Raw genomic sequence first — 63,373 nt, forward strand, 5'->3', positions numbered from 1 at the left:
CTACTGCGCCAACCACTACAACAACTGTCCATACTACAACTACTGCAGCAAGGACTACAACATCTGCACCAACCACAACTACTGCTGCAACTACAACTACTGCACCAACCACAACATTTGCACCAACCATAACTACTGCTGCAACTACAACTACTGTGCCAACCACTACAACATCTGCACCAACCACAGCAACTGCTGCAACTACAACAACTACTGTGCCAACCACTACAACAACTGCCCCAACTACAACTACTGCACCAACGACTACAACATCTGCACCAACCACAACTACTGCTGCAACTACAACAACTACTGCGCCAACCACTACAACTACTGCAGCAACGACTACAACATCTGCACCAACCACAACTACTGCTGCAACTACAACTACTGCGCCAACCACTACAACAACTGTCCATACTACAACTACTGCACCAACCACTACAACTGCCCCAACTACAACAACTACTGCACCAACAACTACATCTACTGCACCAACTACTACAACTACTGCTACAACTACAACTACAACTACAACACCAACTACAACTGCACCAACGACTACAACATCTGCAACAACCACAACTACTGCTGCAACTACAACAACTACTGCACCAACCACTACAACATCTTCACCAACCACAACAACTGCTGCAACTACAACAACTACTGTGCCAACCACTACAACTGCCCCAACTACAACTACTGCACCAACGACTACAACATCTGCACAAACGTCTGCCCCAACTACAACATCTGCACCAACCACAACAACTGCTACAACTACAACAACTACAGCGCCAGCCACTGCAACAATTGCCACAACTACAACTACTGCACCAACCACTACAACATCTGCACCAACCACAACTACTGCTGCAACTACTACAACTACTGCACCAACTACAACTACAGCACCAACTACAACTGCACCAACGACTACAACATCTGCACCAACCACAACTACTGCTGCAACTACAACAACTACTGCACGAACCACTACAACATCTGCACCAACCACAGCTACTGCTGCAACTACAACTACTGCGCCAACGACTACAACAACTGTCCATACTACAACTACTGCACCAACCACTACAACTGCCCCAACTACAACTACTGTGCCAATCACTACAACATCTGCACCAACCACAACAACTGCTGCAACTACAACAACTACTGTGCCAACCACTACAACAACTGCCCCAACTACAACTACTGCACCAACGACTACAACATCTGCACCAACCACAACTACTGCTGCAACTACAACAACTACTGCGCCAACCACTACAACAACTGCCCCAAGTACAACTACTGCAGCAACGACTACAACATCTGCACCAACCACAACTACTGCTGCAACTACAACTACTGCGCCAACCACTTCAACAACTGTCCATACTACAACTACTGCACCAACGACTACAACATCTGAACCAACCACAACTACTGCTGCAACTACAACTACTGCACCAACCACTACAACATCTGCACCAACCACAACTACTGCTGCAACTACAACTACTGTGCCAACCACTACAACATCTGCACCAACCACAGCAACTGCTGCAACTACAACAACTACTGTGCCAACCACTACAACAACTGCCCCAACTACAACTACTGCACCAACGACTACAACATCTGCACCAACCACAACTACTGCTGCAACTACAACAACTACTGCGCCAACCACTACAACAACTGCCCCAACTACAACTACTGCAGCAACAACTACAAAATCTGCACCAACCACAACTACTGTTGCAACTACAACTACTGTGCCAACCACTACAACAACTGTCCATACTACAACTACTGCACCAACCACTACAACTGCCCCAACTACAACAACTACTTCGCCAACCACTACAACAACTGCCCCAACTACAACAACTACTGTACCAACAGTACCAACAACTACATCTACTGCACCAACTACTACACGTACTGCACCAACTACAACTACAACACCAACTACAACTGCACCAACGACTACAACATCTGCACCAACCACAACTACTGCTGCAACTACAACTACTGCCCCAACTACAACAACTACTGAACCAACAACTCCATCTACTGCACCAACCACTACAACATCTGCAACCACAACTACTGCACCAACCACTACAACATCTGCACCAACTACAACAACTACTGTGCCAACCACTACAACAACTGCCCCAACTACAACTACTGCACCAACGACTACAACATCTGCACCAACCACAACTACTGCTGCAACTACAACAACTACCGCGCCAAACAACAGTACAACAACTGCCCCAACTACAACTGCCCCAACCACAACAACTACTGTGCCAACCACTACAACAACTGCATCAACGATTACAACATCTGCACCAACCACAACTACTGCTGCAACTACAACTACTGTGTTAACCACTACAACAACTGCCCCAACTACAACTACTGCACCAACAACTACAACATCTGCACCAACCACAACTACTGCTGCAACTACAACAACTACTGCGCCAACCACTACAACAACTGAACCAACAACTACATCTACTGCACCAACCACTACAACATCTGCAACCACATCTACTGCACCAACCACTACAACATCTGCACTAACTACAACTACTGTGCCAACCACTGCAACAATTGCCCCAACTACAACATCTGCACCAACTACTACATCTGCACCAACTACAACAACTACTGTGCCAACCACTACAACTGCCCCAAGTACAACAACTACTGCCCCAACTACATCAACTATTGCTGCAACCACTACAATTACCACACAAACTACAGAAACTACTGCCCCAACTACAACTACTGGAGTAACCACAATAACTGCCCCAACCAATACAACAACTGCACATACCACTATAGTTACTGCATTTACTGCAACAAATACTGCGACAATAACTGCAGCAACTGCTGCAGCAATTGTAACAAGTACTAAAACAACTACAACTACTTCCACAACTAAAACAACTACTGCACCAAACACTACAATGACTGCCCCAATTACAACTACTGCACCAACCATAACTACTGCCCGAACTACTACAACTAATGCCCCAACTACAACAACTACTGCCCCACCTACAACTACTGCGCCAAAAACTACAACTACTGCACCAACTACAACTTCAACACCAACTGCACCAACAACTACAACATCTGCACCAACCACAATGACTGCTGCAACTACAACTACTGCACCAACCACTACAACAACTGCCCCAACTACAACAACTACTGCACCAACAACTACATCTACTGCACCAACCACTACAACATCTGCACCAACCACAACTACTGCGCCAACCACTACAACAACTGCCCCAACTACAACAACTACTGCACCAACAACTACATCTACTGCACCAACTACAACTACAACACCAACTACAACTGCACCAACGACTACAACATCTGCACCAACCACAACTACTGCTGCAACTACAACAACTACTGCCCCAACTACAACAACTACTGAACCAACAACTACATCTACTGCACCAACCACTACAACATCTGCAACCACAACAACTACACCAACCACTACAACATCTGCACCAACTACAACAACTACTGCGCCAACCACTACAACAACTGCTCCAACTACAACAACTGCACCAACGACTGCCCCAACTACAACATCTGCACCAACCACAACAACTGCTACAACTACAACAACTACAGCGCCAGCCACTGCAACATTCGCAACAACCACAACTACTGCTGCAACTACAACTACTGCGTCAACCACGACAACATCTGCACCAACCACAACAACTGCTGCAACAACAACTACTGTGCCAACCACTACAACAACTGCCCCAGCTACAACTACTATACCAGCCACTACAACATCTGCAAAAACCACAACTACTGCTGCAACTACAACAACTACTGCACCAACGACTACAAGATCTGCACCAACCACAACTACTGCTGCAACAACAACTACTCCGCCAACCACTACAACAACTGTCCATACTACAACTACTGCACCAACCACTACAACTGCCCCAACTACAACAACTACTGTGCCAACCACTACAACATCTGCACCAACCACAACAACTGCTGCAACTACAACAACTACTGTGCCAACCACTACAACACTTGCCCCAACTACAACTACTGCACCAACGACTACAACATCTGAACCAACCACAACTACTGCTGCAACTACAACAACTACTGCACCAACCACTACAACAATTGCCCCAACTACAACAACTACTGCACAAACAACTACATCTACTACACCAACTACTACAACTACTGCACCAACTACAACTACTGCACCAACCACTACGACTGCCCCAACTACAACATCTGCACCAACCACTACAACTGCCCCAACTACAACAACTACTGTGCCAACCACTACAACATCTGCACCAACCACAACAACTGCTGCAACTACAACAACTACTGTGCCAACCACTACAACACTTGCCCCAACTACAACTACTGCACCAACGACTACAACATCTGAACCAACCACAACTACTGCTGCAACTACAACAACTACTGCACCAACCACTACAACAATTGCCCCAACTACAACAACTACTGCACAAACAACTACATCTACTACACCAACTACTACAACTACTGCACCAACCACTACGACTGCCCCAACTACAACATCTGCACCAACCACAACTGCTACAACTTCAACAACTTCAGCATCAACCACTGCAACAATTGCCCCAACTACAACTTCTGCACCAACGACTACAACATCTGCACCAACCACAACTACTGCTGCAACTACAACAACTACTGCGCCAACCACTACAACAACTGCCCCAACTACAACTACTGCAGCAACGACTACAACATCTGCACCAACCACAACTACTGCTGCAACTACAACAACTACTGCACCAACCACAACTACGGCTGCAACTACAACAACTACTGCGCCAACCACTACAACAACTGTCCATACTACAACTACTGCACCAACCACTACAACTGCCCCAACTACAACAACTACTGTGCCAACCACTACAACATCTGCACCAACCACAACAACTGCTGCAACTACAACTACTGTGGCAACCACTACAACAACTGCCCCAGCTACAACTACTACACCAGCCACTACAACATCTGCAACAACCACAACTACTGCTGCAACAACAACTACTCCGCCAACCACTACAACAACTGTCCATACTACAACTACTGCACCAACCACTACAACTGCCCCAACTACAACAACTACTGTGCCAACCACTACAACATCTGCACCAACCACAACAACTGCTGAAACTACAACAACTACTGTGCCAACCACTACAACAACTGCCCCAGCTACAACTACTACACCAGCCACTACAACATCTGCAACAACCACAACTGCTGCAACTACAACAACTACTGTGCCAACCACTACAACAACTGCCCCAACTACAACTACTGCACCAACGACTACAACAACTACTGCACCAACCACTACAACAATTGCCCCAACTACAACAACTACTGCACAAACAACTACATCTACTACACCAACTACTATAACTACTGCACCAACCACTACGACTGCCCCAACTACAACATCTGCACCAACCACAACTGCTACAACTTCAACAACTTCAGCATCAACCACTGCAACAATTGCCCCAACTACAACTTCTGCACCAACGACTACAACATCTGCACCAACCACAACTACTGCTGCAACTACAACAACTACTGCGCCAACCACTACAACAACTGCCCCAACTACAACTACTGCAGCAACGACTACAACATCTGCACCAACCACAACTACTGCTGCAACTACAACAACTACTGCACCAACCACAACTACGGCTGCAACTACAACAACTACTGCGCCAACCACTACAACAACTGTCCATACTACAACTACTGCACCAACCACTACAACTGCCCCAACTACAACAACTACTGTGCCAACCACTAGAACATCTGCACCAACCACAACAACTGCTGCAACTACAACTACTGTGCCAACCACTACAACAACTGCCCCAGCTACAACTACTACACCAGCCACTACAACATCTGCAACAACCACAACTACTGCTGCAACAACAACTACTCCGCCAACCACTACAACAACTGTCCATACTACAACTACTGCACCAACCACTACAACTGCCCCAACTACAACAACTACTGTGCCAACCACTACAACATCTGCACCAACCACAACAACTGCTGAAACTACAACAACTACTGTGCCAACCACTACAACAACTGCCCCAGCTACAACTACTACACCAGCCACTACAACATCTGCAACAACCACAACTGCTGCAACTACAACAACTACTGTGCCAACCACTACAACAACTGCCCCAACTACAACTACTGCACCAACGACTACAACAACTACTGCACCAACCACTACAACAATTGCCCCAACTACAACAACTACTGCACAAACAACTACATCTACTACACCAACTACTACAACTACTGCACCAACCACTACGACTGCCCCAACTACAACATCTGCACCAACCACAACTGCTACAACTTCAACAACTTCAGCATCAACCACTGCAACAATTGCCCCAACTACAACTTCTGCACCAACGACTACAACATCTGCACCAACCACAACTACTGCTGCAACTACAACAACTACTGCGCCAACCACTACAACAACTGCCCCAACTACAACTACTGCAGCAACGACTACAACATCTGCACCAACCACAACTACTGCTGCAACTACAACAACTACTGCACCAACCACAACTACGGTTGCAACTACAACAACTACTGCGCCAACCACTACAACAACTGTCCATACTACAACTACTGCACCAACCACTACAACTGCCCCAACTACAACAACTACTGTGCCAACCACTACAACATCTGCACCAACCACAACAACTGCTGCAACTACAACTACTGTGCCAACCACTACAACAACTGCCCCAGCTACAACTACTACACCAGCCACTACAACATCTGCAACAACCACAACTACTGCTGCAACAACAACTACTCCGCCAACCACTACAACAACTGTCCATACTACAACTACTGCACCAACCACTACAACTGCCCCAACTACAACAACTACTGTGCCAACCACTACAACATCTGCACCAACCACAACAACTGCTGAAACTACAACAACTACTGTGCCAACCACTACAACAACTGCCCCAGCTACAACTACTACACCAGCCACTACAACATCTGCAACAACCACAACTGCTGCAACTACAACAACTACTGTGCCAACCACTACAACAACTGCCCCAACTACAACTACTGCACCAACGACTACAACATCTGCACCAACCACAACTACTGCTGAAACTACAACTACTACTGCGCCAACCACTACAACAACTGCCCAAACTACAACAACTGCACCGACGACTGCCCCAACTACATCTGCACCAACCACAACAACTGCTACAACTACAACAACTACAGCGCCAGCCACTGCAACAATTGCCCCAACTACAACTACTGCACTAACCACTACAACATCTGCACCAACCACAACTACTGCTGCAACTACAACAACTACTGCACCAACGACTACAACATCTGCACCAACTACAACATCTGCACCAACGACTACAACATCTGCACCAACCACAACTACTGCTGCACCTACAACAACTACTGCGCCAACCACTACAACAACTGCCCCAACTACAACAACTGCACCAACGACTGCCCCAACTACAACATCTGCACCAACCACAACAACTGCTACAACTACAACAACTACAGCGCCAGCCACTACTACGGTTGCAACTACAACAACTACTGCGCCAACCACTACAACAACTGTCCATACTACAACTACTGCACCAACCACTACAACTGCCCCAACTACAACAACTACTGTGCCAACCACTACAACATCTGCACCAACCACAACAACTGCTGCAACTACAACTACTGTGCCAACCACTACAACAACTGCCCCAGCTACAACTACTACACCAGCCACTACAACATCTGCAACAACCACAACTACTGCTGCAACAACAACTACTCCGCCAACCACTACAACAACTGTCCATACTACAACTACTGCACCAACCACTACAACTGCCCCAACTACAACAACTACTGTGCCAACCACTACAACATCTGCACCAACCACAACTACTGCTGCACCTACAACAACTACTGCGCCAACCACTACAACAACTGCCCCAACTACAACAACTGCACCAACGACTGCCCCAACTACAACAACTGCACCAACCACAACAACTGCTACAACTACAACAACTACAGCGCCAGCCACTACTACGGTTGCAACTACAACAACTACTGCGCCAACCACTACAACAACTGTCCATACTACAACTACTGCACCAACCACTACAACTGCCCCAACTACAACAACTACTGTGCCAACCACTACAACATCTGCACCAACCACAACAACTGCTGCAACTACAACTACTGTGCCAACCACTACAACAACTGCCCCAGCTACAACTACTACACCAGCCACTACAACATCTGCAACAACCACAACTACTGCTGCAACAACAACTACTCCGCCAACCACTACAACAACTGTCCATACTACAACTACTGCACCAACCACTACAACTGCCCCAACTACAACAACTACTGTGCCAACCACTACAACATCTGCACCAACCACAACAACTGCTGAAACTACAACAACTACTGTGCCAACCACTACAACAACTGCCCCAGCTACAACTACTACACCAGCCACTACAACATCTGCAACAACCACAACTGCTGCAACTACAACAACTACTGTGCCAACCACTACAACAACTGCCCCAACTACAACTACTGCACCAACGACTACAACATCTGCACCAACCACAACTACTGCTGAAACTACAACTACTACTGCGCCAACCACTACAACAACTGCCCAAACTACAACAACTGCACCGACGACTGCCCCAACTACATCTGCACCAACCACAACAACTGCTACAACTACAACAACTACAGCGCCAGCCACTGCAACAATTGCCCCAACTACAACTACTGCACTAACCACTACAACATCTGCACCAACCACAACTACTGCTGCAGCTACAACAACTACTGCACCAACGACTACAACATCTGCACCAACTACAACATCTGCACCAACGACTACAACATCTGCACCAACCACAACTACTGCTGCACCTACAACAACTACTGCGCCAACCACTACAACAACTGCCCCAACTACAACAACTGCACCAACGACTGCCCCAACTACAACATCTGCACCAACCACAACAACTGCTACAACTACAACAACTACAGCGCCAGCCACTGCAACAATTGCCCCAACTACAACTACTGCACCAACCACTACACCATTCGCAACAACCACAACTACTGCTGCAACTACAACTACTGCATCAACCACTACAACATCTGCACCAACCACAACAACTGCTGCAACTACAACAACTACTGTGCCAACCACTACAACAACTGCCCCAACTACAACTACTACACCAGCCACTACAACATCTGCACCAACCACAACTACTGCTGCAACTACAACAACTACTGCACCAACCACAACAACTACTGCTCCAACTACAACAACTACTGTGCCAACCACTACACCAACTGCACCAAGTACTACAACTACTGCACCAACTACAACAACGACTGCACCAACTACAACTGCACCAACCACTATGACTGCCCCATCTACAACATCTGCACCAACCACAACTACTGCTGCAACTACAACAACTACTGCGCCAACCACTACAACAACTGCCCATACTACAACTACTGCACCAACCACTACAACATCTGCACCAACTACAACTACTGCTGCAACTATAACAACTAATGCACCAACAACTACATCTACTGCACCAACTAATACCACTACTGCACCAACTACTACAACTACTGCACCAACCACAACAACGACTGCACCAACTACAACTACTGTACCAACTACAACAACTACAGCGCCAACCACTTTAACAATTTCCCCAACTACAACTACTGCACCAACCACAACAACGACTGCACCAACTACAATTATTGCACCAACCACAACTACTGCTGCAATTACAACTACTGCACCAACCACTCCAACAACTGCCCATATTACTACGACTGCACCAAACACTTCAACATCTGAAACAACTACAACTACCGCTGCAACTACAACTACTACGCCAACCACTACATCTACTGCACCAGTGACAACAACTACTGCACCAACTACAACAACTGCACCAACCACTACGACTGCCCCAACTACAACTACTGCACCAACCACTACAACATCTGCACCAACCACTACAACTGCCCCAACTACAACAACTACTGCGCCAACCACTACAACAACTGCCCATATTACTACAACTGCCCCAACTACAACAACTACTGCGCCAACCACTACAACAACTGCCCATATTACTACTACTGCACCAACCACTACAACATCTGCAACAACTACAACTACCACTGCAACTACAACAACTACGGCGCCAACCACTACATCTACTGCACCAACTACTACAACGACTGCACCAACTACAACTACTGCACCAACTACAACAACTGCACCAAGCACAACTACTTCTGCACCAACCACAACAACTGCTGCACCTACAACAACTACAGCACCAACCACTACAACAATTGCCCCAACTACAACAACTGCACCAACCACTACAACATCTGCACCAACCACAACAACTGCTGCAACTAAAACAACTACAGCGCCAAACACTACAGCAACTCTACCAACTACAACTGCCCCAACTACAACTACTGCACCATCCACTACAACATCTGCACCAATTACAACTACTACACCAACCAATACATCATCTGCACCAACCACAACAACTGCTGCAACTACAACAACTACAGCGCCAACCACTACAACAATTTCCCCAACTACAACTACGGCACCAACCACAACTACTGCCAAATCTACAACAAGTACTGCACCAACCACTCCAACTACTGCTCCAACAACAATAACTACTGCACCAAACTCTACAACTACTGCCCCAACTACAACAACTTCTGCAGCATCCACAACTACTGCCCCAACTACTGCTCCAACAACAATAACTACTGCACCAAACTCCACAACTACTGCCCCAACTACAACAACTTCTGCAGCATCCACAACTACTGCCCCAACAACTGCACCAACTACCACAACTACTACATCAACTGCAACCACTGCAGCAACTGTAACATCTACTAAAACAACTACAACTTCTGCCCCAACTACACCTATTGCACCAACCACTACAACTACTGGCCCAACTACAACAACTACTGCACCAACCACTACAACTACTGCCCCAACTACAACAACTACTGCAACAACCACTACAACAACTGCACGAACCACTACAACTACCGCACCAACTACAACAACTACTGCTGTAACTACAGCAAGTATTGCCCCATCTGCAACAACTACTTCACCAACCACTACAACTACTGCCACAACTACAACAACTACTGCCCCAACCACTACAACTACTGCCACAACTACAACAACTACTGCCCCAACCACTACAACTACTGCAACAACCACTACAACTTCTGCCCCAACTACAGCTACTGCACCAAACACTACAACTACTGCACCAACCACTACAACTACTGCCCCAACTACAACTACTGCACCAACCACTACAACTGCTGCACCAACCACTACAAGTACCGCACCAACTACAACGACTGCCCCAACTACAAAAACTACTGCACCAACCACTACAACTGTACCAACTACAACAACTGCTTCAACTACAACAACTACAGCGCCAACCATTACAACAACTGCACCAACTACAACTACTGCCCCAACCACTACAGCAACTACACCAACCACTACAACAACTGCACCAACCACTACAACAACAACACTTTCAACAAATACATCTGCTGCAACAACTACAGCTAATGAAGCTTATTGTATTCGATTAGATTTGAACCGTCTTTTGCTTGGACTCCTTGTCCTTTTTGTCTTTTAAAGCTCTTGAAGTCAGTAGGTTTACTCTCTAAGAGGTGTCTTGGGTTTACTTTCAACTATCTTTAGTTTGTGGTCTTGGAAAATTAGTAAAAATATAAATTGAGACTGGATGAAACTATGGTGTTATAAAAAGGCATAATTACAGACACAGATGCATGCTACAGATTAAATTATTTTATTTTATGAAATGCGAGTCAGTGGTTGAATCAGCGACCGCAACACATTTTATTGTCAAAGGTTTCTTAGGGCATTCTCAATATATAACTTTCTCAATGTTTATTTCCGCAATAACAATATATAATTATATTATATTAAGCAAAATTGCATTATTTATTTCTGTGTCTAGCTTTAAATGTATCCATATAAAATATTTGTTGTTTACTTGTTACTGTACAATTGAGGCCAATAAAAGTGTGATATCACATCAAATAGTATTATTTCCTTCAATATATGTTGTATGTGCTATACATCCAGAAACATATTTGCAATCATCATTGCTAGTAATTTCGGGACAAATATGTGACATGAATTCAACAGAAACACATGACTCTCATTACAGAACATGTTTATTCCACAAATGAAACATACAGAGCTCAAAACCACAGTGTCAGATGTCATACACACAACAAAACACTTAGCATCAAACTTAAAACATAGAGGTGTTTCATCAGTGCGTTTAGAGAGCATGTGGGGTTTCACTGGGAGTGAAGTTGGATCCGAGTCACATTATATAAGCAACATACTGTACATCTGACAATGAATTTAGAATGTATTGAAATTCTTGAAACAATCAGTTAAAGCTCTTCTTTCTTCTTTAGGATTATTTTTCGCACCATTTCCGTTATTTTTGGTCGGATTTCTTTTACAGACACTTTTGGTCCCCATGCATCCACCACGTTCCCGTTTACATCAATTAGATACTTCCAGAAATTCCAGTCAGGCTCCTTTCCAGAAGACTCTGCAGAACATAATAAGGACAACACAAAATATTTGAAATTATATTGAGTCAAATATATATTACATTGTTTTCCATCTGCCTGCCAACCTATAAAAACATCCATCCATCTTTTTCACTTCTTATGGATGGCCTGAGTGCAAAGAAAGCTCACTTTTAATCTTGAAGCAGAACTGAGGAACTGCCAGCACAGGCCTGTCTGAAGGTCTGAACCTGTGGCCTGGCTTACAGCAATATAGCTGTGAGCAAATAATCAATTTATTTTCAATTACTTTATCCTCTTGGGGTTGCAGGAGTAGCTGGAGCTAATGTCAGCTGACATATGGCAAAAGACAGAGGACACTCTGGACAGTTTGCAAATAAATTTTCAAGTGCTATTGCCTAAGGATTCTCTCATGTGATTGAAAATAACATTGCGTGTGTCCCATCAGTTCATCTGATGTATCCACCTAGTTACACTGTCATACGCAAAATTTTCAAGATATAATAAATCTCTGGCCACACGGTTGGAGTGGTGGTTAACACTCTTGCCTTTGCAGCAAGAAGACCTGGGTTCATGACCCAGTATGCATGGAGTTTTTTTCCAGTTTGTCCGGTTTCCTCCCACAGTCCGAAAACATGTAGATTTGGGGACTAGGCAAATTGGACACTCTTAATTGACCGTCAGTGTGAGAGTGAACTGTTGTTTGTCTCTATGTGGCCCTGTGATGGACTGAAGATCTGTTCAGTACATACCCTGCCTTTTGCCCTATATCAGCTGAGATTAGTGCCAGCGCCCCCCCCACAACCCTCATGTGGTGGATAAGAAGATGAGTGAGAGTAATAAATCTCTGTGCCATTTAAGAACAAGGTCACCCCAGTTCACCAAAAATATCACATCTCTCTCACCAACAAGATATTTGTAGAGATTGTTCACTCCTGTTCCAACAACAGCAATTTTACTGAAAAGGGGGAAGGAGACTCCATAGACTCTGCGCACAAAGCTGTCGATCTCCTTGTCGCTGCCAGGTTCCTGCTGCCCAAACTGGTTGCAGGGAAATGCCAGCACGTTGAAGTGATATGGCCCAAAGTCTCGCTGCAGCTGCTGCAGGTCCTTGTAGTGTTCCTCGGTGAATCCACATTCACTGGCTACATTCACCACCAGGGACACCTGAAGCCACAACAGTCATGAGAGTGACAAAATATCAGGTTAGTATAAATAGATGTGTCACACCTGTGAGGTCCAGAACATGCTCTGTGCTCCTCACCTGTTTGCTTGTTCTCCAACATATAAACATAATATGTGAAATAATGGAAACATATATTTTCCATTATGATACCAGCGTCACTGTCATTACAACATCTGATCTGTATTATAAACAATGGCTGTCAAATTTAAAACTAAATTGACGCTCATTATCCCTAAATACCACCTCCATACAGGAGTCACAGTGTTTCCTGTGATGCTGTAAATTCTCTAATTATGTCAGATTTCAGTGAAATTGTCTTGATATTTTATGTACACGTAATACATACATACAACAAATATGTTCTTTTGATGAAATACTTCAGACTACTTTTACATTGCAAAGGAATTGTACTTGTAATGAACGAGTAAAGGAAGTAAAACTCTTGAAGTAAAACCATTACCGCCAACTTTAAAATACAGTGGCATCATCATCCTCCTCTTCCTCACGTATACTTCAGACACTGGTGTAGCAAAATTAGATTATGATAGAGTGAGAGATAAGGTGACTAATTATTATTAAATGTATAATTATTTTTTGTTATTTGTTTCATTTTCTTCATTTTTCATTTCGCACACAGCATAGTCACAGTGGTTGAGGGTTACTACATTTTGTTGCTTCATGCTTCAGCTCAGACTAATATAAGGAAGAGTTAGGAAGAGTTCCTGAAGTTAGTGCATTTGAGGACTCTATCATGCAATGCTGACATCTAGTGTCTCAGCGAAACAATTACAAGTGAGATGGATGTGAATCTGTGCATCAATGCAAATTGTTGAGGACCAGGGGTTAATAATAAGATAAGTTTAAAAAACACTTTATTTCAAATCATTTCTTTCTCCTTTACCCTCTATTTAAGTTATGTTTTATTGGTGCCTACTTCAGTCAAGAAAAAAAATGCCTATTCCACTTTCTGATATGGAATATAAAGGTTTAGCAATAAATCATTTACTAATGCTTTCTAGATCAGTTGAAATCCATTCATCAGAACATATTTTTGAGTTGCCAGGTTGTAAAGAACATCTGTTTTGCTTGTCCTGTCTTCAGAAACATCTGGACGAGAATCCATTCCCTGTAATTGACATTTAAAACTTTATACTTGTTTTATGATCTGTTGATGATGAGAGCTGTTTTTTTAAGACATGTTCAGCTGATGATGTTGTTTTGCCTCAGTGTGCTCTGTCTGGTTAAAATGTTGGGTTTGTACTTCCTAACAGTCCACCATGTCCTCAATCAATAAAAGTAAATAATTCCCATATAATGCTTAATTTGGGCATATACTATTACATAGATATATCTCACAATTGTGCTTCAAAAAATTTAATAGGCAGATGATTGAGCAGGATCTACTAAATTGATCACTACATGAGACTCATCATAAATAATTAAATTAATGAACAACTAAAGAAGCAAATTAATTAGTAAATAGAACTGTTGACTAACAAAATAAATAAAGGAATAATCCTACGGGATTACTATAATAATCAAACTGAAGGAACAGCTATGGTCTAATTATTTGATTTATCTCCAGGCACAGCTTTCTGATTTTCTGAATCACCTCAACCTGGCAACCCAAAGATTAATAACCTTTAATTAAGCCGTTAGTAACACAAGTGTGAATAGAAAGCATTATTCAATTGTCAACATAAGATAAGATGAAGTAAGATAAGAAAAGAGAATCTTTTATTAGTCCCACAATGGGGAATCTTGTTCAAATAACTTAAAATTAGGGAAATGAAAAAGGATTTGAGGTATAATTTTTACTGAACAACTGTATCTTTTATATGAACTATTTGCATCACATATGAGTAACTAATTTGCCTAAAGTCATTGCAGTAGTTGATGACTGCAGTGATTGAAACTGTGATTTCTATTTGAAAACAACAATTGTTTGTCCTTACTTACACATAAAAGACGCAGCACTTTTTAAATGATTGATCTAACTTGGTCCAAGGATCCGTACTTTGTTGTTGTGTGAATGAAACAGTCAGGAGCTCCTGCAGCTGCTGCAGGGGCTCTGCAGGCCTCTTGCCACGTAGGCCAGCGGGGCTACATGATGGGACATCCCGAGCTGTCTGTACCAGACCTACAGTCAAACTGAGCCGCTGCAAGAGTCTGCTCTTTACTGTTACAGTTACATCTACAAACACAGTGTCAAAAAGAATAAGCATTCCCATGCAAGATCCATTCATGCATCAGGTTGACATGCAGAGAGAGCGAGAGGAGGTAACATCGCCGGTATAAACAGTAAAACCTTGCTGATCGGACCCGCACTTACCGAGCCCCGGTATTTTTCCAGGGACACTAACTTCCCTCTGCTGTTGACTACTTTGAAATTGTAAAAGTCTTTCTGTTTGCTCTCAACGAGGCTGAGTAAAGTCAGTAACAACGTGAGCGTCCGGGAAAGCGTCATGTTCAGTGAAAAGTGCCAACGCAACAGCACAGGTAAACTTCTGCAAACTCCTGAGATGAGACAGTTGAGCAGCAGCAGCAACAGCAGCAGCAGCAGAAGTTACACGCAGAAGAGCAACGTCAAAGGAATCCGCTTCCGGTCGTGATTAAGCTACAAAATAAAAGCCATTTTTGCATATATTTACATACATATAAATATACATTTTAGATCTCCATATGGCGTTTATAGGTCAGCATTTGTCCCTTTAAAAACATCCCCAGATTTAGAAATGTATTGTATTAAATCTGTTTTGTTGGTAATGGATAATACCCAGAAACTAAAGGGTGTGTGTCACTAAAAGCTCGTAGAAAAAACACTGGAAAATCATTTGAAATAAAAAATAAAAATAAAGATTTAAGATGTCAAGTGGCCGAGGACAGAGAAGTTCATTTTGGATTACACCCAAAACATTTTAAATCATCATGTTTATATTTGATTCTATGTTAGCTTGATTCTACCCATTTATTCATACCTTTACTTGGTTTGATTTAAAAGAAAAAGAAAAATCATGTTCTTATTTTTGGAATAATTTTTTCTTTTACTTTGTACGAAAGAAAGAAAGAAAATGCAAAGATTCCGGGTGGCATTTGAACGCAGCACGTAGCACGCCCCTCTTCATCATCACTGGCACTCCCATAATGCAGCGGGGTACTGTATTAACATGGCGTCAATGGTCGCTGTTTTGACCAGGGCCGTTGGATCTGAAAAACATCATGTAGAACAGGACCGTTGACTCAGCCACATAATAATCCAAAATCAGCTTCACAACCCTCAAGTAAGTTGATTCGCGCGCTTGTGTGTTGGCTTGGTCGATGTGTTTTGTTCCTGCTTTTGTTGACTTGCTGCTGTGCGGCAGTTGGGTGCCAGTGTTATTTATTTCCCGTTAGCTAGCTCGGTCGGACGACCGGGCACAGCGGCTAACGGTGGTTAGCTCACGGACACGGCTTGCGACAAAGTCGGCTTAGCAGCGAGCAAAGACTCCGCCGGATGTCAGTGGGAATCCTTCCTGTAACATAGGAACCGCCTCTTGGATTTACTTGTGAGATTTTCGTTGAGTCGATAATGTGTTTTGCTTTCGTTTCTGCTTCGGAAGCTGGGATAATGGTACGTCCCGGTGTTGTCGAAGTCTGCCCCCCTACAGTTTCTGTTTCCCTCTTCACCTGGACCACGCACCGCAGTCAGCTCTGACCCCAGACAGTAAGCCAGTAATCTCATAATGTCAACACGAAAGCCATAACTCTGACTAGGCAGTGAACAACACGACTGTGCTCTTCACATGCGACGTGTTTGTGTTTCGCAGTAGTGGAAAGTAACCGAGTGCATTTACTTAGGTAAAGTGTTTACGGTACTCGCGCATTTGTTGACTGTTGGGATACACTGTTTACATCCCTTCCTTTGTCTGGTAGATTAATATTAGTGTAATGATGATGAGTAGAAACAATACAACATACGATATACGAGGTTTCAAGTCATTTTGACCAGAGTTGGCCACAATTTCCAGGAGGGTCATCCACTACGTGCATCGTATTACATATGAATAATATATCAAAACACCAGACTACCATTCTGGCCTGAATTTGGATCAGCCGTGGAGTAGTGACATCAGGCTGATAAGTCTGTATCCATGACTCTTGGGCTGCAGGATCTAGATCCAGTTGCAAGGCTATTGTTGTTTGTAGTAGTATTGCCATCATTATTAGGTTATGATTTATGCCACAATGTATGCTTCTTCTTGTGTAATTGACATTGTAATTGTCTCTATATAATACTGTAAAGTATCAGTCTTACTATTTAAAGTGCCTTGAGATGTACAGTATGTTGTGGTTTGGCAAAAACAAATACAATTTGATTTGATTTGAAGTCAATATTAGCACATCCTATTAAACTATTGCATGGGGTAGTTGTGGGGTGCTGTGATTTGGCACTATCTTTCAAAATCTTTCACGATGAGGCCAATTTTGTTGTCTCCATTTTACACCAAAGACATCAAAAGATACAATGATAAAAATAGATGAATGAGAAAAGAGTTAAGCATTTGAGCTTTTATTTCTGAATGTTTACATGTAAATGAAATAACCTAGGACATGACTATTCACAATGGGGGCACTGTCTGATACATTAAATTAAAGGAACAGATAGATACGTAAACATGTAATATTTGATAGCATAACCCTCGACTCACTGGCATCACTGTACTGTTAAATTCTTTGGCAGTGAAGCTTTTCCAGCTGTTTACTGCAGCATCTTTAAAGTCCTTGTTTGTGGTGGAAGGGTTTTAACCCTCCAATCTCAAATGCTGCTTTGATCTGCCACCTTTAATAACTGTAAGATATTTAAAAACTACAACGATCTCTTTTAAAAAGTAAGTAATCTGCCTCCAGGCTATTGCCTGCAAATGCATATATCCCACAAACATTTGCGCTCACTGTGGGCATGTGCGTGCCAGTTAAATGAGAAGCAGATTTTATACTCTCTGCAGTTGTGTGCATAGTTGCAGAGTACTCTACATTTGAGCCACAGCAACAGTGGAAACTGAAAGTAAGGATTTATTTGATGGGTGACGATGAAGGGAAAATTGAAGTTTTCACACTGCTTTCCATTTACTGTGCATATTTGCTTCATGATTCTGAGCAGACCTTTGAAAAATATGACGTGTTACCCACAGTAACTTTCTAAAGGTCTCCATTTTGCCCCTCCTTAATAAAATACATGCCTGGAATTTTCAAAGCAGTGGAAAGTTCCCGGTAAATTTCCAGAAACTTTCTATGGGAGCATTGGTTCGTGAATTAAGAAACTCTCAATGCAAATTATGGGAATTAACTGGAGAATTTGGATAATTTAAAGAAACTGTGTCATATGGAAATATTAACATTTTGTTTTGTCATAAGCAGACATGCATGCAAAACGATACAATCAAAATAAAACATGGACACAGATTCATTTGTATATAAATATACCATAGTTGACTGTATTTGTATCACTTTTGATTTTTTAGCCAAGATTATGGTACAATATATTATTTACCAACTGTATTTAAGTTCCCAACCTTCAATTTTGAAAACTGTCCCGTTTATTCCCATTAATATCCATGGAAAGTTTCCAATTCTGAAAATTCACAGAATTTTGCAACTCTATGACTTTTTGCTACTGGGTTAAATTTTTTTGCTTTTTTGTTGTAAAATGTTTATCTAAGCTTTGTTATCTTCACCTGAATTGGTAAATCCTGAATTGGACAAGACTTTTCTAGTGCACTCTTGCTCCTTAAACTGATAGTTACGATTTCTTTTAATCAGATTTCCGGTGCCCTGCCTGCCTTGTGGTCCTCAGTGTGGTGTTGACTCCACCAGGGATAACAGCAGCTGTACAGGAGGAATGGATGTGTCCAAAAGTGCAGTAAAATCTGTCAAACTGTCTCAGCCGAGAGGAGCTAAAGCGCCGTCCAACGAGAAGTCAAAGAAAGACCCACCTGTGCAGAGAGAGGGCAACAAACCTGCACCCCGGAGCAAAGAAAACCCCATTGCAAGAGATGACCATAATATAGGCAGCCAAGGGACCCGTGGGCAAGGCAAGACTTCCACAGACAATCCCCAGGAAAAGAGGAGAGGACGTTCCTCAAGGCTGACGAGACTGACTGGAAGAACAAGTTCTGGTGAGAGAGGCAAAGGTAAAGTGGTGAACTCACAACAGCAGCTGACGGCGCCAGCTCCCAGCCCAAGGGCTGCTCTGTCTGCAGACAGCAGCCCCTCAGCACACAGAGAGACCACCTCTCCTGTCTTGCTCGGTACACTTGAGAAGGGCGTCGCAGAGCACGTCAAGAGCTCCATAGCAACCCCTGCAAAGGAAAAGTCCCATGGTAGGTTTACGCCATGTGTTTCCTGACATGCTTTGTTTTTGTTGTCGTCACCAAATATATCTCTGCTACACTGCCTTTTTTTTCTGTTGTAGGGTTGATAGCTGCAGCCCTGATGCATCAGTTTCTTGAAGAGGGCCCAGAAGTGAGACCCACTGTAGGGGGAGGACCACTCACAGAGCAGCAACTGGGCCTCCGACAAGCAGAGGAGCGTCTCTACAGAGATTACATCCATCGACTGCTGAAGGTAGTAGTAATAAACTAGGTCCGTGTACCATTCGTTCTTTTGAATTTCAATTAAGAAAAACATTAAAAAGGGAAAACAGTTTGTTATTTCATTATTCTGTTTTAGTGGCAAACAAAAAAACAGATTTCCAATATTTAATTCAAGGTTCATTTCAAATATACAACAATCAAAAAACAGTCTCGCTGCCTATTTTGATTTTGATATGTTTTGAAATTCAAAAGAACGAATGGTACACGGACCCTAATAGTCAAGTCAAGTCACTTTTTTTATATATAGCCCAACATCACAAACACAGTTTGGCTCAAAAGGCTTTACAGTCTTTACAGCAAGTGACACCCTCTATCTTTAGACCCTTACATCGAGTGAGGAAAAACTCCTTCAACAGTGTTGGTCAATAAAAGTGATGAAATGTATTTTCTTCTGTTTCAGGTTTATCTCATATTAAAGTCATTATCTTTGCAGTTAGGTAAAATTTTAAACAGATATTATGATACATTATTTTAATCCCAGCCTGTCTGTTATTTCCCTGGCACTCTATGTCCCAGGCAGTCATCATTACTCTCTATACAATAGATTTGTTTCTTTTATCTCTATCGTTCATGAGCAGGTGGGCTTAATGGATGTGACTTGGATCTAGGACAAAATACAAAAAAAAAGAGAGAGCCCACAGTACATCAACTGATTGCTTTTGCCTTTTCCCCTATTTTCACAGCAGTCCCCCGAGTATCCAAACTATCAGTACTTATGCAAGCTCTGTTCTGTGCACATTGAGAACATTCAAGGAGCACATAAACACATCAAGGAGAAAAGACACAAGAAGAATATAATGGTACGTGGATTTTAAACACTGTGTTGTCATCTCAAATATTCCACTTCTATATTCCATATTTTACATATTCCACTTGTACACAGGAAAAACAGGAGGAGAATGAGCTGCGTGCACTGCCTCCCCCGTCCGCCTCTCAGCTCAGGGCCGTGGACGCAGCCATTGTAGAAACAGCCCGACAACACGGGATCTCAGAGGAGGACTTTAAAGATCGGAAGGCCGTGGTCGCCAAGATGGAGGAGATCATTAAGAAGCAACTCTCAGGTTGTGTGCATGTCCATGTTTTCTTCAATAACGAAATGTCTTGTTGTCTTATTTTAAATGTTCTGGAAAATGACCTTGCTTATCCACAGTGTTTAGTTTTCTTCTGTAAAGTGCAGTCGGATGTTTGAGAAAAATGCATATACAGCACACATTTCTGAAATGTTTTTTTGTTTTGTTTTCCAGGTTGTGCTCTTAGGATGTATGGCTCATGTCTCACCCAATTTGCCTTCAAGACAAGTGATATCAACATCGATGTCACCCACCCTTCCTCAGTAAGTCAGAGTTAGTGGCTTTACTAAATATTGAATGTATTTACACACACAGCACGTACAGGTTGTGTTCTATGCTTGATTAGCTCATTTTATCTCATTGCTTTTATCTATTCAGATGACACAACCCGAGGTCTTAATTCAAGTGCTGGAAATTCTCAAAAACAGCTGTAAGTGCATTTAAAAATGTGCCCCAATGCAGACATAACGGACCCTTGAAGCTCTTTTGCTTTTCTTTGTCTGTTCATGTGTCTGATGGCATTTTCAAACTAGACTCAACGGGACAACTTTTAAGATGCACATTGCTTGGAAATGTATGATCTGTGCTCATTCAATCACCAGATGATTGATTGACGTTTGGATTTGTAATGTCTCTGTCACTCTCTGTTGATGTGCAGTGAAATTCTGGTTTTCAATTTTAGTCCCCTTATTTTTTTCATCTCATCTTTAGCCGAATTCTCTGATGTTGAGTCCGATTTTCACGCCAAAGTTCCTGCTGTGTTTTGTCGAGATGTTGGCAGGTGAGTGTTGGTTCAAATGCATTGGTGTGATGTTTTAATAAATTATTTGTCATACACGCCCTAACTTTTAAAAGTTTAGAGCAGCTATTTAGTTATTGTAGAATTATTTATCAATAAAAAAATTCTGATTGTGGTCCCTTTTAAAACTTTTTAGACACTGTTCAAACTATTCTGTTATCTTCTGATTCATTGCTGTATTTCTGCACAGGGGCCTCATGTGTAAAGTGAGTGCAGGTAATGATGTTGCTTGTCTCACCACCAATCACCTGTCAGCCCTGGCTAGACTGGAGCCCAGATTAGTCCCTCTGGTGCTGGCGTTTCGCTACTGGGCAAGGGTAAGCACAACTGACTGCCTTTAGCTGATTTCAGCAAATACTACCATTGTTTTCTTCTTTTTTTTTTTTTACAAAAACTGGGGCCTGTCCAATTGTGCTCACAGTTTTATGAACCATGTTTGTTTTATACCAGTTTTGCCTCTGATTGTATTTATTTTTAAGCAAACAAACTAAATGTACTTTTTTCTCCACAGCTGTGTCACATTGACTGCCAGGCTGAGGGTGGCATCCCCTCATACTCCTTGGCCCTCATGGTTATCTTCTTCCTGCAGCAGAGGAAGGAGCCCATCCTCCCCGTCTACTTCGGCCGTTGGGTAGGTGAAGTGTCACATTGTTTGGGCCTGTTTCTTTGAAAGTGTAGCTGAGAGTGATATTTCTGTCTTTCCTGACAGTATAATGATAACATGAAAGAGGCGGAGGGAAAAGATGCAGATGACATAAAAAGCAAGTTCTGACCTTGATTCAAACCAGGGGCGTTTTGGTTCAACCCCTTTTTGTTATGCATTTTCTCTACACATGACAAACCAAGACTTGTTTTATAATATCAACTGTTCACTTTTTTTAAGGTTACACCTATTACTTTTAGTGTTAGTCGTGAGGCTGTGAGAACAAGTTGTCCACAGGCAAAAACACAAAGGAGAAAAGAAGCATCAAGGTTTACTCATATCTCATAATTCTTTGCCTTAAATGAATAATTCTTAATAATATTATGTTGATAAAATACTTGGAAATCCTAACATTACTCATATTCATCACCATCCTACCTCATTATTTGTGGTGCATTATCCAGTTCTTTTAAAATGAAAGTCATCTTTATAAAAGAGGGTTACCCTCATGATAAAATGTTAGACAATTCATAACAGTTTTCATAAAATAAAAGTAAAGTGTCACAGACTGGTGTAAATTATTAGATTGCCTGCCCCTCCTCCTTTTTTCCCTTTTGTCACTGTCTGTTTTGGACGTGACTGCGTTCATTTCCTAAGTGTTAAGTGTCATACATTTCATTTTAAGGGTAACTGATTTGACACTGCTCTAATAATTTATTCAAGATGTAGAATTTATAGATTTACGATACAAAACCACCCATTTAATTTGGATTCCATTTGTCTTTTCTGCCAACAGAAGTTTAGAAACTGTTTTTGTGTAGGTGTAGGTGAGATATTTCCACCTTGGTTTGGGGTATAAATTCCACATTTCCAGATAAAAAATTTTTTAATTGACTTCCGTCCCGTTTTAAAAGCATTATCCCTATTTGGAGTACACAGAGGGTGTGTGCAGTCGTATCATTCCATAAACCACTTAACTGTTTGATGGAACACTTTGATGGGCAATTATCAGTCTATAATGTCACGAAATGTCATGTGAGTGTATCGTCACATGACACATGTATTGGAGAAGAGCTGCAGTGGTTTTTCCTCACCTTGCAGCTCTTAACCTGATGACAGTTAGGTGTTTTTCATACAGAGGCTAACAGCAACACACCCTCCCATCAATCTTTTTTTTTTTTGCTGCGAGCTACACCAGCAGACTAAACCCTTAACACTGCCTCATACTTTGATGATTATTTAATTCTACATGTCTATGACAGGCTTTTCTGATTGCATAGCAGAGAGAAGAAGACGTAGATTTATTTGCTTTCTTTGACTCGCTTCTCCTCTCTTAGATTGGTGGCTTTGATGTGAAGCGTGTGGATGAGTATCATCTAACTGGAATTTCCTTGGACATATTTGTGCGCTGGGAGCACAGACCCCCAAGTTCCACAGAGGGACGAGGGGAAAACCGAAGTGAGACCAGAGGGGAAAGCAGATCCAAACCTGAGCAGAATAAACCTGATGATAATCATTGCACAGAGGGCATTGTGAGTCATATTCCAGCACCTGTTCATATCAGTATGATAGGTTAGATTGTCTCAAATTCAGGTTTCACATAATTTTATAAAGAGCTGGGTTGATTATTCTTGCTTTTAACTGAATATTACTTTCTCATGAAGACCCGCTTAACATTGAATCTGGGCAAAGATGTGACAGTGGGGCAGTTGTGGTTGGAGATGTTGCGTTTCTACACACTGGAGTTTGCTCTTGAAGAATATATCATCAGCATCCGCTTAAAGACACTCCTCTCTAGGGAAGTGAAGAACTGGCCTCGTCGTAGGCTTGCTATTGAAGGTTAGAGACCTCTCTCAAAATATATTGTCATATTTTTTCCTCTCAAGGGAAGAAAAAGTGAATTCACTTTTTTCTTTGTTTTTTTTTAGATCCTTTTGCTTTGAAAAGGAATGTCGCACGCAGCTTGAACAGCCAAATGGTGTTTGAATACATCCAGGAGCGCTTTCGCACAGCTTACAAATACTTTGCATGCCCCCAAAAAAGAATCTCTGGGCGCCATCTGAGAAGCAAGAAGGCAGGCAAGCAAAGTGCAAAACTGGAATGGGCCGCAAAGAAGGAGGCTGCGTTTGTCGACACGGAAGAAGGCGATGGGAAAGGCAAAAAAAGTCAGAGGGCACAGCAGGGGTTCAAGGAGGACGACGAGCCTGACAGTGATGATGGAGATGGTTCAGATTCGCCCATAAAGAAGGATGGGAGGACTTTAGATGTGAGCCTCATGGATATGGTTCTCGGTGACAGGAACAAACCTGACCTCTCCCCCAATGGACTGCTGGACAGTGACAAGGAGGGGGACGAAGAGGATGAAGAGGAAACTTATGTAACAGAGAAGGATGGGAACGTTGCAGAGGAGGATCTGCACTATGTGTTTGACAAAATGATTTTCACTGGTGGGAAGGTAAATATATTGACTATCGCTCATCCTCAATGTAGAGTCAGGGTTAATATTGTGTATTGAATACTATTTTACATTGCATACTCTCTGTTAATGATTGAGCTAATGTGAAAAACAAAAGTCAATCTCAAGCCTTTCCACTTCTGTAGCTGCAGTTTAGAAGAAGCATCATCTCACCCTTCAGCAGCACTGATGGGTTCATATCATGTAGGTGAGGCATTTAAATTTTGGGAGGGTCACATGATTATACATGAACCCCATTTTGACATGACACATTGGCTTCAGTTGTTGATAGAGAGACCTAATGTTCTAGTTGTCAAACAAGTTCAAAACACAGAAGTGTTTTGTCACAGGGTTGCCAGTGGTTGCACTATTTTGGATTTTCTTTTAATGCATCCAATTAAGGTTTCCATGTCAAATTGTTAATTTAATACCAAGATTTATTTCCTCTTCTAGCCTCCAACTGTTGTTTGCAGCATCTGCAAGCGCGATGGTCACCTAAAGGACGAGTGTCCTGAAGACTTTAAGAAGATTGAGCTGAAGCCTTTGCCACCCATGAACGACCGCTTCAGAGAAATCCTCGATGGCCTCTGCAAACTGTGTTACTGTACGTAGTTAACAGTGCAGTGATTTAAACATACATGACCAATGTTCAGTACAAAATGCAACGGGACATTCAACCAGAGAGAGATTTAAAGAAAGTTGCAAACAGTTAACTGCTGTTTTTAATTCACTATTACTGAGTGCAAGAAAAGCCAAAAAAAAAAAACTCTCACATTTCTGAACTTAAAATGAAAAAAAACACCTTCATTTTACTTGGATTCCTTGTGGTGGCTCTGTCTAACTGAATGTTTGCTCTTAGATGAATTGTCACCGTCACCTGTTGAGCAGCAGAAGAGGGAGCAGATCCTTGTAGGCCTGGAGAGGTTTATAAGAAAGGAGTACAATGGTGAGCACTAAGCACCAATTACTACACACAACATATTTGCTAGAACCTTTAATTTTTTCTCTACTTAAGAGGCAAAGAGGGCTTTTTCTATCTGCAATAACATTTCTTATTTTAGTGGCAAAACTTTTTGTTTGCCTTTTTAATGCTCCTTAAGTTTTGTCAGCAGTTAAATAGACATCATTCATTCCCCTGTAACACAATTAGTGTATAGCTTATCAACATGAGTGAAAAGAAAAGCAGAAGTGATCTGAAGCAAATAGAAACAAGGCAATCAGAGATGGCAGACTTCACCCCATTCACACAACAAGCCTCTGTCGGCCTCTGTTCTGTCATATTGGCAAGTGCGGAAACACAAACGGACAGACAGACACACAGAGGCACTAAAAACAACACTTCACTTCTGCTCTGTGGGGTGAAGTAATTAGATTCACTTCCTGTATCTGAAATTGCAGATAAAGCTCAACTCTGCCTGTTTGGGTCCTCCAAAAATGGATTTGGCTTCCGCGACAGTGACCTTGATATCTGCATGACTCTGGAGGGTCATGAGACTGCAGAGGTAGATGACTAAACACAGAGAAACACTGGATTTTAACACAAAAAGATCAGAGATGTGATCACTCTGTTCTGCCATTGTTACAAATTTAAATCTATCTGAACAGAAGCTGAACTGCAAAGAGATCATTGAAGGCCTTGCAAAAGTGCTAAAGAAGCATACAGGTGTGTTAACATTTTTGCTAATCGTCTCAAACAAAGAATGTCATGTCAAAGTCAAAGACAGGATCTGACAAGTTTGGGTTTCTTATTTCTCCCAACATGGCAGGTTTGAGGAACATCTTGCCTATTACAACAGCTAAAGTGCCTATTGTGAAGTTTGAACACAGACAGAGTGGTTTGGAGGGAGACATTAGTCTTTATAACACACTGGTGAGTGAACAAGGGTCTCATGCTGGTACAATACACATCTACTTAGACATGCCCTCATATGACGAAAGTGCTGAATCATGTTTGCAGGCCCAGCACAACACCAAAATGCTGGCCACGTATGCAGCCCTAGATCCACGTGTGCAGTTCCTTGGATACACAATGAAGGTCTTCGCAAAGGTGTGTTGAACTGATACTTGCTATATATCTATATCTATCAATATACTTGATTGTTTGCTTTGGACCCATTTGTGGCTTCAGAAACATTATTTTATAAATATCCAAATTGATAATTTTGTGAAATATGATTCAAACTTGCGCTCAGTTTCACAGAGTCCCGCCTCTGCATTTTAATTTCACTTTACACCTTAATCACAACAGCTTTTCCATTTTGGTGTCACCTGTTTCCTCCAAAACGTCTTCTCACTCTGATTAATAAATAAATAAATAAATAACATTAGATCCAGGCCCATTTCTGTGTTGCCATGTTGCCGTTAGACTTGAATGACAATAAGTTGTGCAACAGTTTAAACCACAATTTAACAGTCATTTAAAGTCATAAACATAATTTATTTAAAAGAAAAACATTTAAGACTCATGCATGAGCCATTTGTATGAACATATTTGGTCTTAAGTGGTGTTTATGAGGAATTTAGGAGAAGTGGTGTATTCACTAATGTGTATTGGGGTACAAAACAAAATTGTACCCAAGTGGTCTTGAAGTGGTCAAGAGCTGTTGTATGAGACACATGGAATTGGTTTTCTGTTATTAAAAGCACCATAATACAATCAACATATTTACATTATATGTTACTTTGCAATTAAATTGGAAATTGAAAAAGCAAATGTACTGTATCTATCAAATGTAGAGTGAGCTGTCATCTGTCTACAAACTACAGTATTTTTAGACTACTTTGTCCACATGACTGGTTTAGATTTGTAACTCATGACACGTCATACACACACTCATGTAGGCACTGGAATTGACAGTTGGTGCAACATTTTTTCATCCATGTCCGTGATTGACAGGTCCCCTTTACAGACCAATCGCTTTACAGATCAATCGCTTGCCTGTGGCGAGAAGTTAATTTGAAAAACATTGTCATTTCAAACCATTTCCTCTTCATTTCAGTGACAGTGTGACTCACAGGTGACAGAGCATTTGCGGTCGTGTCTAAAGCAGAGTTGTTAATGCTGTTTTGTGTCACCTGTCTAAAGTTTAGACACTTAGTATTCCATTAATGGTGCTGCCAGAAATGACAGGCTTTTCTTTTTGGACCCTGAAACAAGACTTCAATCCACCCACTTCCTCTACTCAAAAGTCCAAATGTGCACAGCGCTAATAAAGAACTATAAAGACTTCTGTAATTAAAAGGTGGGTGGTAGAAAATGAATGACTAGAGGACCAATAGAAACTTCACCTGCACCTGTAATGCTGACAAAGGTGGGGCTTGAAAGCCACAAGCACGTTATTCTCTAAGCCGAACCCTAACTAGCCTACTTCTGTGCCCCCAAGCGCTGCGACATTGGGGATGCATCCAGAGGAAGCTTGTCATCTTATGCCTACATCCTGATGGTGCTTTACTTCCTGCAGCAGAGGCAACCACCAGTCATCCCTGTCCTACAGGAGGTAGGAGCCTCTGATCCATCACCATTTATAAGAAATGACCAGTGTCTGCTTTCAATAAAACGATAAAATATCTTTCTTTTTTCAGATCTTTGATGGGAACACTGTTCCACAGCGGATGGTTGATGGCTGGAATGCTTTCTTTTTTGATGATCTTCAGGATCTGGTGAGCTTATCAAAGAGGATTTTACAATAACTCAGGTTTACACACATCAGCTTGAACTTGTAGCAGTATTGTTATTCAACATTATCTAAATTTAGACCTGCGGCTGGTTGAAAATACTGTAGTTTTCACTTGCAGAATTCATGTTTGTAACAAGCGTGTGTTGTGTTCACACAGCGGCGGCGTCTCACAGAGTTGCCACAAAACACGGAGTCCGTTGGGGAACTCTGGTTGGGCCTCCTGCGTTTTTATACCGAAGAGTTTGACTTCAAAGAGCACGTCATCAGCATCCGCCAAATGAAACGCCTTACCACCTTTGAGAAGCAGTGGACCAGCAAATGCATTGCTATTGAAGGTGTGCTGACTTGGATGTGCTTATTGTTGCTCCTTGACATCAGGGTTTTCTTCCCTGCTCATTCATCTGTTCTTCTCCTCAGATCCTTTTGATTTAAATCATAATCTTGGTGCTGGAGTTTCTCGCAAAAGTAAGTGATTTTGCTTGTAACTGAAAACATTCACATACACGTACAACACACCATAGAATCTGTATTGAATAGCTCTAAAGTTCTGTATTCAGTATTTGTTTAGTGACATGGGTCCAGTCCCTGTGCTGACAGAAAATGTAAGAAAAACCATTTCCAGTGTCTCACAACACTTAATCTAATCAGGAGCCAGAGCTACACAAAGAGGCAGTCCTCATCTTTCATGAGGTTAGGCTGTTTGTCTGAATAAACAAGGAGGGGAATACTAATGGCAGCCATGGTCCAGGATTTAAGCCAAAAGACGACATTGCTGATAGGGGCTTTAGAGACTTTTGACCAATGCGGTATTTTCATTTGAGGCAAACGTCAGACACAAGTTAGAGTGATGTGATTGTGACACACGTCTGTTGCAACACATTGTGATGAAAGCATCTTAAGGTTTTGGAATGCAGCAAGTGTTTTAAGTGTCTTTTGATACTCAAACCAAAGAAGTAGGTCAAACTGGTCTTTGTCTTCTCTCAATAAGCTTTGAAACTTTATCATCCACAAAAAGCTCTCTGGTGAAGAGAATGTACACAGATTTTTTTTCCCCACGCACTAATCAAGCAGCGAAGCTTCTGTGAGAGAAATGTAGTCCTGATAATCCACCGTGTTTGTTTTTCTTAGTTTAATGTGATAATTAATTCAGTGAGGCCGGTCATCTCAGCAGGTTTTGGTTGCTTCATGACATCCGACACGACAGGAGTGTGATCCCCAAGCGCCTCGGTTAAAAACAACTCTGGCTTTTCATGCAATCGCAGGAGCTGCATGTGAAGCCTCCATTTGCTGCTGTTAATGACTGAACTAAAAATGGAGTAATACAGAATTGTCAGCAACTGTATTTGTTCCACGTATTAACCTGTTTATATAATGCAGTACACACCAGAAGTTAATTCCCATGGTTCAATTAGGCTGTTTGAATTGAAAAAGTGTTACATTTGATTGAAGTGTAAGTTCATGATTCAAATACTTTTCCTTACTGTTGAATTTAATCTAAAAGCCATTTCCCTTGCACTGCTTCTTTTTCCTCCTGTAGTGACCAATTTCATCATGAAGGCTTTTATAAATGGCAGGAAATTGTTTGGAACCCCTTTCTACCCTGTCCCTGGCACTGAAGTGGTACGTCATTCATTGCACACAAAAAATGTTCCAGTGTCTGTCTGTCTGCACCTTGTCCTGAGGAAAAGATTGGGTTTTTTTTTTTGACAAAAGTGTCTGTTGTCTCTCTTGTGTTGTGCCGCAGGACTATTTCTTTGACTCAAAAGTCTTGACGGATGGCGAGTTGGCGCCCAACGACAGGTGCTGCAGGATCTGCGGGAAGATTGGACATTACATGAAGGACTGTCCAAAGAGACGCAGGTAGTCGATTTGTGTCCGTTGGAAAACTTTTCTTCTCACAGTAGAATCTAAAAGACAGACTTACTTAGGAAAGAAATACGGAGTGATGAATATGTAAAATCATTTAAACTTAATTTAAAAGTAATGTAATAAAGTTAATGTAAAATGTATGGAAACAGATTGTGCACATCAATCACATTAATGAGAAATCTACTTTTACCTACCTTAATGAGGTAGGTAAAATAGTGTGCTGTAGCAACAGAGGCATGTAAGAAATGTTGTATGAGCACTTCTGAGGGCATGTCATTTTTAGTCACCACTGGATTATTTACAAGGATTGCCACATTTCTTCCACATTTCAAATGACTGAAGTTTTATTCCATCTGTTTGTAATGTATTGATTCACTCGGCTCTTTCCTGCCTGTGTCTCTATATTCTTACTCACATCTGTACACAAATACACTGAAATCAAGCACAGCTGTGTGGTTGTTTTGCCAAAAAAATTACATAATGGACAGAAATGACATACGAATGGTGGGGGATCACAAGTGTTAACAGGAGAGATGTGGAGCTATTATAAAACCAGGTGTGAGAGGGAAAAAAAAGAACTTACTGCTGTAGTTATTGGATCGTTTTGGACAGAGGTTAATACCAGTTCTCAGTGGATCAATGTATCTACCAAAAGCACGGACACCACCCTCAGACCTCCCATTAATTTAGGAACATAACAAAACTTTCACTTAACAATTGACAGTGCAACTTTCTATGCGTTTGGGGAAAACAGGCTTATTTGATGAGGAAGTACCACTGAATGTGTCATTAGAGCTGTTTGGAGCTATTCATCCCATTACATTACAACCTGAAGTTTTTATTTTTTTATTTTTATTAAATGGTCTTTGGCAGGATGAAGAAGAAAGAAAACGATAAAGACGATGATGTAAAAGAGGACGAAAGAGAACCGAAGGACAGGCGGTGTTTCCAGTGTGGCGACATGGGTCATGTACGGAGGGACTGTCCGGAGTACCGTCACCTCAAACAGAGGGTCACCGGAGTCCCAGGTATTCACACATACCTCTCTCACAGAAGCATATTTTGATATATTAATTCATGTTTAAACCACCATGGCATGTAATATAAATTGCCTAATACTTTCAGCAGTAGTGCTAATATTAAGTGGCTTGTGTAAATGTGTTTTTCCCCAGCTCCTCACATGGTTCAAGCTGTGGTCAGCTCCCAGTCTATCCCCATTCCTCAGGCAGCTGCAGACTGTCCTGGAAGAACCAGGCAGCCTTCTGAGTGTGTGAGTACACTACACACTGGTGTATTTTTCTAATTAATTTTTTAAAATATATTACATTATAGAAATATCTGTTCTTTAAACCGTCTGCCTTCATCCTAATTCAGAGGAAGTGAATAGGGAATTATGAATCAATAATCTTATTAATAAATCTTATTTATTAGAGTCGTTTAAAACCGAATGTCAGGCCTCTGAATCGCAATCGAATTGGATCATGAGGTACCTAGAGATTCAATCCCCGTGTTTTTCCTTGTGTTTTTCATTTGTTTCATGACTAATTTGAAATAAAAGGGAAGTAAAAACCCAATGTATGTAAGTAAAAACTGTTATAAACTAGACACACAGTTACAAAATATCATTGTCCACTTGAATGAAGAAGAGAACACATGATTGGATCTAATAGAGTACTCTTTCTTTCTCTTGATAGTCGGACACTCGGCAGACTCCACCCTACTCCCCACAGCCCTCCTCTCTCCCTCAGAGTTCCTCCCAATCTTCCAGCTCCCCTCAGCCCTCCCACATCAAGTCCAGTTCTGCTGGTCCCCTGAAACAGCCCACCCACCCCCAGGTCCCTCTGTCCCTCTTTAGCTTGCCTACCACCCTTCCAGGCCAGTTCCATCCGGGTGCACTCAGCGCACTGGGGCTCCTGCCCTCCCACCAGCACCAGTCACATCAGTCCCAAGGGCAGCCTCATCACTCGGTCCACATCCCTTCCACCTCCTGGCCCATCCACGGACCTGTCCTCACCACGTCCTCTCCCAGTGCCCCCTCCCCGCCCGGCCTCAAATTCGCCCTGCGCTCCATGTCTGGGAAGGGGAGTCCCACAGGTTCAGGGGTCAACCCCAGTCCCATGAACCTGAACGACCCCAGCATCATCTTCGCCCAGCCGGCGGGGAGACAGCTGGGTATCGGTGGGCCAGGACGAGAAGGACACTGGCACAACCACATGGCACAACCGGGAGCACTCATGGGCAATGGCACTGTAGTCAAGTCAGGTAGTCACTGGGTGAACTTTGGTGGCACTATCTCTGTGGGATTCTGTCTGTCGCTTATATCTTTAAAGAGTAACTTCCACTTTTCACTGTCACTTTGCTATACGATCAAATGATTCTGGTCTCAGTCCACTGTATTTCAACAGAGACATAGGACAAACTGGCATTATGGCGAATAATAATTGCGTTAGTCCCGCTGAAACTGAAAAGTACTTTTGTTTAAAGTCGGGCTTAAACACCCAGATAATGGGATTGGTAGCTGAAGTTCAACTGCATGTATACGTTCAGTCAGACTCGAGCTGGCCTGGGTGAGAGCTTGATGGCGCAGACATTTTCTATGTCAGACAATCATGTTCAGGAGACGTCAAAGTCATTACTGCTATTAAAATATGACTGAACTGCTGCTTCTGCCCCGCCTGCTCAGTTGTATCAGTTATAATGTGAAAGGTGTCACTCTCTCTGTGCAGCACTGTAATGTTGCCACAGACACGAAAACAAAACATTGCTGTACCAAGACAGTGAGTCACACACAATTCTGTGGAGCTGATGGCCTAAATCAGCACTGCATGAACTCATTTGAGTTCCCATAATATGTAAGGGACATTTGTGTCTATTAATGAGATGTTAAGTTGCTCATTAAAATTAATTTTAAATGTACCATTTTAAACGGTTGTCTCTCATCAAAGCTCCACCCCAAAGCAATGAAATTAGTTGTCCTGAGTGCGGTTGAACACTTCTGCTGCGGTTTCTCTGCCGTTTCTGTAGGTGGGTTAGTGACCAATCATTCATGTGGACTGAATGAAATTATTTTGTCATGTTTGTTCCAGTATTGAGGCTACAGACTGGCTTTCTTTCTCTCTGTCTCTTCACTTAGACAACTTTATTTATTTATGACAGTGTGGATACAACTAGGGAAAGAAAAAACATTGAGTTATGATGCTCACAGGCAAATGGACTGATGTGGCCCAAAACAACCTTCTTAGCAAAGAAAAATTAGTTGACATGTAGTTTGTAACCGCTCAATGAAGAAGAACACAACTGTTTATTATTGGTGATTGTACTGACTTTTGTCTTGTGTGTGAGTCACTGAGTGTGACTTTTGTCTTGTGTGTGAGTCACTGAGTGTGTCTTTTGTCTTGTCTGTACAGAGTCTGGCCATCCAGCCCAGTTTGTGGGTGTGAGCACAGGCTCTCGGGTGTGGGAGCACAGTAAAGCCCCTCAGTACTCTCTGTCTCCATCCTGGCCCTACCATCTGCCCCAGAATTTCATCCAACAGGGAAACGGAGGCTACCAGTCCAACAAACCCATCATGCCCCAAGGTCAGACTTTTTCACTGTTTAAAAAAAAAAACAAAAAACAAAAAACTTGTTCTTCACTAATACCAAGTTGTTTTGATTCTCTCTCATCAGGTTCTGTGGTCAATCCAAATCCAAACTACCCTCTGGTCCCCCATCAAATCCGACATCAAGTAAATCTAAACTTCATCCAACAGAAGAAATAAACTTATATCTCCTTTTAATTAGTTTAACGGTCAGTAACATAACACAGCAGAAAAAAATTGTACTCTTTGCATCATTTGATCGCAGGTATTTTTAAAATGAATTTTATCATTTTTGTACAGTTTTTATGTTTTTTTTTGTCTCATTACATTGATTTGTGATACAAATGTCAAATATTTTAATACCCCCATTTTTGAGGGGGGTCTAAAAAAAGTGTTTTTATTTTATGTGTAAAGTAAGGAGAAAAAATGTAAACCTTTATTTTTATTAGCTGTATTCATACTTTGCTTGCTACAAGATGAAGGCTTTGAATAGACGTTTGTTTTAAAAACAATCTAACATGTCACCCTAAGTATGTAGTGCCAAAGGCAGGGATAGCAAGAAAAAAGGGAAAAATCTTAAACATAAAAAAAAAAAAACCCCTACAAAAAAAATAAAGAAAAAAGCAAACAAGTTTGTTGTGCCATGTGGATTTTTTTGTTTTGAATGAATCTTCGTGCCTGGTTTATTTACACTAATTCATTAAATAATATACTGCTGACATTACATAATAATAGATTAAAAGTACCTTCACTTCACTAATTCAGCCTGACATTGTTTTGGGACTTTACAAATTCATACCAATTAGTCATAAGGGATGTGTTGTGCTGCTAATGTGGTATTTGAAGTATATCAATAGTTTCTGTTGAGTAAACACTGCCCCAAAAAAAGAGAAGTGTGTCCAAACTAAAGTTTGAGCTGAATCTTGAGTTCACAGTGTTCCAGTCCAAGGCACCAATGAAAAGTCCAATGAGAAGTTCCCATTACTAAAGTCATCAAGGCAGAGTCCACTAGTTCAAAGACCGGCTCCACTTGAAGCTTGACGTACAAAAAAGGTTTTGCATTTAACACAAACGACACCATTGTTGCAATATTAAACAGAGTTTATTTACTACGTACCAGGGACTTTGATCTATATATGCCAAGCACGCGAATCAGGGCGTGAACTAGACTGTATTTATCTAAACCTCAAAGGTCTTATAGAGTTCTGGGTGTTGTGAAAATCCTGTCATGCAAGAGTCAGAATCAAAACAATGCCATTTTTGGCAGGATGCCACACTTTTTTTTTTACATGCACAACAGACAAATATAACGGGCAGCACAAATACAAGGAACTACTGTATGTCAGGCAACTTGTTTCCTCAACGATCGCTACCACAAAACGCGCTCAAAGCGAGCATAGAAGACGGAGTGATGGGAACCCACTGGCAACTGATTCTGCTTGTGTACTAATCACTTCATATCAGGTACATAATCCAACACTTATCTTGTCTATGTTGCGTGCTTTTATTGCAATTTCTAATTTTAGGATGAGGGAAAATTTCACAAAAAGTCGTACCATCCAGAGCTCTATAGGCAGCATGTCTGTAAATATATAATAAATACAACTATCTTGGGCAGAGAGTCACTTCCTACGCAGGATTATTGGATCTTTAAACCTTGATTGTTGTTTATAAAATGAAGAATCCACTATGTTTCCACCATGTTTTTGAGTGCTTTGCTTCCTACAGGATACTCGCAACCACTTTTTACGTTCTGCAAAGCTCTGATTGGTCAATTGCTTCTCCAGCTGGCAGGAGAGCACTGAAGCTCTCACTCACGAAAACAAAGTATGACACGGGTGAACGATGACTCCAGGTCTGGAACCAGGCTGCCAAATTTCCGTTATCCATCCGCTCTGCAGACTGGCATTAAAATCCGACTCCTGTCTTCATGCCACAGCTGCAGTGTACAACAGTCTCAGGTAACTGCGTTGGCAAAGTCAACGTTTACTACAACTACCGCTGCTGTTCTTTTTCAAAGGTGCATACATACTTTGACATAATGATGTAATTCAATCAAATGTCCTTGATTAAACACACTAAACATTAAAAAGCTTCTAATAAGCAGGTGGTCAGAACATTTTAAACTAATAAACGAAATGGGTAGACGGCTACTTCTATCACATGACCTCCCCGACTGTGTGCTCATATTCAAGATGGGACAGTTGTCATCTTCACTCTCGGGAGCAGAAGAAGCTTTGTCACGAGGCCGCTCTAGAATCTTTTCATGTCGCACTCTTTACCTCCCACTCTCCGTGGAGAATGCAGAGGCTTCGAGGAACTGTAACAGTTTTCGGTAATAGATCTGCAACAACACACAGGGCAGCACAAAGAGGTGTAACTGTGTACGGTCAGTATAGTTATCAATACTTCATACCAAATGATTATGGAAAGCACTAACAAAGAGTGCTCAAGCCGAGTTCCTAATCAGAATTCTGGATGGTGGTTGTTGCTGTTAAGATGGTTTAAATGCGTAGGTGACTGATGGATTTAGTACAACTATGTAATATGTACAGTAGGTGCTGTATATGTTTGGGACAGTGGTTCATCATGACTGTGTCTAAACACATTCTAATGTTTGTCTTTTTATTATTTGCAGTGCTGGATTCAGGATTTAGCTGGTACATGGCATTTCTCTCTCACTTTTAAGAATGAACAACACAAAATAAACATAAGGTCTAATGAAGCAGATTAAATTGAAGGTCAAACTCTGGCTCCTCTCCTTTCTTGTTCCTTTGTTATATTGTTTTGTTTCCTTGCTTTTTTAAAAAAAAACAAAAAACATTTTCCTCTCTTTTTTTCACATTTCAGAGTATTTTAATTGTACTTTCTATTTGTACTAGAGTGCATTTCAGGAGTAAATTATGTATTTTTCACTCCCCTACATTTGACAGGTGTTGTAATTATTGATTTGCTGATCATTGCTGATTATTACAGGTTTAAATTCCTACAATGAACATGTGAAATATACACTGCATTGTTCATAAAGTTAATTTTACCACAGCATGACTAATACGTAAGTATATCAATCTACTGTATTTTTGCCTGTGTAACTGGTTTGTTTACTTTAAATTAATGCATTTTAGAGCCCCAAATCCCTCACAAACAAAAGTATTCGTTGTTGCTTTACTCACCAGAACGGGGTCGTTTATGTCAGAAAACTCATGGAGCAGCAGAGAAAACGTTGGCAATTTCAGTGGAACGTCATGTTTCAGAAACAGGTGAGTGATCTGGGATCGGTGGACTGTCCCACTGGAGGACGGATCCAGAGCTGCCATTTCGTCCTCTGCTGACCTCAGAGAGGAAATCGGCCAGTCACACAGTTCCTCTCTGACTGCAGAGGAAAGCTTGCACCTCTCTGTGTCCTCGAGTGATTCTCGCTGAGAGAAAGACCAGAGAAAAGTAGTTCTGTTTGAGGTCACGTGTTATGTTTTATTTTGCCTTAAAGGCTGAGTTTTACATATCATTAATCCCTAGCATGCTTCATCAAACCATATTCCTCAAACTTAATTTAAGCCTTATTTTAAAAACCTTCGTCTTAAAAATCAAAGAATTCTTGGAGGTCAAATCAAAATATTTCAGGGAGTGTGAGGTTATATGGAAGGGTGAATGTATTTTTATTCATCTCAACTAGTGGTGCTATTTTTTTATTTTTTTATTAAATATTAATTAAACGGTTTCCCTCAAAAATCTGAACTACTGCATTAAGTGTTTGACCTTCAGGAAAGCCAGAGTCTGCGCTCATGGAAAGCTTTGTCTGATTTTTCTTCACACGTGATGAGCAATGAGTCACTCACAGCACTTGTTATACATGAATATTGTATAACTGGATGATGTCTTTTTTATTTATTTATATATATATATATATAAATAAAAGTTATACTGTTGTCTCCAGCGCTGCAGTTACTCTGCGTCCAGTGACGTGTGGAGTCCTCGGGTGGATGTAGGACCTGGAGCGATCACCAGAGGGTGCTGTCACACACAGCCTGTCAGGAACCTGCAGAGAAACATGAAGCACACATGATCAACATCAGGTACACAGTAAAGGACCAGAGCTGTGCAGTGGTGAGTGCCTGGTAAATGTGTTCTTTTGTACTGAAAACTGCTATAAATTACATATATGGAAAGTGATCTTCTCTTCGGCCCTGATGAAAATTCCAAATATTTATTTATTTTCTGTGTTTTAACCGTTTAAATCAGGGGTGTCAAACATACGGCCCGGGGGCCAGAACTGGCCCTCCAGAGGGTCCAATCCAGCCCACAGGATGAATTTGTTAAAATTCCACACTACGATTCCAATCTAAACGTAATGTCAAATACAATATTTTTCACTTCCAGATACCTGTGACTAAATGTTTGTGCCTTTATAGATCAAGTGTGATGTGTAAATACTAAGTTTATGCATGATATTGTTGAAATTGCACTTATATTTCTCAAGAAATTTCATATTTTGTAAAAATATCCTTCATTAAATGTAAAACAAAGGAGTTCTTGTTGTTCATAGGTTATTATGCTATTATTTTACTATTTTTACTGGTATGGCCCACTTGAGATGAAATTGTGCTGTATGTGGCCCCTGAACAAAAATGAGTTTGACACCCCTGGTTTAAATGATACTATTCAATATTTAAAAGGTAAAAAAAAAAAGTATTATTTTCCCATACTTGATGACCAATGACAGAAAAATGCACATCAAAATACTGAAAGTAAAAGTACTCATCATATTATAAAAGCACTTAACAGACAAGTTAATTAAAGCAATTAGAAAAAAAAAGAGATTTGGAGACCATCAAACAGGGAGATAACAGAGATTCTGATATGTCATGTTTTAAAATACACTCCATATGTTGCCTGTGTGATCTCAATACATTTACTACAACTGATGTAGCATTAGAGAATTATTCTGTTTATTCACCATATTTATTTTAGGTTGTCAACATCCCCCCACCTCGGGATCTGAGCTTGAGTCTTAAATTAAATAATTCATGATGGTTTTCTGTCAAACCTTACATTACAGTAAACAGAAAAACTGTGGTAAATTATGGTAACAATTTGTAATATTAAGGTAACACTGTCTTATTTCTATAGTAACCAAGTAATAACCTATTAATTGCTATGGAAAATGTGTGAGGGAGTATGAATTTGAACTATTATTATGAATTTTTTTATACATATATATATATATATATATATATAAAGGTATTACACTAATTGTAGTCTAAAGTCATTCTTAACAGGTTATAACTGAGCAAATAACATGTAATTACTATAAAATTATGTCATTATTACTAATATTGTTGGAAATTGTGTTAGAAAAAGATGGCACTAGCATATTACCTCCCTCTTTCACCATCACTACTATGTAAGTACTGTAATGTAATGTAAATTCTTACCCTTGTTTTTTCTTTATCTCAATCTTTAAAATAATACAAATATTACATTTTCTTAATGAAGTAGCAAAGAATGTAAATATTAAATGTGCATGTTGGCTGTACGGTGCCATAAACACCTTCTCATTTTGTTTTCGGACGTTTCTACACTCTACACATTATTCTCTATTCCTCCCTGTGTCTATCAGTAAACTATCACACAGACTTCACCTGGTTAATTCCAGCCCACAGTACAGAGTCCGCTCTGTTGTGCAGCCGTGGGTGAGACACAGACTCAATCCCGTCTTGTTTTTCAGGAGGTTTCTCAGAATCCTCACGTGAACCCTTCGCTGCTGCCGTTTCCTCTGGCGCGTGTTGCGTATCTCTGTAAAAACCCGAAACACATCAGATTAATTTGAGTGTTGTGATTCTCCTGCGAGTTTCACACAAGAGAGACACGTTGTGCAAAATGTCATCTGATTGCGGAGCCCGTAATCTCAATAAAATCATCAGGGAGCTTTGAAGATTCACAACAAATAAAAACCTGTGAGAAGAAAAGAATCACGACTGTAGCCTCAGCGCCTTAAAGCAAAGATATGTATAAAAAGAAATCAAACTAAATTGGTACAGAAACGGAACAAATTTTGATCATGGGATTGTGAACATGATTTTTGTTCTCATGCAGGGGTGCAGCAACAGGCATGGCAATGCAGGCAGTTGCCTGGGGCCCCAAGCTGAGAGGGTGGGGCCCTTGAAAACAGCTCATTACACAAGTGCAGAGTTAGAATCCCATTCATCCATTTTCTACCGCTTTATCCTCCACAGGAGGGTCGTGGCAGGTGCTATGCCAATCTAAGCTGACATAGGGCGATAGGCGGCGTCACACCCTGGACAGTTCGCCTGTCCATCGCTGGGCCACACATAGAGACAAACAACCATTCAATCATTCACTCTCACGCTCACTCCTACGCTCAATTTAGACTGTCCAAATTTTGTGAGGATCCCCTTAAATTAAATTGAGGTCGAGTGATATTAGTTTTTATATGGATGATGCTGATCTTAAGAAGTAAGGGCAACCAATGTGTTTTTTTTCCTTCTCCTTCTGATTAAAATGGAACAGTCTGATAATAACACATTATACAAACAAAATAGCTTAAAGCCTTACTGTGGAACTTCTGAGTCATTTCATTTTTTTGTCAGTTTTGTTAAAGCGTTACCTGTCCAGACTGCTTCCGGTAAACATAGAGCTGTGTGGTGCAGCTGTGACGTGCAGTCATGTGACATGTTGTTTTACGTAGTGCTTGATTGGATTTGCGTTCTGCTGATGGAGCAGGCATTTTCATCATAGCATGATCATGCTCGCGAGAAGCCAAAACCATGATTGTGATTGAAACACAACTGTAAAGTCCTACTGAACGTCCAGGTTTGTTTTTGGCCGCAGAATCCCACTTCTGAAAATGTGCATGAGCGCTTCTTAGTGTGTTCACGTAGTGAATGTGCAGAATTTATCAAGTTTCTGTAAAACATAAATGGGTAAACTTGGCCACATTTAATAATTAGTATCATCCGCTTATTATTTCGAAAAGTGGTTAAAATTGCCTCAGTCTGTCTCTATTGGAAACGTCCTGTGGAAAACAAAAAAGGAGGAGAGCAAAGGCAAGAGGAGAACGGAAATAGGGACAATAGTATTTTTAAATGAATTAGTTTAGTTTAGTTTTCCCAAGTTTGAAGGTTTGTTTCCCTTTTACTCTGGGCCCTCAAAGTCCTTTAAATTATCTTTGTGAATGAATGTCAGAGTCACTAGAATAAGCATTGGTACGGCTACACATTATAAACATACAATAAAACATTTTTTAAATACACAAACATACTAGAGACAGTAATTGTGGAAAAAGTAAAGTAAAAATAAATACAAACATCATTTCATGGAGATTAGAGATTTAATCTCTGATGTGCAGCTCATGATATTTTGGTAATCCATCTTTTCCATCATACTCACTCTTGTCGCTCGTGGATGAACTGCTTGACATGTTTGCTGCCTATAATCTTGACGACAAGTCTCGGGATTGTGTTTGGTCCCGACGTGTTTTTCTGAGCCATGATGAAGGTGATATGATGGCAATTCCCCTGGAGACACGCGGACAACACAGAGAACACATCAATCATCTGTATCAGGAAAATCTCCTGTCCTACTATATAGATGGAGTCATCACAGCAAACACATCGCATTTCCTCTGAAGAATCATCCTTCACTTACATGCACACACTTATTCCCTCCTCCAGTTTTTACTCATTTCCATTTTTTACTTCCCCCCCCCGCAGGTCGTGCGTCCTGTGCTGTGTCTGAGGTGTCGGGCTTCCTGTTTGCTCTTTCTGCACCATGGTTACCACTCTGTTCCCGCCTCTGAGCCTGCAACGCCCGACACGCCACAGCACTCAGCCGAGGACTGGGACACGCTTCAACACACAAACACTGGTGATTTATGGGTGTGTGTGTGTGTGTTTTACATCTGAATGTGCTGGTTTGATTACAATTAAAATGGTGGCAGGGGAGGCTGTAGAGAGAAGTTACCGACATATGCAGGTGAATTAAAATGACTGGGGACATTAGTTTGATGTTTGACATATAATTGTGTCTCATGAGCTGTGGTCGATTATCCAGTGTGTTGGTATAAATCCAGACAAATACTAATTTAATGCTAAGACTTTTGCATTTAAGTGTATGTTATTTTCTACAATGCAATCAAAAGTGGTATCACTGGAAAAATGTCGAGTTAAAATAGTGATCTAAGAGGAAATCACACAGTTACAGCTGGGACAGACAATACATTTTTGGTGTCTCTTTGATTTCCAGAGATTTCCAAAGATACATTGTAAATTATTTCTAAGATTTCACAGGCTTTAGTTGTACATTTCACATGATATTGCACCAATTTATGGATAGGTGTGGCAACTACGTGAAACTCAAAGTTTCTGATATTATTACTGTCAAGTTCCAGTAAGCTACTGTTTGTATTAGAAGTGGATCTAGTGATCATTATCGATTACTCTGTCAAACAATTTTCTCGATTAATTGTTTGGTCTATAAAATGTAAAAAAAAAAAAGTAAAAACGTTGATCAAACCTGGAAATTATGCTGTCCTCAAGCTAAAAATGATTCAGTTTTAATGATTTATTTGTTATATGGAGAAAAGAAACCAGAAAATATTCAGATTTAAGAAGCTCAAGATAATCTGAATAATTAGTTTTAATTATTTAAAAAACAACGATACCCAAACCGATGAATCGATTATCAAAATAGTTGGTGATTAATATAGTAATCTATTAATAATCATATAATCATTGCAACCCTAGTTTAGGAGAAATGCTGCTAAGTCACAGAAATATGTGGCATAACATTAAAATGGCAGTAAACAACTGTCAATTTCCAGTACTTTACTGTAAAATGATACAGCGCTGTGAAAATGACATGCAAATATATACATATTATTATTTGCTGTGAACCAGTCATTTACGGTAAATTCCTCCATCCATTGTTTGCTGCTTTATTCTCCACATGAGAGTCGCAGGGCCACTGGTGCCAATCCCACCTGACATAAGGTGAAATTCATTCATTTACATTTAAGCATTAGGAGACACTTTTATCTAAAGCGACATACATGAGAGGAATAAGCTACATAGAAGAAGTCTGGGAAAGAACTCCACTCGATAGGAACAGTGGACTGATAGAGGGTGAGAGTGCCGAGGTAGATGCAAGTGCGGGGGAAGGTGTAGGATAAGTGCCAGGACAGAAGATGCTCTTGGAAGAGCTGGGTTTTCAAGGGCTTCTTGAAGAAGATAGACAAGGTTCTGGTAGTGCTTGGTAGGTCATTCCACCATTAATGAATACATTAGCAAAGATGCATTCAAGAAAACTCTTTATTTCTGTCACACAGAGCTGTATGAGTTTCTAAATCGGCTCACTTCCTGCTGATTGGTCGTGATCTAAATCCTCCCAGGAAACCGACCCTGTGTTTGTCAACTGCCCTTTGATCCTTATGCCAGTGCAGAGTTTCCACACTGTAATGTTACACAAAATGGCATCATTTGTCTTCCTTTATTCATCTTTCTATGCCATCAGTTAACAAGGGAATCAACAGTTTGGAGTTAACTTATATTTTTGCTATATCATTAATTAGGAAAGCTGTTGCTAATTAAAATCTTCAGAGGCGATAAAGAAATGGCTTTGATAAGCGGCCTATGAAGAGATAGTAGAGAGGGCCTAATTACATTAATTACTCTATACCTGAAGGAGATATCTGAGTCAATAAATTCTGCAACCCTTCAATCTTTTTAAAACCTTGGGGCTTCAGCCCAAGCTTGTTACACTGCCAGGCCCAGGCGCTGGAGCGCGCCCTCTCCCTGCTGAACTTTGTGGGAATTTAATGAGTAAATGGTCTTAATAACTGTGGAAATGGCTGCTCATTCTTCACACCATTGTCAGTCCTTACACGTCACGCACCTCTTTAAATGTAGTGCTGCAGCTGAAGTGTGAAAGTCAAACACACGGTCCAGATTTTAATGATCAAGCAGCATCAGCAGAGAAACACTGTTTACTGACAGGAGAATCCTCAAAGGCCCTTCTGGTGCTTCAGAGAGATTATATCCACTGAGTCTGAGCTCACATGCTGTTTGGTAATATTAGCAGCCTTCATGGAGAACAAGAGCACCAACAACTACAACTGTGTTCTTTTCAACTTTTGTCAGCTTAATCTAAGGCTGCCATGTGGACCTATGTGTTAGAAAACTGTCACTCTCCCTTTAGGGGTCACCACAGCCGATCATATGCCTCCATCTTGTCCTCTCCCTTGTGTCCTCTTCTGTTACACCAACTGTCCTCGTGTCCTCCTTTACAACATCCTTCTCTGTGGTCTTCCTCTTCTCCTCCTGTCCCGGCAGCTCCATCTTCAACATCCTCTGTCTCATTTCTAATCCTGTCCATCCTGGTCTCTCCCAACAGAAATCTCAGCGTCTCCAGCTCTGCCACCTCCATCTCCAGTGCCTTCTCCTCCCGTCTCCAAACCGTACATCATAGTAGGTCTCACTACCATCTTGTAGACCTTTATCCTTCTGTCACCCATCAGCCCTGACACTCGTCTCCACCCACTCCACCCTGCCCTGCCTGCACCCTCTTCTTCACCTCTCTTGTGCACTGTCCATTGCTTTGAATGGTTGACCCCAGGTTAACAGTCCTAGTTATACCATTTGTATTTAATGATGAATGGTCTGTATTTGTACAGTAAAGCATTTTTACACTACAGTTTTGCCATTCACCCATTCACTTACATGTACATACAGCATATACAGGTATATATATGTGTATATATACACATATATATACAGTATATATATAAACAAAAATATAAACCCTAAACATTCCGTTATAAATGTGACTGGCTTCACCACTGATCTGCCCTCGCCCCACAGCTACTGTCACTTACTAGCACCTTTTCTAGACTTGGTGGCCACTAGGGTTGCAAAATTCCCATGTAATATTTCCAAGATTCCCAGACTAAAGTTCCCATTTCCCCCCCAACATATCTGAGCAGAATTTATGCATTTTTAAACATAAAAATTGAATAGTGTAGATATAGCCTGAAGTAGAACGGGTTCAGGGTTCAGGATTTCTGTGTGAGGGAAAGTTTATAAATGTTAGTTTGGTGTAACATTAGATAGACAGGATGACTGAAAACACTTTCTAGTTACTTCTGTGTCTCACAGACCTGACTGCCAGACTCATTTATACAGTTGGCTACAGGCCTCTATTGATTAGCGGCCCAATTAAAGAGCAGTGGTTGGGACAGGAGGTGACAAGATTGCAGCACTCTCCTCTTGAGTAATTCTTTTCCTGAGTTACTAAGGTTTGCCTCAGACTGATAATGGATGTCCAGGTTATCTAAACATGGAGCCACAAGCTGCCTCAGCCCCTCTGCTGAGATTAAGCAGACAAATTGCACAAGACAGAAAGTACAAGGAATAAAAAAAACAAAAACTGACACCTCCTGAAGGGTTTTTATCAGGCTGCACCAACATCCTTGTGTTTGAACTGATAAACGTGACTTTTTAGACACCAAAGACAAAACTGGCGATACATTTCACAATGATGAATTGCCCATTTAATGGGTTATCGCTGTCTTGTTAACCTTTGCCTGCATGCAAACGATGTGTTGGATTAAACAGTAGGGTTTGAACATGGCTGGTGCTACATCTCTGTACCAGCGTTGTAGGGAAATGCATTGATCAAAGCGTCACTTCCATGTGCTGCCGTGCCCTGAGGCATCCATCACGCGCTCCTGCTCTGGTTCGGATAGCAGTGGCAGCGTCGTTTAACATTTTTATAAATGTCTCCTGCTCACCATACCTGTGCAGTAAAGAAGTGACATTATAACGTCCTTCACTGTCTGATGGCCACGTCTTTGAGACACCAAAGGACAAGAAACGGTGACGTATCCAGGTTTGCAAAGATCCTCGTAACACTGAAGAAATCATAATTTCATTAGATAGATAAGAGACTCTGACACAGTTACCCTTAATCTTCCCTATTGCATTAATTACCATGCTAATGTAACATTCAAGGCCATTTCATACTTTCCACATCTGTAGGTCCACTGAGGTCTGCTGTGATCCACTTGGTGGAAACAACGTCATCCATCCATGTCCAGATATTCCACGTGCAGCCCTGGTAGGACACTTTTACATTTCCAGTATGTTTCTCACACTAGTTGAGAAGTTAAACAGTTTCTCCTCCTAATCAGAATCGGATTAATGAGGAAGAACAACACATGGCACAGGCTGCCCTAGAATCTCTCACCTCTGTGTGCTGTAGCATATACAGTACAGTTATAACTGACATGATACACTTGTGATGTGTTGCCACATTTTATTTAAAGGCCTCTGATCTGGAGTCAGTTTATGGTTAGGGTTAAGGGAGAAAATATTGAGCTCTTGAAGTAACACCAACATTTAACCTTGTGCAGTCTCTCGTCATCCTCCTCATCCTCACTTAAACTTCACACACTGGTATAGTGAGATTAGTTTAAGATGGAAGTCACTGGTGGTACACGTACCACAGCTTGAGAACATGGATTTAATTTGTGGTGCATCTATAACTGTAAGGTGGCAGCAGCAGCAAACGTGTGGTCAGTGGACTGCATGTGTGTTTGCCGAAGTGATGACATTTTCGAGGTCTCTTGAATGCATCTTGAAGCTCAACATGCTGTAGAGGTGCGATGATTTACAAGGAGCTTTGAATGCATTTTCAAGTATTGCATCAGTATCAGTATTTCACCGTCTCAGTGTTGCAGTCTCTTCTATTCAAGATGATCTGCTCAAACCAAGCATTAGAATGAGGAATAAAGTTGATTTAAGTGACATGGCATGGTTGTTGATTTCAGACAGGCTGATCTGAGTATTTCATAAATTGCTGATCTGGTAGCTTTTTCCACAAACAGCCATCTCTAGGATTTACAGAGAATGGTCCAAATAAGAGAAAAATATCCAGTGAGCAGTAGTACTTCACTATAACTTCACTATATTCAGTCAAGTAAATGAATAAGACGCTGCTTATTTCATTCTGTCCACTTTAGGTATGTTGAAATAAGTGATTTTGTCAAAGTATAGAATGATTTTTGGTTTGAATATTTTTGTTTTATCCTTTTTATGACAACAAAAGAAAAAGGAGACAAAACAGAAGAGAGGTGACAGATGAAACAGAAAGCTGCTGAGCTAACCCCCCCCCCCCCCGATCTTTCAAGATACTCCCGAAAGATTCTGACATAACGCTGAGCAGAAATGAGCTGACCTCATGTTCACAACAGATAACCGTAAACAAAGGAATACAATAAATCAAAGGCACACATCAGGATAGGATTATGCTTCCTGTTTTTTTTTCCTTTGACAGGCTGCAGCGTGTGATAGGAGGACTGCAGCAGCAGCAGCAGTGTCGCTCTCGCTTTCACACTGTTCTTCATGTTAAAAATGCAAATTGCTTTTTTTTTTTTCTGACCCCTCCACAGAAAAAGGGCCTATACCTTTCAAAGTGACCTGCTTTTTCCTTCAAGAGGCCACACACCATGATCCAGTGGACGCTGACAGGATGAGGTGGCTTAACAGATAATATCATCCATGGGCGTCCAAATATAAAATATTTCTTCAGCCCTGCTGTGCAGTCTTATATTGTCAAAGGTAACTTGGAATTTATCGGCCAACAGTTGCTTTTAATGACCAAATATTCCAGTTTACACACCTTTCTCCAGAGCAGTACAACCTGTGCATGTTAAATTTAAGAAATTTAAACAAATCATATTAAATTTTCTTCATATTTCATTATGCACATTTTAATAATTTTAATGCAATAAGTCAAAACTTAATAGTGAAAGTGTTATTTTCCTTATCCAAAGATGTGCATATGCAACATGTTTGACCTTTTAAAGATAAAGTAAGGTTGTTTTAAAGTTTCCTTTCCTTCTTAACATACCACATTTATCTCCATTGTGAAATGTGAAGGGAACTCAATGTTGGTGCTCTGTCCCCCTTGTTAATATAAAGCAAAATTACCAGGATGACCTCAGACTCCACACTTTTAGAAGCCTTCAGGGATTTGTATCACTGATATTAAGTTCAGGCCATACCATATATCTACAGACTAATTTCTCCTGCAGTTGCTGCAGTAATAAAGTCACCTTCCTCAGATGGATGCGACCCAGCTTGCACAATTAAACATTAAAACTGGATTGCGTTGGAGGGGTGAGCTCACAGGAAGCAGACTGACGTGTGTTGGCTCTGAATTTCTGGGCCCAACAGTCGTCTTGAGCAAAGAGGCTTTCCAGGGTTTCCTCCGCAGCCTCTTATCTGTCAGACAGAGGAGACAGGCGCGTATCGCGAATGGCATCTTGCGGAGAAGTGCACTCAAAGAGACATTACATCAGCCACAAATTCAGTCACGTGACTTACAGGTAGATACCAAATTTGCCTCACGTGTTACTTATTGTTGCCTGACGTGAAGACGACATTAGGTTTTCAGCGTCAGAGCTTCAGAGTCTATTTCCCTCCAAATGGAAACATAATTTATGAAACTGACATTGTTATCAATTGAAGAACACCTGAAACGAGTGACTGAGACCAATTAACTCCTCAGGGAAATGTTTACTGACGGAAGTAGGCTCATAGACTGCCATTCAAATTGAGTTTGTTTGACAACCAGCAGAGTCGCCCCCTGGTGGCTCTTTTAATATATTCTGTAAAATCTCAGGTTATACACCTTTACAGGTGTCCTGACCAGCTCTCTGTTTAAAGGGTTAAAGCCTATAGCTTTAAGGGATCTAACCACAATAGAGATAGTAAAGCTGGTTGTGAGACGACTCATGTAGCTTCTGACTGCCTACGTCTGAGCATCTGTCCTGCTTCCCCTGCACTACAAGATTCAAGATTATTTATTGTCATGTAATCTGTAACAATGCAACATTATTACCAGTAATGAAATTCTTTGTGCTCAGTCTAATACCGCATCAGACTCGCCTGTTGACAGCAGCTCACCTCTTATGATTTGGGCTTTCCGTTAGTTGTCAGATTAAGTTCAGAGACCTTGTTTGGTCCATTCTGGTTAACTTTAACTAGCAAAACTGAAGACTAAATCTATTGCAGGGGTGTCCAAACTACTATGTACGGTGAAGTGTTGTGCTGCCCACAGCTTTGGTTTTATAATGTATTATTTATGGCCAAGGATAGACTTGGACAAAAAATTCGGCCATTAGTCATGTGTCACCCCATTATCTCAGCTGGTAAAGAGTTGCTCCTTGAAACCAGAGTCCCAGGTTTTATTATATTATATTATATATATTATTTTATTATATATTTGACTCCAGATTAAATTTGTTCACTTCTGCGTGGCTTAGATTTGGTTACATTTCCATGTAAAGATGATAATAGTGACAATGAAAATTACATTTTTATAAAACAGTGCATTTGTATGTAAATGTTACTGTTAAAAAAAGGGAAAAAAAAACACTATTGGCCCCCAGAAATCTTCACATTATCAAATATGGTCCTCGTTACAAAGAAATTTTGACACCCCTGGTCTATGGTAATCACTTTTAACACTTAGTTATGGTAATTTTCTAGTAAAAGTAAAACATCACTTCACCACTCAGCAGTCAGGTCCATTAATCAGCTCCGTCTGACCGTTCGGCTCCTTTAGGGACAAACTATCTGCTGTCAGCTTGATCGCAGGCAACATTTGGCCACCGCGTGTGCTCCGCGTGTCCAGCAGAAGAGCATAGGTTTGTTTGAGGTACAGCTCAGTGGAAAAAAAAAGAAAGAAAAAAGGTTAATTAGGGCAGCTCCTCTTTTCTGGAGAGACAGCACCGTCACTTTGCTGATGAGGGTGCCTTGAACAGGTCTGCACTACACACGGTGCAGGAATATTTTAGAATATTAATTGCACACTTAGTATGCTGTTGTCATATGGCTTTTATTAGTATTCCATCAACTCAATGAGGCGTGAAAGGGCCAGATGCTGTGTCCTCATCTATCCCACATACATTCTTGTCTTTTGTCAGTTATTAGTGCGCCGGGTGTCAGCACGCTCATCACTTCCCCAGTCTGGTGTCATGTATTTATTAATTGGACCAGTGGGTTTAAAAATGGAGTAATAACACTCGGGTCTGATTTACCTTATCACAGTGGGGTGAAGTGTAAGGACTCTGGAGTTTATACCGTACATTGCTCACTGTGGTAGAGTAAACACGGAAGTTAATGATGCACTAAAATCTGCACCAGTTTAAAATCAGGTGTCTTTTGTAACCCAAACGTAACCACGTTTATAACCTGGAAAATGGTTTTCATTACACTCATTCCCCCCAGAAATGCCAAATTAGGTCAAAGAAAAAAAAACGGAATGATGTTGATACAAATGTCTGTAGACGTGTAAAAGAATGTAACTGAGAATTTAGTTGAGGAAAATCATTGTTCGGAGACAAGTTTACTTTAGCTTTTGTGTTCCTGAACCACTCGACTGAAAAACAGCTTCTTCAATTTTGTGAACTGTGGATAATGACAATAATTCAATTTAACAGCCACTCAGGAACTGGACATTGTACAATAAGACACATACATGAAAAATATATCTTAATTACTGTGTACTTCGTGTTTAAATTGCACCTTGTGTATATATTATATACTGTATGCATACTGTATATATATTTTTGCACTACTCCTTTTCTAACCTGCACTACAAAGCAGAGTGAACCAATGAACTCAAACTAATTTGTATTTTAATCGAACTGTCCCTCTTCTTTTTTTCTTCTCCAGCAGATGAATATATTCATTTGGAGTCTTCTTTTTTTTAATCCAAGTAGAACTAGATCAACTTTAGCACCAGTTCTAGTCAGAAAATCACAATTTAACAAAAGTAAAACTGTACTAGCTCCACCTGTCCGGTGTGTGTGTACTTGTATTTATATTTTTGTGAGGTCCAGAGAAACTACAAACCTATCTTTTTGGGGACGTTTTGACCTTATGGGGACATTTTGTCTGGGCCCAGTTATGTCCTGGTTTTCCCTGTTGTTGTTGTAGTAGATCTTCTCCAGCTGTATAATCACATGGAGGAGGCCTTAATTCACAAAGTGCTGTCCACATCCACGCCACAGCAGTTAGTGATTGGAGGTCTTCAATAACATTGTAGTCTAACTCTCTCTTTTATTTTTTACGGCACTCCAGAGCTGTGATCTGGTGGGTGAGAGCCAGACAACAGGAACAGCTCCTCCATTTCCCCTTCAACACTGTCACTATCACACGCCTGCTCCACTCTGGAGGAAGCGATGGCACCAGGAACACTTCCCCTCTGATATCTACCGTCAACATGGAGCTAGATAAATACAAGAGAAACTGCTTTGTGGCCAACACTAACACACTGACTGGATTGAGGCACTTTCGGTGAAATACTAGGGGTTTTGTTAAAGTTTTGTAATTAGATTTGTGTCGCTCTAATGCCAACAAATATGTATTTGTAAATAAAGATAACTGTAGTCAGAGAGCATCTAAATCTTAATCTATATGCAAAATCATGCACTAAATGCCTAACCGTCACCAAAACCAGTTCATACCTTAACCTAACCACAATTAAAATCTTAGAAATTAGATTCTGCCTAATCAGGACTAGGTTTTGATCTCCAAGACGTCTACTGGTGCTGACACGGTCAGTGCTTTTGCCAGAAAAGGTCTTTAAAAAGGTAACACACACACTCTCTGAGTGCTGCTGAGTCTCTCCGTTCATGAGACTTTAGATTGGAATCTGTGGTCTTGCTGGATGGGACAGATGTTCTCTGTTCCCCCGTGGAATCAGACAAGAGGAAAATTGAAACCACAACCTTTGGACAGGCAGATATTTAAGGCCTTGTCAGAGTGAGATAGTGCCGAACCCTTGTGGCTGAGTCCATCACTCTTTCTCACCACAGCTTCCTCTTTAAAACAAGAGATGTGGAGAGCAGATCCCATATGGCAGGGGGAGTTCACCTCAAAGACACTGCAGACATCAACCTTCTATTTTTTTTGTCAATAACTACAACATAATTGTTTTTAGGCGACGTATTTGATACACAATCAGACAACAGATGGAAGTAATAATGGCTTCGCTAAGAAGAACAAAACAAGGAGGCAAAATTCAACAGAAATTGTGTGCTTATTAAAAGTCATCAATATTAATTGTGAATTTAAAAAACAACAGAAATAGAACAGAGTAGACTGCATTTAAAAAATGGCCAAGGACTTGGTGAATGGTGCCTGAAAGTGAAGCCAATGCAGAAGTGTCTGAAACCTGCATTTTTTTTTTATATCAAAATACAAGTATAAACAAGTATTACATTACATTCCATGTCATTTAGCAGACGCTTTTATCCAAAGCGACTTACAATAAGTGCATTTTAACATATGGGTACAAATAAGAGCTAGAAGTAAGTAAGAGCTTCAAGTAAGCCAAACTGATGTATAAGCAAGTTTTTTTTAAGAGTCTTTTTTTTGGGAGCTAGGACAGTGAACAGTCTCGAGTTCTGCGAATGCCTCTGCGATCCTCTCAGTGAGGGGACAGCGAGCCGGTTTGCCGATGCAGAGTGGAGTGGGCGGGCTGGGGTGTAGGTTTTGATCATGTCCTGGATGTAGGCTGGACCGGATCTGTTTGTAGCATGGAAAGTATAGTATAATGTATAAAGACAACACATGCTTCAGACACTTTCTTAATGGCTTCACTTTCAAGACTAACCACTTTATTAGGTACAGAGGACAGGGTGCCTTATATAAAGGCAGGAGTGACACCAGGTTTGCTCTTCTGCTGCTGTAGCCCAATCGCTTAGTAATTATTCTCTGAGTTCTCTGAGCATTTCTGCCCAGAGAACTGCTGTTGACTGGATATTTAAGTCTAATTTTTGGACAATTCCCTGTAAGCCACAGAGATGGTTTTACATCAAAATCCCAGTATCTGCATTTTCTAAAATACTCTTGGTCACTTAAAACACCTTTCTTCCTCATTCTGATGCTTGGTTTAACTTTCGGCAGGTCATCTTGACCATGTCTACATTCCTAAATGCATTCATTTAGATATTTGTGTGAACAAGCAGTCAAAAATGTGTACCTAATAAAGTGGCGAATGGGTGCACGTCCATTATATATTTACAGTCTATGCAGAAGGAACATTTAGGGCTGGGCCTAAATCATAATCAGCCATTACTGCTTTTACAAAACATCATTTCATAGTATCATTCCACTCAACAAAGGCAAAATCAACACCTGGCTGCAGCATATCTACATGACCACTCAAACAAACAATGACGTACATACACAACACATACGAGCACAAAATGCATCACATTGAAATGATAATGGCTGCTGCAGCGATCATTGTAATAAATGTCTCTGGCGTCTACACAGAGGCTGAGATCCAATTTGACTCCTATTCCTGGTTGTGAGGTCAGCGAGGTTGTCGTGCGGCAACTTCCATCACGCTGATAAAATTGTTAAACAAATGTGATTGCCCTGAGTAAAATTTTCATTACCTGAATATCTGTCTTCTTCCTGATATCCTGTTTTGTGCTACCTCACTCTTTCAGCCCCCCGCCCACCTCTGTTGTTGTCCTGCATTAGTTGGCAGAGGAGGGACAGTAAATGCCACCGGATGAATCGCGGGCCTCAGAGGAGTGCGTCCTCCCCACTCACCTTGAGGGAACTCGCTCTGAATGACATGCGACGTCAACAACGACAACCGCGGCAAGGTCAGATGTTCATCCAAACCACTCTAAACCACTATCACCATGGTTACATAATGGCTACAAAAACAATGACAACAACCCTTTGTCCTGTAAGACGCTGACAAATAGCATCTGTATGGAGAATGAGATGGGTTTTCACTTTCTGAACAAATAAAGTTCACTAATCTCACGATTAATTGAAATGATGTTGTTGAATTCCACCTTCAGCTCATCACTGTCCAATCTCTAAATGCAGACTCTGTCGCTCCTTATATTTCATATGTGGATATCAATTTAAATTAAATTAAAGCAAACAAAAAATGTTTTATCAATGATTCCAAAGATAAATATTGAGCTCTTAAAGTAACACATTATTACCAAGCTCATGTACCGCAGTTTGAGTACTCCAATGACCTAATCTGTGGTGAATCTATAACTGTGAGGTGGCAGCAGCAGCAGCATATCAGTGGACTGCATGTGTGTTTGCAGAAGTGACGAAACTTACGAAGTTTCTTGAATGTACCTTGCATGCATCTTGAATGCTCAACACGCTGTAGATCCCACATAGGTGAGACAATTTACAAGGGTCTTTGAATGCATCTTATTAGCTGCTCCTTGTAGCTCAGTGTGCAGTGAACCCTGCAATATTTTCATTAGGTTTCATGCACTGGAGAATATTCAATCTTGTCGAATATTTGCACTTTTGCTTGACACGCCTATCCCTCACTACTTCATAGTTGAGTTTGATCAAGTTCAGCCAGATAAACCTAGAATAGGCTAAGATGACTGCCCTATGTCTAGTCACGGGCTGACTAATGGCGCATTTCCAAAAGACTGCTGTTAAATATAGAGGTTTCCCTGGTAGTTGTTGGAGATTAACCCACGTTTTTAAGATTATTAAGTAGTTTTAATTGATCTACAGTTTGGCGCTGTTCGGCTTGATTTGTGAGTGGGACGTCTCTCCCTGTTATGGCACTCTGGCCAGTCAGTGGCTGGAAGTCTGACCAATCATTGCATAGTACCTACTACTAGCATGCTTGGAGGGAAGGTACTCGCCGGAGCAGGTACTAAGAACCTGGTACCAGGTACTATGCTAGTGGAAATGCTACTTAAACTGTGCCATGGCGTGGCGCCATAAGAACGCACCCCTGATGGTCATTCAAGAAAATACAGCTTTCAAGCACTTCAGGACTGGCTTCTCTCGCCAGATCCAGAGACTAGAGTATATTTCTACTTTTTAATATACAGTCTATAGGGATAGGGCAAGATGGAGGCAGATGATCCACTGTGGCCAAAGATGGATTACTGAATAGGCCTGGGGGCCCAAGAGCTCAGGGGCCCCTGAAACCCAAACCCCTGCACTACTATCACAATATTTAATATGGGTCCTGAAGCCACATAACTGGTTATGTTGTGTGATATATCTTAATAGGGCCCCTCAATCATATTATTAGTGCACTTATTATTAGCCAGGGGTCGCCTGGTGTTGGGGCCCTTTTCCTAACTGTGCTCAGGGGCCCAGTAACTGATGTAAACTAATGAAACTAATACACTTCTTGTAACTAGAAACATGATGCGTTTAGAGAGTTGAGAAAAAGAACATTTGTTTTAAAAAGATGTGTTTTTAAATATGATAAATGGTATGTTTAATACAGAGGAATGCAGTGCATGTAGACTGTGAAACAGACATAATTTGATGTATTGACCCCATAATAAATTCACTCAGCTGGTGACAGACATCAAGCGAAATACTGTGAGGTTGTTCAGAGTCATGTCTGTGCATTAAAACTAAAAGTCTGTGGTGGTGGTGATGGTGGTTCTCCCTCTGTAACCGAACAGCAAGCCCAGGCTTCTCCAGCTCGCCATTTGTGATAATTACATTTTCAGAGCAGATTTTGTCTTTCTGACACATCGAGGGGAAGCTGTGAAGAAGACCATTTTCCCTGTTAGGGCGTCTGAGGTGGGATAAGAAGTAGAAAACTAATGTGTTTCATGGGGGGGGGGGGGGGGGGGGAGCCTGTTCAAAACAATTCCATTTGCCAGAGGTTTCCATTATCACATCTGTGATGGAGGACACTGTAATGGGGAGGGGAAAACCCATGAAGATATTCTGCAAGAAATATCGACTGCTGGAAAGATAGAGCCATGGCTTTTTGCGTTACTTGTGTCAAGCTTCATACATTTTACTGCCTGTGACTACATTTCATTTCATTTTCTGTTGTCATTAAGCAGAAAATTGCAAAGTCTCGTATTAACAAATCAAGACATTAGATTGTCGTGCCGAGGTGATCAAAGGAGACAGGTACCCTTGGAGTCCAGGAGGAGGGAGAGCACGAGGAGAATGCATTAATGTGGTATTGATCACAGTGACGGTACTATCAGCTGAGATGAACAGAAAGGTCACACTCACTGAGACTTTACCTGACATATTCACCTCTCACGAAATGGTTCGATGTTCATCCTAAAATTACTCCTAAAAAATGCATTTGCAGTCAGATTTTGTAAGGAATGTATTTCCTGAACAAAAACTAAAAAAAATCTATAATCATATAACCATTTCCTGTAGAAATGTGGTTAAGTCTAGACTCACCTGGTTCTTTCTCAATATTCTCTCCACAGAAAAACACCAAGTATCGGGTCTCTCTCCGTCTCCTGCAAAAACAGTTTTTTTCTGTTGTTTCTAAAGTAACTACAACATTCTGCAAACTCTAAGGACATACAGTACATCATTGTTTTATCTTTCTCTTAGAATTTTACTTCTGATCTTTAATTAATGTTTTTTTAATTAGTTTAAACCTTAGAACACAGAGCTTTTCAGCTGCTTTTTTCCATTACTGTGTTTAAACACAGTGTAGTTCAGCACAACCTATAGACAATCTGATGAAAAAAAACCTCTATAATTCACCAACTCTATAAACACACGTGAGCAAAAGTACTCAAAATGTTTAAAATCGTATTGAATTTGTGAAATTTGGGAATACATCAGTTCAAAAGTTCAGTTGGCTCGTTTTTATAAACAAAAAGAAAAGTAAGACGGTCTAATTTTGTGTTTTCTGCACAATTATTGCTACTTTATATCATGATATCATTGATCATAACTTTGACTCAATTAAACATAAGACAAAAAAAGCCTGAATATGTGACCTATAAACACACACCACCAGGATGTCCATATAAGGAGCTGTGTATTATTCATACCTGAGGATTAATCTCACTTTTTAATTGTTTCACCTCAAGTAATCTGCTTTTCTTAAACTTTTAATCTATTGCATGCTCCTTTTAACAAAATATAATGGAAATATGGAATAGAATAGCACTTCATAAGTATAAAGTAAAAGCAAAAGGTGCTTTACAAATACCTTGCCTATAAGAGACACCCACAATTTGGCAATTTACTGGTTAATCATTTTAAATCGCGCATCTACTACAAGTTGACATGCAGTATCATTCATGCAACGACTACAACTATATTATTATTATATTAATATTATAATATAATATAATATAATATTATATATATATATATATTCATATATATATGTATATATATATATTATATAATATTTACAACCGCTGTAAAGCCTCTTTTCACCCTCTGTCTCACACAAATCTCAGTTTCTGTCAGACACTCCTTAACCCCAACCCTTCCCGATCACCTGCAAACATCACTGTAGCCATGGTAACGATGACATTTGTACTGTCATGTGACTTCAGTAGACGGCACAAGCTCTCAACCTTTATCACACTCTTATGAAACTGTAATCACTCAATAACCCAGCGGAGGAACGAGCCAACTGCTGGTGCTACGCATACAGGGTTGGGATCATCACTCATGCTGGGGGGGGGGGGGGACTCCCTGTGCCAGATGTGCTGCACCTCTGGTTCAGCTGCGGGACAGACACATGTGACAATTAACTCGCAGTAGTAATTAGCTCAGTCGTGCTGGGAAAAACATCCGGGATCTTCATTTAGGGAGAAGGGGATTGAATCGTAACGTTTAGGCGGCGGAAACCTGATGTATGTGACATGTAGAGTGTAAACCAGATCCAGTTGTTTTAAACGGTGCATTAAACACCAGCAGCAAAGAAATGCTGGTTAATCTGTGAAGTAGGATGTTGGAGCCTTTGCAGCTGGCGTGAGGTTGGAGATGTTGTTGGTTCTCCCCAATTTATCTGAAACCAAATCCCAATTTTAATGGCCACATTTGCTATTTCTTCCATGATCATAACAGAACAGCGATGTCCATTTTTTAGCTGAATCTCCTGCCGCAGTGAGATGATCTGATGATTAATGGACGAACGTAGCCACGCCATTCATCAGATTATCGTGAGAGTTAAATTCAATCCAGATTTGGTGCCTGTTGCTGCTTAAACGAGTAGTATAAGAATAGTATTTTAGACGAATGTCTTTCTTTCTTTTTGCTGCTGTCCATCACTTAATCCTTTCATAAAAATTCCACCCTGAGTGTTTGTGTTATTACTTTACAAATTAAAAGGCAGGCTTCGGTGTAAATATGAGATCGGAGATGAAATGTCCCTTTGACCTACGCTTTGAAGAGGCTGCCTTAGATTTGATGGTCCTTGAAATACATCAAGCCAATTTTATTTCTTCGGAGGAAAATCAATATGGCCTAGTGTCCTATTTACCTGCACAATATCCAGGGAGGAAAGCAGGGGCACGTGAAGGTTGACCTGCTCCTGACATGATTTCACGGATATCGTCCACTCATTTTAATTTATTTAAGATTCAGGTTTTTGATCAAGGACTGGGTAGTATAGTTTAAATATGAATTTTAATTTAAACACACAATATCTTGACCTTTACATCACTTATCATAAATACTGTGCAGCCAAATATACATGAAATCCACAGAGCTTAAAATTATGTGGGGTAGGCTAGTCTGAATAAGTGAGTTTTGAGTTGAGATTGAAGGTATAGGCAGGGACGTTTTTGTTCTGAACTGTCAAAAGCCCCTTTTCCACCTATGGTCCCAGTTCGCCTCGCCTCAGCACGGCACTGTTTAGGTTGTTTTTCCACTACAAAATAGTACCTACTCAATGTGGGGGGAGTCATCACTGCATGGCTGCAAGAAACTGTCGTGACTTTGTTTTACATGCGACACACACACAAAAACGAGCAGTTGTTTTCAGTGTAACTGAAGCACTAGAATCAGGCAATTAAAAATATTTGTTCATTACTTCCTCCATGACCGAAGCACTGACTCCCGTCCGACACTGGACTGAAATACAGCGGCAGGGTTTGTAATGCCGATCAGCAGTGCTGTTACTAAATACACCAGACTCCTCTGTTAAATATTGAGATTTTAGACATTTCCCTGGTAATTGTTGGAGATTAACCCACGTTTTTAGGATTGTTAAGTCTTGTTAACTGATCTACAGTTTGGCATTGTTCGGCTTGATTCTTGTGTCGGACGTCTTTTTCTGTGATGACGCTCTGACCAATCAGTGGCCGGCAGTCTGGTGACGTCACGTATAGAATCGCCTCAGCTCGCTTGGAACCCAAAAAAAAGTACCTGGTACCAGGTACTATCGCTATTGAAAACGCAAAATAACCGCGGAGTCAAGTCGAGTGGAGTGGATTCGGTGGAAACACGCCATAATTGAGTAACAGTCAGCGACTTAAACTGCAAGAACAAGTGTCGTTGCTAGTTTCCAGCCGACACAGCTGTTATTTCCTCACCCACGTGGAGTAGTTCGCAAATGCACTTGACGCACAGTGACCAACACCAGCCTGATCTAAGGTCAGTGGCACAGTATCTATGCATTAGGTGCACCTACTGTACATAGGTTGGGTCACAATGCATGTCACCATGTTTGTTACATACATGTGCTTCCACGCTCCTCCCTCTCCACCTTCTTCCTCAGTTATGTGCCGATTGAATGGGACAGAGGACCAGTAGATGGTGGAGACAGAGGATCCACTGGTCCAGAACCACATACAGTGGTTTTGGAAGGTTTCGGGCTGCAGCCGTAGATGATCTGCTCACACGAGGTGAGCATATCCATCTTCTCCTCAGCAGAAAATTCTGCAGTTTCCAATTATTCACCAATTTAATTTAGCAATGTGCCAGTCACAGGAATGACAATCAAACCTCTGATTGGCTTACCTGATGTTACGCCCAAAACACACCTATAAATAATTCAAGACTCTTTACTTTTTGAACTTTAGCCTCATGTGCTCTAGATCTTTTAAAATAAGGCCCAGTGTGAGTGTGTATCGGTGTGTGTTGCTAGTTTTTTGGGGGAAGAAAATCACTTTGCATTCACGGTGTCTGTGAGGATGAATGGGAGACGAGCTTAGTTCACACTGTGGGATGGCAGAATGTGGAGGGATGCAGGATATGGAGAGGTGGAATGGAGCATTTGTCTGTCTCGGGTCATATCTGATTAAAGCATATGAGTCCAGTATTAGAGCGAATATTCAACAGACAAACAGACGGACGGACAGACAGACAGACAGATAAGCCCGAGCAGCAGAGACAGAGGTTGTCTGTTATTCAGCACGACTCCATTACCACTACTGTCACAATCCCTGCTGATTAACACAAGAGGAGATGGTTCTCTGTCCCTGTTTCTCCGTCTGTATCCCCCCCCCCCCTTTGTCCCAGTTTCCATTCCAGTGAGTCTTTATTCATCATACAGAGCCTAATCAGTGTCAGGAGGAAAAACTTTTGATGAATTGTTTCCGTTTAAACCACGGCTACTTCCCTTAATTTGGTTACTTTGGTTTGATTAAATACATGCTACTGTCAAAAAGTTAATTAATTAACGGATTACTGCAGCTCTGTGGGGCAGGTTTTAAGAATGAAATGTCGGGAACAAGACATGTCCTTTCTGTTTTATACATTTAAGCTTTAATTTTGTGTTGTCAGCAAATAAATTAGACGTGTTTTTCAAGTTCAAAATGTTGATTTTTGTTCTGATAATTGACCTAATGTAACCTAATATGCAAACAATTAGCTTGGTTTTAATGAGTATTTTCAGAATTTATAAAATAGTTCATGTGTAAAAACCAGATAATCCTGTAAACTTTGCATTAAAGCACTTATTTATTCTCCTTAATAGAAAACATTCACATTTAAGAAGCTAAAACATTTAGAAATCGAAAAAAAACAACTCAATTAAACCCAACTGATAAATCAACTGAAAATCAATTATGAAAATAGTTGACGATTCATTTAGTAATCAATTATTTGAGTTATTGTTTCAGCTCTACTTTAAATTAAGTTGTGATTTATTTAGAAAGGTTTTATTATTAAAATGGCAGTCGGAAAGAAAAAAGTTAGAAATGTTATATTGTGCACAAATTCTTTTTCGGGAATTGGGTCAAGATAATATGTCCTCAGTAAAAAAAAAAGGGTTGTTAGGGAAGTTAGGGAACCACTGCTACACAATACCAGATTATTAGTGACACACTGACACTTTAGTGCATGCACAGCAGTGTTTCATAATGGAACACAACCACTCCTGTTGCCAGGTCGAGTCCCCAAGAGGAAGAAAAGCTATTTCACAACATACTGTGAAGTGCCCCGTGACATTTTGAACAATATGGCTGGTGTGTCACTGCTTACACCTCCCTGATTACTGCAGGTCACTGAGGATCGCGGAGCGTGATGGGTCAAGGTTCAACATCTGGTCTGACACGTGCCGGCCAATCACAGCAGGCAAGTGTCACTTTCTTTTAGTGTGAATAGGGTTGAGTTGTTATTTTCTGAAATTCTGTCCATGTCGGAGATGCTTGATGCTAAATGACACCTATTTATCACGTTAAACAAATGCATCATTGAACAGCAGGATCAGACTGAAACACTCCTTTGTGCATCAGTCAATCCTGAAATTAAACACGGAGCTGAATCCCAGATCGTGTCGACTGTAAACTGTATTTCGATTTATGTGATTTATGATGTTTGGTTTTCTGTTGGGGACACGACGGCGGATTAGTGGTTTAGTGCTGTTGCCAAATTTGCAACCCAGTCGCCTTCTGCATGGAGTTTGCATGTTCTCCCTGTGTGTGTGGGTTCTCTCTGGGTTCTCTGGTTTCCTCCACAGTTCAAAATCATGCAAAGGGTTAATTGGACACTCTAAATTGCTCGTATAGGTGTGAATGCGAGAGTGGCTGGTTGTTTGTCGCTGCGATGGACTGGCGATCTGTTCCAGGGTGTACCCCGCTTTTTTCGCCCTGTGTCAGCTGGGATTGGCACCAGCAACCTCGCAAACCCTCCAAAAGCAGGATAAAGAGGTAACGTTTCTGTTATCTACTGTAATTGTTCCGTATTTGTCTTTCCTTGTTATCCATCCATTTTCTAGCACCTTTATCCACCACATGAGGGTCATGAAGCTGCTGGTGCCAATCCCAGCTGACACTCCACTCTCACACCTACGCTCTGCATGTTTTTGGACTGTGAGAGAGAACCCACACACACACTCAGAGAACATTAATGCACTCCATGCATTAAGGCGGAACCGGTAACACATTTCAGATTTCCTTCTCTGACAATAACAGACTGTATTATCAATTAATCAGTCAGACAGACAGACAGACAGACGATAAGATCCATTTTCAAACGGAAAAAAATAAGTCCACTTCATTTGTGACAGCTGAATCCCTGAAGGCCATGGTCGTGTCTGTATAAAGTGACTCAGTGGATGCTGTGATTGATTGGTCAGTGAGTCCAATACATTTCCTCTGAGCTGATCTCTGAGCCGCTGATGTGATCTTAACTGAGTCTGGTTCATCTCACCAGGACAAAAAAAAAGAAGATGGAGTCAAGAAAAAAGAAGGGGGACATTTTCTGGTTTGGTTGGAAAACATTGACATTGTAGGTACAGGCATTAGAGGC

At 41.1% G+C, this 63,373-nt stretch overlaps 3 protein-coding genes across 5 annotated transcripts; 1 reads left to right on the forward strand and 2 right to left on the reverse strand.

Annotated features, from left to right (window-relative positions):
- Positions 1-12,531: 12,531 nt before the first annotated feature.
- Positions 12,532-16,694, reverse strand: gpx7 (glutathione peroxidase 7). Its single transcript, XM_058638202.1, has 3 exons — positions 16,440-16,694; positions 13,827-14,088; positions 12,532-12,941 (listed from the first exon to the last, which is right to left on the reverse strand). Exons 1-3 carry the CDS (start codon positions 16,572-16,574, stop codon positions 12,778-12,780), a joined length of 561 nt encoding a protein of 186 aa, XP_058494185.1. The 5' UTR covers positions 16,575-16,694; the 3' UTR covers positions 12,532-12,777.
- Positions 16,695-17,254: 560 nt separating this feature from the next.
- On the forward strand, positions 17,255-35,451 carry tut4 (terminal uridylyl transferase 4). Of its 3 annotated transcripts, XM_058638199.1 has the most exons (31): positions 17,326-17,388; positions 17,707-17,810; positions 19,907-20,466; positions 20,559-20,710; positions 21,423-21,539; positions 21,623-21,800; positions 21,984-22,072; positions 22,188-22,239; positions 22,521-22,590; positions 22,799-22,925; positions 23,120-23,239; positions 24,589-24,783; positions 24,916-25,090; positions 25,180-25,706; positions 26,160-26,310; positions 26,566-26,652; positions 27,105-27,208; positions 27,312-27,369; positions 27,473-27,576; positions 27,664-27,753; positions 29,090-29,203; positions 29,289-29,366; positions 29,541-29,718; positions 29,801-29,848; positions 30,921-31,003; positions 31,128-31,243; positions 32,126-32,280; positions 32,425-32,522; positions 32,947-33,514; positions 34,660-34,830; positions 34,921-35,451. In XM_058638199.1, exons 3-31 carry the CDS (start codon positions 19,986-19,988, stop codon positions 35,010-35,012), a joined length of 4,578 nt encoding a protein of 1,525 aa, XP_058494182.1. In that variant the 5' UTR covers positions 17,326-17,388; positions 17,707-17,810; positions 19,907-19,985; the 3' UTR covers positions 35,013-35,451. The 3 variants fall into 3 exon arrangements, with proteins under 3 accessions (XP_058494183.1, XP_058494184.1, XP_058494182.1); XM_058638200.1 differs by lacking the exon at positions 17,707-17,810 and having other exon boundaries at positions 17,255-17,388; XM_058638201.1 differs by lacking the exon at positions 34,921-35,451 and having other exon boundaries at positions 17,323-17,388; positions 32,947-33,087; positions 34,660-34,826.
- Positions 35,452-35,957: 506 nt separating this feature from the next.
- LOC131465938 (uncharacterized protein C1orf87) lies at positions 35,958-42,588 on the reverse strand. The gene is made up of 6 exons (XM_058638919.1): positions 42,498-42,588; positions 42,240-42,367; positions 40,472-40,625; positions 38,755-38,868; positions 38,006-38,251; positions 35,958-37,176 (listed from the first exon to the last, which is right to left on the reverse strand). Exons 2-6 carry the CDS (start codon positions 42,338-42,340, stop codon positions 37,111-37,113), a joined length of 681 nt encoding a protein of 226 aa, XP_058494902.1. The 5' UTR covers positions 42,341-42,367; positions 42,498-42,588; the 3' UTR covers positions 35,958-37,110.
- Positions 42,589-63,373: the final 20,785 nt, after the last annotated feature.

This window comes from Solea solea, chromosome 9 (genome assembly GCF_958295425.1).
Source record: "Solea solea chromosome 9, fSolSol10.1, whole genome shotgun sequence".
In the NCBI taxonomy this organism is placed as follows: domain Eukaryota; kingdom Metazoa; phylum Chordata; class Actinopteri; order Pleuronectiformes; family Soleidae; genus Solea; species Solea solea.

What these genes read in the sequence shown, in the direction of transcription:
- tut4 (XM_058638200.1), top strand. Translation starts at nt 19,986, where the DNA reads ATGGATGTGTCCAAAAGTGCAGTAAAATCTGTCAAACTGTCTCAGCCG. An exon ending in TGCAAAGGAAAAGTCCCATG is followed by an intron (nt 20,467 to 20,558) that starts GTAGGTTTACGC and finishes TTTCTGTTGTAG; the next exon opens with GGTTGATAGCTGCAGCCCTG. An exon ending in GACACAAGAAGAATATAATG is followed by an intron (nt 21,540 to 21,622) that starts GTACGTGGATTT and finishes ACTTGTACACAG; the next exon opens with GAAAAACAGGAGGAGAATGA.
- LOC131465938 (XM_058638919.1), bottom strand. Translation starts at nt 42,340, where the DNA reads ATGGCTCAGAAAAACACGTCGGGACCAAACACAATCCCGAGACTTGTC. An exon ending in TGTGGGCTGGAATTAACCAG is followed by an intron (nt 38,869 to 40,471) that starts GTGAAGTCTGTG and finishes GTTTCTCTGCAG; the next exon opens with GTTCCTGACAGGCTGTGTGT. An exon ending in CTGCAGCGCTGGAGACAACA is followed by an intron (nt 38,252 to 38,754) that starts GTATAACTTTTA and finishes TCTTTCTCTCAG; the next exon opens with CGAGAATCACTCGAGGACAC.
- gpx7 (XM_058638202.1), bottom strand. Translation starts at nt 16,574, where the DNA reads ATGACGCTTTCCCGGACGCTCACGTTGTTACTGACTTTACTCAGCCTC. An exon ending in TGGAAAAATACCGGGGCTCG is followed by an intron (nt 14,089 to 16,439) that starts GTAAGTGCGGGT and finishes TTGTGGCTTCAG; the next exon opens with GTGTCCCTGGTGGTGAATGT. An exon ending in TCTCTACAAATATCTTGTTG is followed by an intron (nt 12,942 to 13,826) that starts GTGAGAGAGATG and finishes TATGTTCTGCAG; the next exon opens with AGTCTTCTGGAAAGGAGCCT.